Below are 67,970 nucleotides of genomic sequence, written 5' to 3'. Positions count from 1 at the left end.
TAGAAAAAACGAGGGAGAAATACATAATTTGAAACTAAACATCATCCCCAAGAAAACATTAATAAAAACCACATATGCAAATAACTTATTATCCTTGGGGATAAGGCAGACTCACAATCACCACCACCATTAGTTTTTTTCACTCAGTAGATCTAATATAATAAGGAGATATAGATATAAACTATCATGTTAATGGATGAAAAATTAAACGAATATAACCATCTATAAAAAAGGGACAGAACAAAAATGGTTTCGATTGAGAGAGTGGAAGTCAGGTAGAATTTATTTCCTAATCATGAAATTACGAAATTAAGATAATACAACAATTGAAACCAAAGACTTGTACTACTTGGTATTTAATAATTCCTAATTTATAATTATGAAATAAACTATAACCGATATTGCAAACCATGTATAATATTATACCTATTAATTCTGGCTAGCATAATTATGTGATCAATAAAAAACCAAAATGAAGGAAAGTAATAATTTATTAATTATATATTTTAAAATTGTTAAATAAAACGCACAAAGTAAGACAATAAAATTTTTAGGATGTATTACGTATGGAACCTAGAAATCAATTGCATATATTTGGTTATTCTTTTTATTAAATAAATAATAAAAATAATTTGGTTTATTATATATGAACTAAATAATGGTTGCAAACATATTTGCCAAATCATCTGATCTGTTCTTTAATTTGGTTTATTTTGGTAGAAGTAACTAATCGGTGCCATACTTGTCACTTGTGGCCATTACGTTGACGTTTAGCTCCCTCAACGGCATTTTCTTTTGCTATGGATAGAAAAAATGTGCAATACATTATTACAACTATTTTTATTGCAACGGTAGTAAATGAATCAAATAATGTTACAATAGGGTTCTATAGCAACAATTATGAACTTCTCATTGCGAAAGATAGGACATGCTGCTGCATGTATATATTACCCAGCAGGTTTGTTTTCACAGATTATTCAATTTTCATGGTTAACAAACACTCCATTGAGAAAATAAGACATATTTTATTTTGTTAGAACAAAATTTTGAACAATAATTGCTGTAATAATATATCATTTATGTAATACAAAGGCATAATCATACATAAGTATTATGGAATGAGAAACTAATAACGTTAATTTTGTGTCACGAAAAGTATATGCTATAATAGAGTTGCTATTGCTGGAAATCTTGTCCAAATTAACTAAACAAAATATGCCTTATATTATTGAAAATATGGACTATTTTTAATTATTTTGGATTCAAATGTAGGAAATAAAAATGCAAAGAAGTGGGAAGGACAATGAGTGGTCCACAAAAACAATAATCTAATGAATACTTTGGTTGTTAAGAGGAACCATGGCTGCTAATTTAGAAACATTATGTACTGTGTATCACCCAAAAAACATTGTTATCCGTCATTAATATTAAAATTTCTGGTAGTGGAAGGTTTGTATGTTAGTTGAACGAATACCTTAACAATGTGATATGCTATCTTATCAGTGACCATTTTTTGCTTCAGCAGATCGCGAATGAGGCGAATATTTCCAAGTGTTTGAAGTTTCAGTAGCCTTTCTTTATCACGTCGCTCCATCTCTTGGTCTGGTCCAGTCATTTTGTTGATATCAGCCCGTGCAGTGCGAGCAATTTCAAATGCTTCTTCAAATTTTTTGGACAGTGCTTGTTTGAACGTAATTTGTTCACCATCAGGAGGGAATGCTGTGAGGTGTTTATTTATATAAGAGAAGAGTTGGGCATACATCGGACAGAAGTTTGGCTCAGCAACAACCTTTTGTAATATAAGATTGATAATATCCTGAATAAAAAGGAACATAGAAAAAGCAAGTCAGCAACAGTCAAAATTAACGCTAAAATAAAACATGTAACAAATCAAACCTCTAATATATCGGCTCTGGCGATTCCTGCTACTATTAACTGGTCCTTCAGATGATCGAAGTTCTCTGGTGTCAATATGTTCAGTACACTGTTCAATGAACAACAAATAAAAAAAGTGCAAAAAAAAGCAGCTCAACAATTATACGTTGTGTATATGAAATTGTGGGGAAAATTAATTATTAGGGCTTCTTCGGATCATAGAAATTTTATAAAAATTTCAAAGAAAATAGTTCAATTCCTCAATTTTTCCTTTAAAAATCCTTCAAACCGAAAAGACCCTTATTAATAAAACAGCAAGGACAAATCCCCAAATCAACCAGTACCCTTTCACTGTTTCCTGGACTCCATGCTTCTCAGTTGGATTGCCTCTCCGGATTGACCAAGGGACTTCAACATTAGAAAGAGCTGAGGTGGGGCCAACCTGATGTTTACAGTAAAATAACAATGGAACAATAGTCATTTGCCAGTAATCACACTTAAATGGTTGTAAAATATTAATTACTACTCTATTAATTAATATACTAAGCAATCAAAATGCTTTCTCATGGCGCACATTTCATACATATAGTGTAAATACAAAATAGTAATAAAAAAAGGTCATTGTCAGTTTGTTTCCACTTTGAACCATATCAAAAGTTTACACATTTTGGCATTACAAAATGTAACATCAGATATGCTTAGTTATGAACCTTTCCAAATTTCTTCTGTTTTTATAAGAAGAATCATCCAAAGATGCCATATTTTGGTAGGATATGGATAGTAGGTTCATGGTTAGTTTGATACCCTTCCAAAATTTCATAAAGTGAAAATTTGTAAAGGTTGAAATTACCAACAAATTGACCAGACCCAAAGAGGCAAGCCCTTGTAGTATGCCTGAGAAAGATCAGCCAACCTATATTTTGGAGATACCTGTTCTTTAGAATCAGAGTGGGTGCTTAATTGGTCATGCTTGTTTGATTGCTCTTGCTTCCAACCTAGAGCATAGGCTTCATTTCCTTCATGGATATTGTCCCAAAACTTGTCTTGGCTAGCAACCACAGGAGTTTGTATAGACCGTGATCTCCAGTCACGGTTGTCTATCTTATCAAAGCGTTTATACGATGGGATTTGTACCTAACAGGCATGCCAAAACATCAACAGGATAATACACATAGTAGTGTAATCAATGTGAAAACCCACAATAATGCTCTTAGGTAGCATTCCAAGTAGATGAAATGTGTTGAAAACCGCAAAAATATTTCTTTATATGTATAGATTAAGTATTATATATTATAAACCTAACAAATAGCTTAAAGCAAGTGGTCAAAGGAATATAAGTCAAACCTAACTTTTTTTTTAAATCCGATCAGTCAAACATAGGCACAAAAGTTAATGGCGTTAAATAAAAAACGGAGGGAGTAGTATGTTTAGAAGCATGGAGCAAATAATGTGCGACAATAATACAAAGGACAACCTAAAAAAAAGTAGCTGTAACAGTGTGACATACTCCAGAAGACTTCAAAGATCAAGAACATGCCATTCATGCGTCTGGAACGAGAAGGGAAGAGCTCTCACATGGTTTGTTTCATTTGGAACCCGACTTTCATCTTCGCCTCCAAGTTCTACATTAATATGGTGAATAAGTTCCAAGATGTGATCCGTAGGTACATCGACCGTCTGCATAATTATATCTTATAATTAGACATTTAAAACAATGTGGAAGGATATCATGTAGTGAAATATTGTCATTAATATAATTTTAAATGATAAGTTATTGGGCAAGACATATTACAACTAGTAGTCAACAAGAACATATACCTCACTCAGTTGGATAAGTTGATCCCGTGTGTAACAGATTCTCTCAGCGGGCTGAAAACGTGAAATCCCAATTAACAAACATATGCCAACCATAAGAATGTCTCGTTATACACATTAATGTATGGAAATAAAGTTTTAAACCTCTTTTCCAATCTGTGGATTATAGCAACATTACCTCAAATCGCTTTTGTCGGATGTCATCCCCCAATTGCTGTTTATACCATTGTTATGCACTAAATGTGCATATAAGGCATTGACTAATGTTTTCTACTCAAAACATGTTTCAGTTAATCTAACAAATTTGACTTTTAAAGTTCAAGATTATTCGATTTGCAGGGAAATGGCCTAGCAGAAGTAATGGGGTTGTTTTTGGTTGAGTGCCCTACGCACCTACCATATTTTTGGTTGTGCAAAATGTTAGGTAAGTATTGTTAGTATCGGTGTTTTTGGATGGTAGGATTATACTTCCTACGTGCCAAAAAAGGTAGAACCTTTTAGTTTAAATTTGAACCAAACTAGAAGACTATTTATTTTGGGATGAATATGCAGTATTAATTTGTGTTTAATTGGATTGCATCAATCCAAACATTTAGCAAGTTCTCCATCAAATATTTTAATGTATGACGTTTTGGTGCACACGACGTTTGATCATTTGTCTTATTCAAAAAATTAGTATAAATATTCAAAAATATATATTATGCTTAAATAACCAGTAAGTATAAGTTACAACAAGATAAATGAATGATGTTTCTAATTTTTTTGAATAAAATAAATGGTTAAACTTAATGTCTAAAAGTTAAAGTATCTTACATTTAAATATTGAGGGAGTACTGTTTAAGAATACATCTTTCAGGTTCTGGCATCACACCAAAAACAAGCCTCAATATTTCGGGCAGAACAAACCTGTTTAACATCTTCACATAGCTCATTTGATTCTTCAAGGTCAAGCACTGAGTAAATGTTCGCTTGAAAGGTTACTTGATTGTCATGACGTGAAGGGACCAACTTCACATGATCCGGTTCTTGATCTGGATGGTGAAACTTGCAGTTAGTGCCAACTTTGCAAATTCCCCGATTCATGTAGTATGAGCACAATCCTGCCCCCTGCACGATTAATTACACATATCAGGGTTCTATCATCAACAACAAAAAAAAATTGAAGTAAATAGTAGTATCAATGGTATTAACATGTTAAGATAAAATGGCAAAGGAGAAAAAGAGCACCTTGCTAAAAACAATTAGCCTAACAAAACATTTTAGAGAAGGAAAGTAATAATCACCACAAGGAAAGAAGAAATATAGACTTACAGGACGAAGTGGAAGCCCGAGATTGTTCAGCTTTACATGCTCAGCTTCACTTTTTCCTTCGTTGTGGTGGCACTGGCACGTTCTCCCCGAAAAATACTGAAAAGCACTTTGTGTGAGAAAAAGAGTAGTCCTAATGACATAAATTTGCATGTATAGATTGGTCTATCAGAAGGCATGGATCGAATGGGGGTTTGTACAAAATCCAAAAAATCATGAACATTTTTACAAATCTTTCTTTGTGATTCGAGTCCAGAACACTCCTTCCGTCCCTTCTTCCCATTTCTTCTTAACAAAAATTTCACTGAACTGTAAATGTAATCACTAAACTACCGAGTTACTATAACATTATAGCTAGCCATTTAATTTGTCGCAACGTTAGTGGAACCAAGTCTCTGTAGGTGAGACTTACTGTATGTGTTATTAGTTGTGACAAACTCTATAATGATTATGTATACAGTATAAAAAAAATGGTCTCAAATAAGAAAAGAACGTAAGACTATTTATTTTTATAGACAGACCATGTGGTTACGTATTACTTTAGCCATTAATGATATAATGATCACCCTCGTAATATATAAAGACGGCTGATTAAAAGCATTGATTATATAATAATAATTTTTTAAGATATTGTGGATGCTCTTAGAGCAGTTATAATAGCAGGCTATAAGCCAACTATAAAACATATTTTAAGAAAATAAGAGAGGAGAGAGAAGAGAAGTGGACTACTAATTTGTAGCCAACTGCAATACAGACTCCAATGTATGTGTATGATATGTGAGACATGGTGGTATATTTTTTAGATTGCTATTGTATGAGTTGGCTATTAGGTTAGCTATAGGGGACTTAGAGCTAGTAGTTGGCTATACTATTGAACTTGCTCTTAGACAATTGAGGGGGTGTTTGTTTCCCTCCTACTTTTTTAAGTCCCTGTCACATCGAATGTTTGGATACTAATTAGAAATATTAAATATAGATTATTAATAAAACCCACCACACACTCTGGACTATTTCGCGAGACGAATTTATTGAGCCTAATTAATCCATAATTAGCGAATGTGATGCTACAGTAAATATTTGCAAATCCTGGATTAATTAGGCGTAAAAAATTTGTCTAACGAAATAGCATTTATCTATGCAATTAGTTTTATTATCGGTATATATTTAATACTCCTAATTAATGTCCAAAATCCGATGTGACAAGAAAAAAAAGTTCTTAGATCCGAACATCCTCCTAAACACGTGACAAGATAATTCATGTGTATATATATGCGTAACGTACAGTACCTGTTGCAGGGGCGTGAGGCCGGGAGGGTGGTTGAACTTGCAGTCCATCCCGTACTTGCATCTCCCGAACATTAGGTAGTGGAGGCAATCCGGCTCCCCGGGGCGCAGCGGGTGGTGCTTGCTGGGAGGAGGAGGAGCCGGGTGGTTGTACACGCAGCTCATCCCAAACTTGCAGCTCCCGAACTTGACGTAGTAGCTGCAGTCGGGCTCCCCGGGCCGCCGCGGGTGCTCCTCCGCCTCTGGCGGGTCATCCCGTCGACACACCTGGCAGCTGGCGGTGGAGGGTCGCTCCCCGGGCGACGACGGCGGAGCGCGGCGGCGCGGTTCGTCGGAAGAGGCCGCCGTCGTCGTCGTCATCGATGCCGGAGTGGGGCTGTGGTGGTCGCAGCTAGCAGCAACTCTCGCCGAGGGCTCGCATCGTAGCTAGCTAGCCAGATATGAGTGAGTAGTTGATTGGTTTGCTTGCTGCTTAAGAGTGTGTTGTGTGAGAGTGAGAGAGAGAGAGGAGCTGATCGAGCAGAGCAGCTAGATAGATGGATAGGTGGGCACAGGGGCGAAACCAAAAAACAGTGAAGTATAAAGCTGAGCTAGTATGATCATATTCACTTTTAAAATTTATAAGATAATTTCATATATAATTTAAATGATATTTGGACCAGGCCTGGGGCTCAAACCCTAATTGCCCCAGGCCTGGTTTCGCCACTTGGTGGGCAGAGTGGTGCGTGATGTAGTGTAGTGCTAACAAAAGAGACGGGAAAAAGGGAACCTACGTACTATGCAGCCACCTTTGGACCAAAGTGACAAGGCCTACGAATGTATATGCGTGTCCTGTTTTTGCTTAAAATTTTTTTTCAAAAACATCACATCAAATCTTTGTACACTTAAATAAAACATTAAATATACATGAACATTAAAACTAACTACATAGTTATGGAAAATCATGAAATGAATCTTTTGAGCCTATTTAGTACATGATTAACCATAAGTGCTATAGTAATCCACATGTGCTAATGACGGATTAATTAAACTCAAAAGATTTGTCTTGCGGTTTTCAGAGAGAATCTAAAATTCATTTTTTCATTTGTATCAAAAACCACTTGTAACGTCCGATCAAACGTTCGACGTGACCCTTTTACTAATTTTTTTTGCAACTAAATAAGGCGTGAATGAAGCGCACACATATGCATGGCCAGTTGGTCCTACCGTGCACATGGTTGTAAAGGACAAGGTGATCAGGGTATTAAAGAGGCATCCCACCAGAACTGCTACATTCATTGGGCGGATATATTTAAAAAGATTTTTCGTTTGACAAAATAAGCCTGCTAATGTACATTTTGTGGTTGTACAGAAAAAGGCTTTGTTTTGTGTAGACTTAAATTCCTCAAAAGGACATATTTTTTTAGTCGAAAACTTGTACCCTGGAAAAGACAACGTTGGTAGCAATTCTCATTCTCTTATATTTGATTCTGTTTACACTTCTAAGCCAAAATTTAAATTTTTAACTTTAAATTTAAAGTTAATTTTTTTATTGTACTTTATTTTTAGGCTTCAATTTTACATAGTTACTACATTTATAAATTATTTTTTATTTACAAATATACCACGACCACCCCAGGATTAATGTGTTTGTGTTTGATATATATTAGGGACAATTGCATATATGAATCTACTTTGAAGACTAATTATGAATCTGATCTTACTTTTTAAACTTTGCAAATTTGGCTCTCTTTTCCAAAACCGAACCAGCCGTCTGACCTGGTTGATGCATGCCGCTAGGTTTAGGATAAATAAAATAAAAAAAAAATTAAATTTCAATTATGAATGGACTATTCTGCCCCTGGCATCTCTCTCAACTCAGGGTTTTCTCAGATCTGAGCCATGTCGTGTGAGGAGGCGGCGGTCGAGCGAGCAGAGGTCGTGGTCGGAGGCGGCGACCGAGCGAGCTGCAGTGGGCGGCACCGGCGGGTGCGCTGTGGGGGAGGCGGCGGCGTCGGGCAGTGGGGGGAGGTGGCACCGATGGCAGCGTCGTGCAGCCCCTTCGCGTTTCTTGGCGCGCTCGGCCCGGGGCGTCCATCCGCGAGCCTCCTGCTACCGGAGGCCGCCGACGACCCGGAGCCCCCGGTTGGCCCGCCGAAGCTGAGGACGCCGCGGCGCTGCCGACGCCCCCTGACGAGCAGCGCGTCGCGCTCCGCGTCGCCGAGAACCTGTTCAACTTCATGCAGTAATTCCCTTTTGGTACCAAATCGCGAATCGCTAATGTAATGAGTTAGCTTGAAATTGAAATTGATATAATACGTTCTTATGCTGTAAAAATTTTGTAAAAATCATCTATAATGATTGCACCTATTATATTCGGCTATTTCAAATCAATAAAATCTGAAATTACAAGCTATAATTTCGAATTTTATTAATTTAAGTTCAAATTATCGATTTTGAAATTATATATATATCAAATTAACCTCAAATCTATGAAATAAAATTCAAATTTCAAAGTTTATTAATTTCCATTCAAATTTATCGAATTTAGAATTATATATATATATCAAACTAACCTCAAATCTATCAAATAAATATCAAATTTTGAATTACATTAATTTAAGTTCAAATTTCTGTAAATTGAAAGTATATATATCAAACTAACATCAAATCTATGAACAATAGGATTAAAACATCGAGGGTAAAACGGTCAAGTCACCCTACATTTAACACCGTTAAATGACTTTCACGGAGCAGCGTCAATCAGCTGGTTCGCTTTTAAAAAAGAGGGCCAAATCTGCAAAGCTAAAAAGGTAGTATCAAATCTGTAGTTCGCCTTCAAAGTAAGATATTAATGTGTCTGTAATTATATATATATATATATATATATATATATATATAATGATATTCAAGGTATACTCGTAACTGTCTCTAGCTTGTAATATCAAGAATAAGAAAATGGAGATAGTTAAAGGCCGGTCACTGTTTTGTATCTCTCATTACATGTAAGCCCAAACTTGATTTTGGAAAAAAATAGATTTTCAGAAGTATAATCTCTTAAAGTTTATGCTAGATATCTTTCAAATCACAACCCTAGTTGCATCTTTTGCCTAACCTTTTCTATTAGTAAAATAATTTCAGAACAAAAATATTCGCAAAAACTTATAAAAATACCTTTTATGGAATGGTGGATAATTCATAGTTCATCCCATGCATCTGAACTCTGCTTTCTTGCTTGCTTAAGGGGAGCACAGTGGAAAAGACAGGATGACCAATGCAAACTTTGCTTTGCTGAGATCTGTCGATGCTCCACTACACGAGATAAAAAGCGGAAAAGAAATGCAATCAGATAAAGCACAAAAAAGTCCCTTTGAACCGAAATGATTTCCTTCTCGCTCTCAGGAAGATTACTTCCTTAAGGCCCAAGGTCAAGCTCTATGCTGGCAGCTGCATGACACCATGGCGAATAGCTGCTGTATATATGTTAGTGGCTCTACATGGCGAGCTTAACAAGTAGAAGCATTGCAGAAGTAGTGCATTGCCAAGGGCTAGGCATACAACCCATGCGATGCATAGGGCACAGAGTAAAACTAACTAGTATTAATTCATGTTAGCACATAAATGGAATGTTATATCTAATATCGATAGGTAAACGTCATCCGGTAATTTTGTTCAGGCGAGCCAAACCCAAAAAAAAAAATGACGGCGGAGACACTAAAACTGCTGATGCCCTTGCCAAGGCAGGGGTGGTGTGTGAAAGCACTAGGGGATAGTGTGTTTGTTTGTCTGACCAAACCCTAGCCTTCTTTGCACTAGCTTAATATTATTGTTTGGTTACATGTATTTGTGAAGTCAGACCACCAAGAGCAGTTGTTTAGTTCACTGCATGGACACTTGATTTGTTCGGACACTCATCAACCACCACAGAGAGAAGATGCATCCGTGAACCAACTTTTGGGGTGTATTTGTTTGCCTGGCCAAGCTCTAACCTGGCTTGTATCAAGTGGCCTGGCCCAACAGGCAACAGATCCTTCTCTGCACCAGCTTAAGGTTATTGTTTGGTTATATGTATTTGTGAAGTTAGATCACCAAGAGCAGTTGTTTGGTCACTCCATAGACACTTGATTTGTTCTGACACTCATCAACCACCATAGAGAAAAGATGTATCCGTAAACCAACTTTTTTTTGCTCGAGCGAGCCAATCCCACATGGAATGAAACCTAATTTCGTTTCCGTGTCGCTAGACGAGACTCTCGTTTTTGTATTAGTTGGAACATGCTATAATACAGTTAACCAAACATCAATAGGTTGCACACCTCCAGCTAGGCCCAAGCCATATGCCGATATGGGGGATACCAATCACACCCTAGAAGTGTGTTCAGCACTTGAGCTGAACGATGGATCTTTGCTTCCCATGTCTCTAATTCCCTAACTTGGTTTGAATAGGTTTTGGTTTATATTCTACCCTTCTTCGTTGATCGCTAGACCTCTAGCTATTGTTTGGTAGATTATTGTTTCTCCTAATTTCGAGACTAGCTAGCAGTAGCACTATTGGATCAATAAATATGTACCCTCTAGCTATTGATGGATCAATGAATATATAACCTCAACAACCTACAGCTAGTACGTTGTTACCGAGTTGTGTATGACATTAGTGCTAATGGAAATTGGTACCTCATTGATACATTAAAGCATCTCGAATAAACTACCTGTTTGGCTTATCATACCAAATTTTAACAATTACGTTCAAAAATTGTCCTAGCATCTCCAAGAGAATAACTAAATTTTTACTTTTTAAATCTAAATTTAGCCATTAATGTCAGGTTTGGCAACTCCAAATATGATGTGCACTCGAACAAACTCTCCATCCTTACTCTCTAAATTTAGCAAGGGGAGTATGATAGGTGAGTCCAACCCACATGGGACCCATGGATAACAATCTTATTAATAGGAGAATGACTTGCCAGATTTGGTTGTTGAGGAGCCATGTTTAACCATTCAATTGATATGACAAGTCAAATAGGTAGGCTTTTGGAGAACAATTTTAGCATACAATTGCTAAAATTTAGTAAGACAAGTGAGATGAGTATTCTCTTGGAGATGCTCGCTAAATTTTGATTCTCTAAATCTAAATTTAGTCATTCATGTTAGGTTTGGCAACTCTAAATCTGATGTGTATCTCAACAGACTCTCTATCCACACTCTCCAAATTTGGCAAAGGGAGGACGACCAGTGGGTCCCACCTACCTGTAACCCACACATAGAAATCTTGTTAGCGAGAGAATGACTTACTAGATTTGGCCATTGAGGTGCCATGTTTAGCCATTCAAATGGTATATGTTGGTATATGTTTAGCCATTCAAATTGCTAGATTTGGCAATGACTTGCTAGAAAATTATATCCTCCCACACGACAAGATTGCTATATGTTGGGCTCACACATCATTCTCGCGGCCGTTAGGATTTGGGGAGTAGGGATTAAGAGTATTTCTGATGCACATCAATTTAGAGATGAAATCTTATTTGAGATAAATGGATAAATTAAGATTTAGAGAGTCAAACTGTACCCATTCTCTTGAAAATGCTCTTACAGGTAGCTTAAAATAGAAAGGGTTTAATAGGAAATAAAATTTGGGACAAGTCCTTAAGAGTTGTAGAATGGTCTATGCTCAGGGAAAGAGTTAATAACTCGAGATGACTTATATATCTGGGATCACGGTCTGGCCACCTCAGTTCTCTATTCCGACAAGAAAATGAGCATACTTTATTTATTTAGATAGATAGACAGACAAAATGGTGAGATCAATCGGTAAAAAAGAACCAATCCACCTTCAAGTACCTTAATACCTTTGGCCTAAAAAGCCATCTCTGCACTATTTTCAGAACAAAAGTATGCCCATCAAAACGGAATATAACTTCTGCTCAGTCTCGTTCGTTGTTGCCTGAGTGATGGTGAAGACCTCTCTATGGGGAACGAAGCTTCCCGACCTGCTGTAAGTGTCCGATGCGACGATTTGAGCAATCGGCTCGGTGTTGTCCTCGATCCCAAGTGGCAGAGGTGTCGACTCGTGAGGCTGCAGCTCCATGTAGTGAGATCCAGATTGGATCTCGTCTTGAACAAGCGTCAAGTCGTCTGGGATGAAGCAGCACACCTCCTTCTCAGACTCGGATGAATCTAAATCCGCATAGGAGAGCGCACCATGTTGGTCGGTGAAGAGATTGATGTCGACAAACTTGAAGGTTTGCCCTAGGGCAAATTTTGTCTTTATGATCTTCGAGTTTGGGTCCATTGATCTCGTCGAAAACCTTGGAGTAGCACCCCTACCTGGCGCGTCAATTGTCGATGATCTGTATCGGCAATATAGATGGGGTGGCTAGTGAGGCGCAAAGATCGATGGTTAGGATGAAGGTACGAGGTTACCCAGTTTCAGGCTCTCGGCTAGCGAGATAATGCCCAACTCCTGCTTGGCGATTGCATTCGATTGTGGCCAAATCAACTAGAGAATAGTCGATCGGACTATGAGCATCCCCCATGAGGGGTGCCCCTGTGCCCTTATATAGTGGGGGGTAGGACTTAAAGATATGGTAGAGTCCTAATCTAATAAGACTAGAATTTATCCTATAGATACGGTTGTGCCCGGCCGCCCGGTATAGGCGGCATGCAATCCGGATATTACCAAACACCTAACCGATCCGATACAGATATAATTGCTTTCCTATTCGGTAACCCCCTACCATAAGTATATGTATAGTCTACGGATACCCCCAGTAGATGTATTCCACACTTTGTATATGGGGCAAGTGGTGAGAGAGACACAATATCTGAAACACCCAAACCCTAGCCACACATTTTTCATGAGCAAAACCCTAGCCGCCCAACTAGCATCATCGCGAATGGTGTTTCATCTTTGGATGTGTGGATACTAGCAAAGGCACTGTTGCATTGCAGCGCGACATTCCCCTGATGAAAACACAACCCCTCCAACCCACCACCACCACAAATAGTATGATAAAGCATCTTTACGGAAAAAAGCCCTCAAATAGGAAATGGAGGCATAAGGAATCCGACCATAATCAAGTGAGAAATCGTTCTGGTGGAGCCTGTGCCACAAATGCAGAATTATCACCGTGAGACACCATGCCTAGTTCTTAGCGCTAGCACGGTGCAAAGAGTCGTCCGCTAGAAAATAGTTGTATCCCTACGCTTAATTAGCGTGAGCTTCTTCTGTATAAACCGAGTAACTTTTGTCGTTGGAGTTTACCCTAGTTGCGGGCCAGCCATGACTGTAGTAGCTCTGGTAATGTAAGATCCAAATTGTGTATCGACAGTCCCCGGATCGACCAAAGAAATCTTCTGGCCAATGGCCAAAACAAAGCATCATATCTAGGTACATGTTTTTGTTCATGATCTAACGTAGTAACGAATTTGCTAGCATGTAGAAAGCAATCAGTAGACAGGCTTTCTTTTGAGCCAAAAGGATTAGGTGTTACCTTCATTACATGACGTTGGAGCAGAGGGGAGCCATACTCCATATGTGCACATATCTATATGAGTTAATTGCGAGAGATTTGCTCCAGTCCAACAAAAAGTACTTCAAGGTACCGGTACCTCATGGTACCAAATCATTTCTAATCGTTTATCATACACATCCTGCTCAGCTAGATCTAATGATAGGAATTGAGGTTTAGTACCGTAAGGTACCGGTACCTCAAGGTACTTTTGGTCCACAAGAGCAAATCTCTAATTGTGAATGCGTAGCTATAGTTTTTTAGATGACAATGCGTCAATTCTTCTTTCAGTGTGAACCCGAACTAGGTAAACAATCTACCTAAAACAAGATATTAATTTACCCACTTTTTGTAAGGTGAGTTTTTTTAATTGTGAACTTTCGAATTTAGCTTACTGTTGTATTTGAACTTTGTCCTGATAAGGATGTGCTCACAATATGATGTTGGAAATGAAGGATCGGAGTTCTGGCTTTAGGGTTCGTTTGGCAGGCTAGGATACCGGCCTATTTAACTTTGTGATAACTACAACCTTGTTACTTGTGCTGTAGGCACATTACATGGTTGTGTTGTCGACGCTGTTGTGTTGCAGGCACATTACAACTTTGCAATCTCTTGAAGTACTACACGGTTTCTAAACAGCTAACTCAATGAAACGATGCATGAAACAACTACTCACAGCGCAACGTTTTATTGTACCATTTCCAAAGCTAACTAAAACATTTAGTTACTACTGAAAGTTTGATTGCATGTAGAGAGTGTTTGATTGCACACAGAGTGTTTGATTGCATAAAATGCCTCAAGCCCCTCAATGCAAGTTTCACTATGTTACTGAGGACTTGGTAGCGGTGCCCAAATGTTTTATGGTCATGAAACTAATTTTCTCTCTCTCTCCTCATAGTATCATGCAAATATTTTCCTTTGCATTGATGTGTCACCGAATTAATGTGCACGATACCTACATAAAACTTTCATTGAGACTAGCCTAACAAAGCCATCTCTGCACTGTTTTCAGAACAAAAGTATGCCCATCAAAACAGAATATAACTTTTATATACATGTTCTTAACGATCTAAAAACAAAAGCTGTAAAATAAACTATGATAAAATATCTTAAAAATCAACTCTAAATTGAATATTGGAATTCGAATTTTTCCATATAAGCACAAATATAAATGAAAAGACGAGGGTGACATCATCTCTGCATGAAGTAAAGCTATAATGAAGACAATGAAGGTAAGGTGAGAATATTGCGTGATCATACTCTGCCCATATGTATTCTCTTAAATGTGTAGTATAATCAGCCTTTTCATGAGGAAATTTTAGTTGATGCATAGATATGGTACATATATCGAACGTTTCTCTAGTATTCAACCCATATCACCAATATTCCGGTGATATTTTAAACAAGAGTTCTCATTGTGTAAAAAACAAGTAACCTACATTTCAGATTACTTGTCGAGTGCAATTTATCTCTTAATAAACCTTATCACATCAGTCATCTAGCCTTTTTTAAAAACATTTTTTTAATGAAAACGCCATGTATACTAATTATCTGGTAAACATTGTTTCTCTATGTATACTCTGCGCTACAGGTTCAGCCGATTTGATATTTATGTTTATTAGGTGCGTTAATATGCCCTGCCAGAGACTGCTATTGACATATGGACTGAAAATGTGTTTTTGGGTCACAGCTCAATAGACATGACCCTAACAGGTCACATATCTAACGAGTTGGAATGGAGAGATCAATGGAGATTCGATATGTGCTCAGTTTGGATAAGAATCTAACTAGGATTTCTGATGGGCCTTTCAGCCTAGTGACCAACTCTTTATATATGGGACAAGGGGCGAGAGAGACACAATATCCTAAATACTCAAACCCTAGCCACACGTTTTTTACGAGAAAAACTCTAGCCGTCCAACTAGCATGATCACCAATGGCGTTCCATCTTTAGACATGTGGATACTAGCAAACACATTGTTTTGTTGCAGCTAGCACGATCGCGAACGGCGTTCCCATGACGAAAGCACAAACCCCTCACCCCCTCCTCCACCACCACCAATAGTACGTTAAAGCATCTTTACCAAAAAAAACTCAAATAGGAAATGGAGGCATAAGGAATCCATCATCAAGTCAGCATGTGAGAAATCATGCTGGTCGAACCTGTGCCACAGGTGCAGCATTATCACCATGAGACACCAAGCCTGCTTCTTAGCACTAGCATGGCGCACAGACCTGCTGTCCGCTATGAAGTAGTTTTACCCCTATGCTTAATTAGCCTGAGCTTCTTCTGCATTCAGCCAGCTAACTTTGTCATTGTCGTTTCCCGTAGTTGCCGGCCGGCCAAGACTGCAATAGCCCTGGTTTAATGTTTGATCCAAATTGCGTATGGACGGTCCCCGGATCGACCAAAGAAATCTTGTGGCCAATGGTCAAAACAAAGCATCATATTCAGGTACATGTTTTTGTGCATGATCTAATGTACTCCCTCCGTTTCGTAATGTAAGACTTTCTAGCTTTATCTAGATTTATATGGATGCTAATGAATCTAGACACACATATAAATTATATACATTCATTAATAAATGAATTTAGGCAAGGCTAAAAAGTCTTACGATATAAAATAGACGTAGCAGTTATGAATTTGGTAGCACCTAGAAAGCAATAAATCAAGTAGCCAGGGTTTCCTCGAGCCAAAAGGATTAGGTGTTGCCTTCATTACATGATGCTGGAGCAGAGGAGAACCGTACTCCATATGTGCACAGATTAACCGTAATCCATACGAGTTAATTGTGAATGTCTGGCTACAGGTTTTTAGCTGACAGTCTGTTAATTCTTCTTTCAGTGTGAATTCGAACTAGGTATGCAATCTGCCTAACATATTAATTTAGCCGTTTTTTGTAATGTGAGTTTTTTTAATTGTAAACTTTCGAATTTAGCTTAATGTTGTATTTGAACTTTGTCCTGATCAGGATGTGCTCACAATATGATGTTGGAAATGAAGGATCGGAGTTCTGGTTTTAGGGTCCATTTGGCAGGCCTATTTAACTTTGTGATAACTAAAACTTTGTTAGTTGTGCTGTAGGCACATTACATGCTTGTGTTGCCGATGCTGTTGTGTTGCAGGCACATTACAACTTTGCAATCTCTTCAAGTAGTTTTAGCTGCGGCTTACACATTCTTATTTGCATCCATTGAAAAAATATTGATAAATTATTTCCTATGAAATTCCAGTTGGGAATTTGCACGTGACAGGAGTAAAGACCGACTTCAGTTCAATATATAGAGTCATAGGGATGATTATGAGAAATCCCAAGAATAAAATTTGCAGGCTTGCCGTAAAGATTGTCATTTTGCCATTAAACTTTTGCCTACTATTGAGAAAACATCAACCATGATGTTCTAGCTTGTGTTATCCCTCATTGTAATGTATGAATATCCTTATCATCCAGGGTTCCCTTTTTGTAACTTGTTATGTTGATGTTGTATCATCATCATGTTGTATTTTTCAAATTATTTGTAATTTTTTAAAGAAATTTTCTATGAATTTTCTGTGGATATTGTGAATTTGCTGTTACTTTTTTGTCAACTTGTTTTTTTCTACTCTGTAGTTATTTATTTATTGTGGTTTTTATTTTTCTGTCATGCTAGGCATTTCTAACCCTCGTAACTAGGTTTTCCAGAGGACACATGGATTATTTTCTGTCACGGGAAGTGTTTTTAAATGACGCAGTGGGGATTTTCTCTTGGGAGCAACTTCCTTGGGAAGCTGGCTGTAAGCTTGAACCGGCTTCTCCTCTCTCTCCTCCCATCTCTCCTTCACCTCAACATTTAGTCGGCTTACATCTTGCTATTATACTTGCTCTTAGACCAATCTTAGTGGGGTTTCAATATCTTTAAATGACATCTCACATAAAGAATGGTAATTTGACATAAAATTTATGGTGTGAGTCACAAAGCATTCACATGAAAAACAAGGGAATATGTTATACAACAAAAAAGCGTACTATGTATAATGTTGTTTGTGTGTGCATCTTCCAATGCAATTGAGAAAGTTTAACTATAATATGTGCGACGGATGGGCCGGTGATAATTTTCTTTATTTGATTGGAAGAACTATGTGTTATCATACTATAAACATAACCAATTAGAGAGAAATGGATATACGGTTCCTGGGCACCGACAAGGCAACAACAACTTTTTCCTGTTAGATGAATGGTGTGGCATACATGACTTGGCACCGATGAGGCGAAAATCATCACCTTACTCGAAATTCCCTTTATATGCATTGGCATGGTGATAGTATATTATGACAAGATTTTGGCGAGATGAAACTACTCATTACGTTATTAGCACCACCCATCAACACCATTCGAAAGGAATCATTTTGAAGTCGACCCCAAGCGCAACGAGCAAGTTCAATAGTATAGCCAACTACTGGCTCCAATTTATCTATAGTCAATCTAATAACCAATTGATACAATAGTTACCTACAAAACATCAATACTTGATCCCACATGTCATACACACATTTTATCCTGGTGTCCGTGTGTAGCTGGCTACAAATTAGTAGCCTACATCTCTTCTCTCTCCCCTCTTATCTTTTTAAAATATGCTTATAACTGGCTTACAGTCTGCTATTGTACCTGCTCTTAATCGGAGTTATCCCTTAAGCTCAGTCTTACGGATATGATTAACCGGTCGCTTCATCTATTGGCGCCAGGAATCAGCGAACTACAATAATCTTCAGTCAGCGTACCTCTCCATTACAGGTACCGTCACGAAGGCGAACGAAAAACTTCTACTAGTACTTGAGATTATTGCATTTGTAATCATTCATATGAGATTAATAAAAAGTACATGGTTTTCCTGTATCTGTCACATTTTTCGCATATGCTGATGCATATATGTCAAATTTTGAATTTTTAACCTTAAATTTGGAGTTGATTTGACTTTTTTTAACCAAAGTTATTTTCTAGCGTTAGCTTTTAGATTGCTAAGAACAAGTATATAAAAGTTTTATTCAAAAACTATTTTATGTTTACAAATATACCGTCTAGATTTTTTTATAAAAAAAGCCAAATAATCACCCAGTGCTCACTATTTTGTTTTCACAAACAACAACTAAAGTGCCTGCGGCATAGTTGCAATTGTCACTTGTCGGAACCACCGGTTTGCTGTTTTGACACCTTTATGATGGAATTAGGATACTAAAAGTGTAGTTTTAAAATAATTCAAATTTTATAACCAAAACTCTATAGCATTCTTAGTCTGTTCCTCGGCAAGCTGATAGTATGATTTTGCATATGCTTGCCTGTGGCTTGATATTAGAAAGGAGTCCAAGTAATGCAGCAAAGACCATCAGTTGCCATTTTCAGTAATTTGAGTAACAGAAGGGCTTTATGTTACTTATGTTTGTTGCTTTTTCTTATTTCCTGGAAGACAGTATTTTTCTTTTATGTAGCTTTGATGAAATGTAGCAGTGTGGCAATGAAAAAAATTATAATAACATTTGTATGTATTTGAACACAATATTTATATGTCTCCTAACTTATTATGTTTTAAAAGATCTGTTTGCGGCTACTACAGGGTACTGACGTTTTTGGTGGAGGTCTTTTGCCTGCCTTGTCAATTTTTTATTATGCTTGTGAATTCCGTGTTTTTATAGTCAGTCTTTCGAAATATCGCTGAAGCATTAGCAGAGACATCTTACAAGTCTGCACAGGTTAGCCGATGGGCTCCCAAAAACGTGTTTTTACAAACAAAAAATAGTTTATTGGTAAAATTTTTATATACATGTCCATAGTGACTCAAAAGCAAAATATGTAAAATAAACCATGATAAAAAATACATAAAATCAAGTCTAAAATTAAGTTTTAAAATTCAAATTTTAGCTTATAAGCAGTTGTAACTGCGATGCGAAACGACATGAGTCATGTATTCTAGCCACTCTAGTTCAAAAACATTTGAACAAACTGTACAGTGTGTTACTAAAGTCTAAAGTTGAACTTTTATCTACCAACAATCATCCATTCAATGTGATGTCAGTTGGCAAATCAATAAGATCCTGTACTATCACACATATATTTATTTACCAGAAAAGTACAATCATATTTACTAGCCGTCGACATACATATATCAGTCTCTTGTATTTGTATGCCATTTGCTTTCCATGCAGCCACACTTTAGGTTCCTTGTTAGAATGGTCAATAGCTAAATGGCAGATGCGTGTGTGTGACAAAAGACTGTTGAAGATATGATTCGTGGGAGCTAGGCAAAACTATATTGGAAAAGGAGGCAACAGGAACTCTTACTCAAGGCGCTAAGAGAGCTGGGATACTGTGTTTTAAGATCAGAGAGCTTCCCTCCTGTTTGCACTAGAACTAATATCCAATAGCAATCCACAAAGTGCATAGCAGCCTGAAAAATGTAAAATACAAATCACATTGGAGTTGGAGCAGACAAATACCCAGTTCAGTATATTTTCGCATTCACATCACATGCAAATATCATATCGGAGAGCAATTCTTATTGGAAAACCTTTTGAACCTGATAAAAAATGCCAATATTAGCATCTGTTGTGGTTTTACCATTTGGTGATAAATCATTTGCTTGTTGAAATGAAATCAATAGGCTAATTATTGACGACCCAGTATTGGATCTTCTAATACTCTACCAACAAAGAGTGAGCCATATCTATGGCCCCAATCGTGGCTAGGGGTATAGGTAGACTAACCTATAAACCCACTTATATGTCAATTAACTGGATAGCCTGCCGACCACCCACTTAATTGGTACATAAGTGGGTTCGTGAGCTGGTCCACTTACTCCTCTAGTCGTGCAGGAAGGGGGCCAATGTGCAGACAAATTGGGTGATGAAGATTGAATCCGGTGGTGGTCGGGAAGGAGATGACGGCGCCGGCGGCCATGAGGCAGAAGAGGCTGCATAGTCAAATAGGTATGGACATAGTACGGTGGACAGTGGCAAGCGAGGAGCGGGGACCGGAGGAGGCGAGATGTGAGGATGCAGCGGTGGTGGTGATGTGAGATATGGCTCGATGGGGAATTTAATTTTCTAGCAAAAAAGCCCCTAGTCTTGTTATATTACAGCATGGTCCACCGGACCAATTTTGACCATCGATACTCAATCCAACAGTTAATATAGTGTTTCAGTAAAAATCTATAAATCTTCGTATATTGCAATGAGATCCAAAATGATCCTTGGCCCTATATCCAATATCCAACAGCTGTGGGAAATTGAGGTAGTGCAGCGCAACAAGAGCGTGGTTGCCAATGCTCGATGGAGAGAGTTACTATGTGACTCAATTAGGTCGCGAGTGTTGGACCCAATTTAGATATATAAGATTTCAAGGGAGCTAAACTAAGAAATTTTGAAAAAAAAGTTAAAATATGAATAAATTATCACTAAAGATATTGAGTTATTGGTTAAATTTAAACAACGGTACAGTGTGGTACTAAAGTCTAAAGTATGAACTTTCATCTACCAAAAACCATTCATTCAGTGTGATATCAATTGGCGAATCAATAAGATCTTGTACTACCACACTTATTTTTGACCGGAAAACCACAATCATATTTACTAGCCGTCGACATACATATACCAGTCTTGTATTTGTATGTTGTTCGCTTTCCATGCAGCAACACTTTAGCTTCTTTGTTAGAATGGTCAATAACTAAATGGCAGATATACGTATGTGTGATAGAGGAGTTGAAGATATGATCATATTGGAAAAGGAGGCAATAGGCACTCTTACTCAAGATGCTAAGAGAGTTGGGATAATATGTTTTAAGATCAGAGAGCTTCCCGCCTGTTTGCACTAGAACTATATCTGTTATGTATGCACCATTGAAAATAATCTTGTCATTTGTGTGTTTGTTAGCACGTAGAATTGTGTGCACCAACACATTGTAATGATGCGCATGTATGCATGGCTTGATCAGGTGGTTGGTAGGCATGTGTTGAATGTGTGCATGCAAGATTGATTAGTGGAGTTAGTTCGGTTGTTTGTCGTGTGAGCTATCCATGCAGTGCATGCCGAGAGTATGTTGCATATGAGTGGAGATGTGCATTGTGTTTTATACGGTTCGGTTGTGTATATAAGTACTCGATAGAGGAATGAAATTGTGTGACATGGACGCATGGTTGCCGACAATGCAAGATGGTGCACATTCTTGTGTGTGTTTATGAGAAACTTAGTGCAGGGATTTAGTAAGCAATTGTATGAGGGAGATTAGAGTGATTCCATAAGATCGAGAGAGAGATTCCCAACATACATGATACATTTATTTCACTATGGGAAGTACTCTTTGGTTCCACTTCCGTATATAAGAATCGAAAAACAAACACGTTGTATGAAGGCTAATCTAAGCCATATGTGGATCAACTTGCACCAAGCAACAGTCCATGGTTCATAATTAACGCAGACCCATGTAAAATAGACATTAAATTTTGAGGGGGCTCAATTTCAGAATTCCAATATGTGAGTAATTCCAAAGATTGAAAAACGTTTTGAGATAAAAAAAATACATTGTCGCAAGAATGGTTTTGCACCACTGCAATTTAATTGACTGGCAGCGACATCTCCTGATGGCATATCTCTTTGCAAAGTTCACACTTCTAGAGGCAAGTAGGATTTGTCACACTCTGATATCAATCCAAAGTGCATAGCAGCATGAAAAAAGTGAAATACAAAGCACCTTGGAGCTGGAGCAGACAAATGCCCGGTTTAGTACAGTCTTGCACTCGCATCGAATGCAAATATCACATCGGAGAAGCAATTGTTATTTGAAAACCTTTTGAACCTGATCAAAAATGTCAATATTAGCTTCTGCTATGCTTTTACTACTTGGCGATGAATCGTTTGCCTGTTGAAAAGAAATCAATAGGATATATAACTCTTGATGTGGACCCAGTATTGGATTTTGTACTCTGCCAACAAAGAGTGAGCCATATCTATGGCCCTAATCGTGGCTAGGGGTGTAAGCAAACTGACCGTAAATTCATTTATAGGTTAATTAAGTGGGTAATCTGTCGAGTTACCCACTTAATTGATATATAAACGGGTTTGTGGGCTGGTGTCACGGCCTAAGTTTTACCTTAGCTAAAACTCAATAAAATAATATATTAAAAATAATTTGTTAATTGAAGTTCAGGAGAAAAACTAGTGTAAATTAATTTAATTAATTGGAAGCTTTTCGGAATGCTCTAAAACATCCTAAAAGCATTTTAAATGATTAACATGATTTAAATTTAAATTTCAGTAAATAAAATTTGCTTAAACAAACTTAATAAAAATCAGCAAAATTGGAGGCAATTTTTTCCTCCTTCCTTTTTCTTTTCTTTTTCTCCCCTTTCTTTCTCCCTTTTCCTTTTCTTTTGCATTTTCCTTTTTTTCCTCCCAGGCCGCGCTCCTCCTTCCCCTCTCCTGTGTGCGACCTCTCCCTCCCTCTCCAGATCGCACATCCCCCATCTCCCCATGCAGTGCCGCACGATCCCTTCTCCCTCCACAGCCGTGAGCAGCCCCACCTCCTTTCTCACGGTAAAACTAACTCCATACAATTATGACTCTATTTCTTATCTCTTTGAAACTTTATCCATTTCCTTTTTATAGGAGATGGATTCCAAGTTTTATCTCTAACTTTTCTCTTATAAATAGCCCCCCAAGCCCCACCGTTTTCTCTGTTTTTTCAGCAGCGCCGTCTCGCTGCCGATTCGCCTCCCTTGCCGAACAGCCACCGCCGTCCTTGCCGCTGATCCTCTGCTGCACGTCCCTGTTCTGCCCATGCCAAACAGCAAGCAGCCATCGGCCAATTCCCCCACAAAAATTCATCGATCCCCTGCTGCCCCCTGTTCGCAGCAGCAGTACGTCGCTACCGGTTTTCCTCCACTGAATCTCAGGTTCGCATATATTTTATTCTTGCGAATCAATCTTAAATCATCTACCATTTAATTGTTTAGGTTTCCTAGCCGCACAGCGAGGAACAACAGCAATCCATCGCTGATCTCTCCACCAAATCTCAGGTTCACATACGTTTTACTCATGAGAATCAATCTATTATTAATCTACCGTGTAATTGCTTAGACTTTCTAATCTATTAGCTAACGTGAGATCAATATATGGTGTGGAATTCCATTTCGTACATGTAGATTAATTTTACGTTAAAGTCATTTAGTTTCTGGTTTAGCGAGTCATTAAATCTCGATTTAGTGGGTCGTTAATTCCTGTCGTTGTTCCGCTAACAGTTCACGGTTTCGTGTTTCGGATCTGATTCGTCGTACGAATATCTGATTCGTGCACAGTTCGGTTCTGTCGTGCCAAGGCGCATTCTATTTGCAATTTCTTGAGCCGCGCCCAACCGCACTTGAAGCCCCCATCGCCTCCCTCGGCCTGTCTCCTCCCGCTCCCTCCTTTCCTCCCTCTCTTTTCTCCTGGGCTGGCCCAACTCTTCTCCGACCCACCGCAGCCTAGCTCGCCCCGCTCACGTCTTCCTCTCTCCCTTTCTCGTCTGGGCCAAACCAGGCTGCGGCCCAACACTCGCGCCCGAGGTCCGGCTCACCTCCCCCTCTCCCTCGGCCACCGACAGGTGGGGCCCACCTGTCGGAGGCGTCCCCTTCCTCCAGCCTGCGCCTAGCCCGCACGTGCCGCGCCGACCACACCTGTCGGGCCCTCGTGCCCGCACTTCACCGTCGCTCGCCGCCGTTGCGCCATGCCGCGCCACTGACCTCCCTCCATCGCTAATACCGCGTCGCTGCACCGCCTCGTCGCCACGGCATCCCGTCCCGTGTCGTCGTAGCGCCAGCGCCGCTGCTGCGCCTCGTCACCGCGGCAGCTGTGCGCACTGCCCCTCACCTCCTCCACGCCTCCCTCGGTGTTCAATCGTGTCGCACCGTCGCCACGCCTGCGCATGCGCCGTGTTCGTGCCGCCCAACCGATGCGCGCACCGGCCGCCACTCCGCCCGCGCCGACCCAACAACCGCGTCCGCACCCACTGCCCTGCCTCCTCCGCGTCGTGCCAACCGCTGCCCGCACCTGCCGCCTCGCTCGCCGCTCGCGCCCATTGCGCCGCCTCCCCTTTTTATACTCGGCGCCTCCGCCACGCGCGCCTCCCGTTGTCGCCATGTCACCGCCTGGCTGTCGCGCCACTGCACACCACGCGCCTCGCCGCCGCAACGTAGCCAAGCCTTCACGCCGCGAAGCCGTCGTCTCTCGTCGCCGCTAGCGCTGCCTCTGCTTCGCTGCTGCCATGCGCCGCCGCGCGTTGCCGCCGCCCGCGCTCGCGGTCGCGTCGCCGTCGCGTCGCCGTCGCATACCCCGCTGTCGTGGCCGCTGCCGCTCGCGGCCGTGCGAGCGCCGCCCGTTGCCGCGTGCTCCGCCGGTCGACACCGATGAATCCTCCCCTCGGCCGCCGCTCACTCCCCTTCGGCTCACGCTCGTGCCGCCACGCTAGCGCCGCCGAGTGATCTCCACCGCCGCCGCCGACCTACCTCGCCGCCGGTCGTCACCACTTGTCCTCGGCCCTCGCCGACTTGCCGCCGCCGTCCCCGTCACCGGTAAGCCATTGCCGTCCTCCCTCTCCCTCTCTTTTCCTCTACACCCGCATTCGCCGCGTCACACACTGTCGCCGCGCTACCCGGGGCCGTCGCTCGCCGCCCCCCCAGCCGGCTGTCACCGCCGTCCACGACCCTCCGCCGTCACCGTCGCCCTCGCGACGCCGACGCCGGCTGCCGCCCACCACCGCCCGCTCCTCGTCGCCGCCGGCCGATCTCTCCCACCCCTCTCCTCTGTTTTGCCTCCCCTCTGACTGGTAGGGCCCACCAACCAGCCACCATCTCCTGCTGACATGTGGGCCCCGCCCATCAGCTCCCTCTTTCCCCGCGAGCCCCACACGCCAGCCACTACCACCTCTCCTCTCTCTCCGAGTCTATGACTAGTGGGCCCCGGTTGTCATACTCCCTTTTCCTCCGTCATGCCACTGTCGAGTGGATCCCAGTCGTCAGCCTCCTCTCTCTCCTGTGCTGATGTCATCCTCCAATTAATTGCGTAATAATTCATTAAGGTTTTCTGTTTAGTTTAAAAACACAGTTAAACTTTTAAAATTCATATCTAATTCATCTAGTCTCTATTTAGGCCCATTAAAATTTCATTAAATCCGGAAAAATGTTAAGAATCCATTAAAAATAGTTTCTTTCTCTATTTCAGTAGTTTTACAGTTTGTTTATGCATATTGTTAACGCCAGATTTTGGCAAATCACCGTTATTGATTGAAACATGGTTAAAAGACGAATCAGATAAGAAGGATTGGATCGGCTGGAGATAGGAAGCTGGACGCAAAGGGATTGCAGCCAATAAAGTTCGAATCGGACAAGGAAGGGAGTCCGATTGGGCCCAAAGTTTGGAGGAAGATTCGGTGCTTAACTGTGAGTCCGTGTACATTAATTAGATTTATTCCGAAGTTTGTTTAGGATTCTGTTATTAAATTAGAGTCCGTATAATGTAAAGTTAGATAGTAGCGGATTCTTATCCGGTTAGTTATATCCCGGGGCTATAAATATAGGTGCCCGGGGTCCTTGTAAGGATATCTCCAGACAGATCAATCTAACTTGGCGCATCGCTTCAAATCTTTGACTTGCTTGAGCTCTCGGCGCGGGGTTTGTCAGCTTCGCAATGTGAGTTCTGGTTCGTCAAAACCCGTCGATCAACTAAGACAAAACTGTCTCGGTTAATCCCGGTCTTCAGCTTGGTTGATCGGCAGGCTGAGTTTTGTTATTACTTTTAATCTATGCTTGTTTGAAATAGTGTTAGCACTCGTTCAAGTCTCTACGAGTTCTCCTTTCAATCTGGTGGCATCGTTTTAACTAGCCTGGTTCTGTCTCAGTTCGGTCCGATCAATCTGGTTTATTGGATCTATATCGTCGGATGGAATTGGGGGTTCGTAGAGACTTATTGCTGGAGTTTTAGCAAGCATTATCTTAAGTAATCTATTGAGTAATTTGTTAGCCTCATTGGTCTTCATACTTCTATGGCTATATTGTACCAGACTGCATATTGTCTCAGTTAGGTCTAATCTATGTATGTCTGGAGCAATCTATCCATAGAAATCTGTCCAATCGACTGAGTTTAACGAAATGGCTAATGGATTACGTTGTTTTGCTATCTCGTTACTCGCATGTTACAATATTCACTTGATACTACGTATGGTTATGCTTAGATCTGTACTGTCTCGATTAGGTTCGATCTTCCAGATCTGGTATAGGCATACGTGACGTTGGTTGTTATTGTTTTATGTCGAAAATTAGCATAGCACCCAAGTTTATATTTAATTCCATGTTTAGTCTTACATCGGCTAATAATTTAGCGGATGATGAGTACTAGAACGGTCTAATCGGCTGATTAATCTTACAACTGTCTCGGTTGGGTCCGATCTCTTAAGATTAACTTGCCGGTTGGCTTATTTGGTATTTATTCCGTTTCTGACTTGGCCGATTGGGCATATTTATAACTGTTATCATAAAATTCTTGTAAAACCGATCGTCTAGTCTATCGGCTAGAGTCCTGGAACGGTATCGGTTATACGACCGACATGTACGAACCGATCAAGGTAGAAATCACAAGATTATACGGTGCTAAGTTCATCCGGCCTTGTCGGTATGCAGAGTGGGTATCCAACATCGTCCCGGTGCTCAAGAAGAACGGCAAGCTATGGGTCTGCGTAGACTTCAGAGATCTGAACAAGGCAACTCCCAAGAATGAATACCCGATGTCAGTGGCCGATCAGCTGGTAGACGTAGCCTCAGGGCACAAGATGATAAGTTTCATGGATGGCAACGCTGGTTACAACCAGATATTCAAGGCGGAAGAGGACATCCACAAAGCAGCTTTTAGATGCCCGGGGGCGATCGGTTTATTCGAATGGGTCGTGATGACATTCGGACTTAAAAGCGCCGGAGCAACCTACCAAAGGGCAATGAACTACATCTTCCATGATCTGATCGGCTCACTGGTGGAAATCTACATCGACGACGTGGTGGTCAAATCCGGGACAGTGGGAGAACACCTGGGTAATCTCCAGGAGCGTGCTGGAAAGAACAAGGCAATACGGACTGAAGATGAATCCAACCAAGTGTGCCTTTGCTGTGTCGGCTGGGGAATTCTTGGGGTTCATGGTACACGAGAAAGGAATCGAGATAACCCAAGGATGTCTCCAAGGGATAAACGACACTCAACCCTCGGAAGACAAAACAAAGTTACAATCCTTGATCGGCAAGATTAATTTCATCTGGAGGTTCATATCAAACCTATCTGGAAGAATTGAACCCTTCTCTCCTTTGCTGAAATTAAAAGCCGATCAAGAATTCTCGTGGGGGGAGAGCCACTATAGGGCGTTCGACAAGATCAAAGAATACATAAAAAACCCTCCAGTTGTCATACCACCCAAAGAGGGGTCCCCTTCAAACTTTATTTGTCGGCCGATCAGAAAACTATCGGCTCGGTACTTATCCAGGAAGTAGACGGCAAGGAAAGGGTGGTATATTACTTGAGCAGAGAGTTGTTGGATGTTGAAACCAGATACCCAGAAGTCGAGAGATTATGGATATGCTTATATTTTTCATGGACCAAGATGAGGCATTACTTGCTAGCAGCCGAATGCACGGTCGTATGTAAAGCCGATGTGATAAAATACATGCTATCAGCCCCGGTTCTGAAAGGAAGGATGGATAAATGGATCCTGGCACTAACAGAATATGACCTGAAATATGAGTCGGCCAAAGCAGTAAAAGGACAGGTAATGGCTGACTTCATAGTCGAGCACCACAAGGAAGCCGATTACGTCGAGATCGTGCCTTGGACAGTGTTCTTCGACGGATCGGTTTGCAGACACGGATGTGGCATCGACCTGATGATAATCTCACCTCGGGGGACATGCTTCGAGTTTGCGTACGCAATCAAGCCGTATCGGACCAATAATCAGACCGAGTACGAAGCACTAATCAAAGGGCTGGAGCTGCTGAAAGAAATAGGCGCCGAGGCAATCGAAGTCATGGGGGATTCGCAGTTGGTAATCAAACAACTATCTAGGGAATACGAGTGTAGAGATGACATCCTCAAGACCTACCATGCAGCAGGTAAAGAATTACTAAGGGACTTCAAACAAATCACATTGACCCATATTCCTCGAGAGCAGAATGCTAAAGCGAATTCCCTCGCCCAAGGGGCATCAAGTTACCGACCAATGAATTCAGAAACTGAAGCAGAAATAACTCAAATAGAGTTGATAAACGAAGCAAGCATATTGTGTGCAGAAGCCGATGACTGGAGACAAGAGATTATCGATTATCTGAAAGACCCATCGTCGTCGGCCAACCGAAAAGTTAGGTATAAAGCGCTCAAATATGTACTGCTCGAAGATCTGCTATATTACAAGACGATTGATGGCGTGTTGCTGAGATGCCTAAACAAAGAGGAAGCCAAAGTGGTAATGTGCGAAGTGCATGACGGCATATGCGGTACCCATCAATCGGCCTACAAGATGAAGTGGTTGCTGTGGAGGGTGGGATACTATTGGCCGACTATGCTGGAGGACTGCTTTACATACTACAAGAGCTGACTGTCAAAGGTTCAGAAACACACAGAGATCTCCGGCATCGGCTATGAACCCGATCATCAAACCTTGGTCGTTTAGAGGCTGGGGCATCAATATGATCGGACAAATATATCCCCCGTCAAGCAAAGGGCATAAGTTCATACTAGCGGCCACAGATTATTTTACAAAGTGGGTCGAAGCCATACCACTCAAAAGAGTAAATTCGACCGACGTGATAAATTTTATAAAGGAACACATCATATACCGATTCGGGATTCCCCAGACAATAACCACAGACCAAGGATCGGTATTTATCTCGGAAGAATTCCAACAATTCGTCGCTGCTATGGGAATTAAACTGCTCAACTCATCTCCCTACTATGCTCAGGCCAATGGACAGGCAGAAGCTTTAAACAAGTGCTTGATCAAGCTAATAAAAAGAAAGATAGCCGAGCAGCCTAGGAGATGGCATACTTCGTTAGCCGATTCGCTCTGGGCTTATCGAATGGCATGTCATGGATCCATCTAGGTTCCACCTTATCAGCTGGTATATGGGCATGAGGCGGTGCTCCCATGGGAAAATAACATCGGCTCCAGGAGATTGATGTTGCAAGATCAGTTGACAGCCGATAAATACTATAATCTCATGATGGACGAGTCAGAGGAAGTTGCCCAATCCTGGTTAAGGGCGCTAGAAAAAATAAATGAAAACAAGGCTTGAGTATCAAGACACTACAACAAGAAAGTCAAGTCAAAAACATTCGAAGAAGGTGAATTGGTATGGAAGCTGGTCTTGCCGATCGGATCTAGAGATAATGTTTTCGGCAAGTGGTCACCGAATTGGGAAGGACCCTTTCGGATTCACAAGTGTGCCCCGGGAAACGCTTATATGCTAGAAGGACTGGATGGAGAAGTGTTCGGGAGAGCGCTAAACGGAAAATACCTAAAGAAGTACTACCCGAGCGTATGGTAAACACTTGATCGGCTAAAGCTGATTAACGTGAAAGCCGATACAATCAAGTGTCGCCTCAAGATGGCCGATGTTAACACATCACCCTTAGACCAAAACTCATCACAAATCAAGACGGAAAAGGCAGTAGTAACAAAAAAACGAAAGTTATAACATTAAGCTAGAGTCATCACAAGTTGGTAAAAGTATCAAGTGATACTATAAGCCAAGAATAAAACGAAGTTGGGTAATTACAAGCCCAGATGTTTCTCCAGGGCCGTAATCACACGCAGGCGAACATCGTCGGCATCTTGGATTATCTTTAGGTCGTCAGCATCAGTACCGGCGATCGCCCTCAGAGGTTGGCCGCTATGGATGGCGGCTTGAACAACTGACTTCAAGGTCTGTTCTTGAGCAGTGATGACCGATGGCAGGTTGGTTAGTCTTTCTTCTTCAGCAGCAAGATCTTCTACAACTTGGGCTAGTTGCGCCTCTAGGACAGCCTTCTTTGCCTACAGATCGGCAATCTTGGCCGATAAGGCTGGTGCCGCCGGTTGAAGTTTGTCCAACCTGGTCTTCTCAATTGGGAGGCACGATCGGTAATCCGTCGGTGAGCCCTAAGCACGGGAAGTCTATGGGACTCAATGTAACCCACCGGGGCAATGGCGTCGATCAGGTCATCGGGTAACTGATCTTGCACTTCCTCAATCCTCGACTAGATCGGGCTAGCGTCATTGATTAGCGTATCGATTGGGTAATCCAGCCTGGCCAGGATATCACGAAGCTTTGCTCGGACATCGGCTGACGGATCAATGGGATCATTGACATCGGCCTCGGGAGGGCCCAGATATTGGCCAACGTCAAAAGAGAAGAAATTGCCCAGGTCCTGAGATGGGAACGATAGGTAAGCCAGAGCACAAGTAAAGCAAGGAAATGAGCTGAAGGAAATTACCTATGCCATGGAAGAAACGTCCAACGGGTGGATAGGCGTGCTTGTAGGCAGACGAATTTCCTCCAGGACGGATGTTGGTGCCAGATCAACGTCCGCCGATGGAGTCATTGAGCTGGGGGCATTAGGAGGCTAGCACGAGGAAATAGAACGTTAGCCGAAGACACAAAACTAGATAATGGAGGAGACATCGGATGCATACCTGTGCAGAAGAAGTGGCTTGCCGAGAAGGCCGATGGACCACCATTTTTTGTTTCACACCAGATCTTGGGGATGGGCCAGCTGGTAAAGGTGGATGTGCTAGAGCCGGTGCCATGTCAGTGGTAGGAGCTGGATCAACGGCGGTAGATGGTGCCGAGGTAACATCGGCTGACGGCTTAACAGGAGACTGTAGAGAAAAGGATTAGCAAAGCGATCGGCGACACATAGCTGTAAGAGTGTGTTATGAGATAATTACCCGGAGAGAGGGAAAGAGACAGGTAATCACCTGCTGACGAATCTCGGTGTCAGAGACTTCTTCGGCAGCAACGTCAATGGCAGCGTCTAGTTCAGCTGATGACGCAGGGGTCGATGAAGCCACCGCCATCGTTTTGGCCTTTTTATTCTTCAGAGTCAAAGTAACCTTCTTACTTCTAAGAGGCCTCTTTGCTGGACTTGGTGGCCCCGAAAATTTCTTGATATATTCGCTTGGGGAAGGTGCTCCGTGGCCCAAGGAGGGAAGAGCTGATGAGGAGTATTTGATCGGTTTGCTGCTTCTGCTGACGGCAGGGATTGCAATGGTGGGCTGCAAAAGATAGATTCAGTAATTGCAGAATAAATACACTGAGAGTAAATGGAGGAATCCTGTTCAGAAGTTACCTCGGAATCTGAGTATTCATAATCGGAATTGATCCGATTGCAGAAGAAGCCAACAGCAGTTGAGAACAAGTGTAGATGCAGCTCTTCCCACCAGCCGATGTAGAGATCTAACACCGTGTTTCCAAAAGAGAAGGAAGATATTGATCCAAATGGGATCACTTCGGCCATCCTGCTGATTCTGTCAAATTCTAGGGCCGAAGTCACGAAGCCCCTCATCTCAATCTTGCCCAAGAAGAAGAGATCGGCTGGCAGTTGACCGCACCTGAGCTACCGAGATGCAAGTGTCGGGTGATAGAACTCTTAAGACGGTCTAGCTGATCAACCAGAGTGAAAACTGGCGGGTAGCAAGCAGGGGGTAAGAGCAAATGCAAGGTTTTCTGATGAGCATTTATCGGTTGAAACTTCGTCCATTCAGAAGAAGCTAGAGATCTCATAATCCCTGGAGTCTGGATAAGCAAACCAGATGCATGCATTAGGTTCTAGCCCGAGGTAACACAACATGAAAATCTGGGCTAGACGAACTGCTGACATCCAGTGGCCAAGGAAAGAGGAAACTACTTCACCATAAGACATGCACTGTCGAGTCTCTGCTGGCTCTGATTCTGAAAAAGATAGAGAGGGATAGCTACGCTGGTGGAAGGTCGATAATTCTAGTACTCTAGAAAAATATAAGCGGAGCCAAAGTTGAAGAAACCACCAGGGTCCGGCAATATGTCCAACTGGTCGACCGATGGAGAGTTTAGATGACACTTGGTGCAGCATATGGTAGACTGCTCCTAATAAATACTGTCCAAGCGGGACGGTATTTCCATCGGCTAAACATTCTGCTATGTTCTCCATGTTTGTAGTTGGGCCTAAGGTCTGGCCACAAAAAACAAACCTTTCTAGCCAAAGGTTCAGAAAGGCGTTGTGCTCTCTGTGGTCGGCTGACCCTGAGTCTTTGCGGTGAGCTTCGATATACTTAGACCAGCCCCCGATGTTCTTGGTCTGCAACCGATGCTGGAATTTGGCCTTTAAGTTAAAATGGTTTTTCAGGGCCATAATGTTCAGTCCCGTTAGCATAACCACATCCATAAGGGTGGGGGTAAGTATACCATGGCCGAATATGAACGCATTCAAAGCATCGGACCAAAAATAAGAGGTAGCGGCTAGCAAGGGCTCGCCTTTTTCCATTTCAGACAAACTTAGCCCTATGCAGTGGCCGATGTCTAGTTGATCCCATTGGGTGTCTATGTCTTGTACAAACGATTGTACCAATCTCGACAGCCAGGTAAAGGTGTCGAAAAGGAACGGAAGGATTGAGTCCAGTCGGAGGCATTCAATTGGGCGTTCTTAAAGGGTATCCTATTGGCCTCTGAGCATATGATGTCCGTTGGGTCAGGGTTTCCCATCGACCCGAGAAAGTAAAACCTAGGGTCCGGACTAGGAATCAGTATCTGGTTTCTAACTTGCTGAAAAGGAAAACAGTGCGGGAAAGAAATCAGCTAACAGGCCGATCAATGGCATGGTATAAAGGAAATTCCCTAACAGTAAACCCTAGATTTAGAAAATAGGGTATTCAACGGCGGAGAGCAAAAGTGAGCCCGGAGTGGGGAGCTTACCTCAGGGACCTCGTACGGGGTGTCTGGCGTTGAACTTGCAGATGCCATTGGTGCTGGAAGAGGTTTGACAAGGTGGGGCTACGTTTCTCCACGATGCGGTGGCAATGGGCCTGGCGGTCTTGCGGGAGGAACGCGAGCTTGAGTAGTGGAGTGAGCGTGCTGGGTGCAGGGGTGCCGAGCGCGAAGGCAAGGAGCAGAGAGGAAGCAATGGCGAAAGTGGCTAAGTCTGGAAAGGGCGGAAGCTTATAACGCAAGCGATCAAAAAGTAACCGTTAGCACGGAGCGCCAAAACAGGGGAACCGTTGGAATCGCGCCGTTACAACAGAGTGAGTCGATGGCGAAAATCGGTTACAAAAGAGGAAATTTCGGAACAATGAATTATTCCGAAATTGGGGGGCATGTGTTAACGCCAAATTTTGGCAAATCACCGTTATTGATTGAAACACGGTTAAAATTCGAATCAGATAAGAAGGATTGGATCGGCTGGAGACAGGAAGCTGGACGCAAAGGGATTGCAGCCGATAAAGTTCGAATCGGACAAGGAAGGGAGTCCGATTGGGCCCAAAGTTTGGAGGAAGATTCGGTGCTTAAATGTGAGTCCGTGTACATTAATTAGATTTATTCCGAAGTTTGTTTAGGATTCTGTTATTAAATTAGAGTCCGAATAATGTAAAGTTAGGTAGTAGCAGATTCATATCCGGTTAGTTATTTCCCGGGCTATAAATATAGGTGCCCGGGGTCCTTGTAAGGATATCTCTAGATCAATCTAACTTGGCGCATCGCCTCAAATCTTCGACTTGCTTGAGCTCTCGGCACGGGGTTTGTCAGCTTCGCAATGTGACTTATGGTTCGTCAAAACCCGTCGATCAACTAAGACAGAACTGTCTCGGTTAAGCCCGATCTTCTGCTCGGATGATCAGCGGGCTGGGTTCTATTATTACTTTTGATCTATATTGTTTTGAAATAGTATTAGCACTCGTTTAAGTCTCTACGAGTTCTTCTTTCAATTTGGTGGCATTGTTCTAATTAGCCTGATTCTGTCTCGGTTCTGTCTGATCAATCTGGTTTATTGGATCTATGTCATCAGATGGAATCGGGGGTTCGTAGAGACTTTTCGCTGGAGTTTTAGCCAGTATTATCTCAAGTAATCTATTAAGTAATTTAGACTGTTTACTGTCTATGGCTATATCGTACTAGACCGTATAATGTCTCAGTTAGGTCTGATCTATGTATGTCTGGAGCAATCTATCCATATAAATCTGTCCAGTCGGCTGACTTTAATGAATTGGCTGATGGATTACGCTGGTTGGCTATCTCGTTACTCGCATGTTACAATATTCACTTGATGCTACGTATGGTTATGCTTAGATCTGTACTGTCTCGATTAGGTTCGATCTTCTAGATCTGGTATAGGCATACGTGTCATTGGTTGTTATTGTTTTATGTCGATAATTAGCATACCGTCCCAGTTTATATTTAATTCCATGTTTAGTCTTACATCGGCTAATAATTTAGCGGATGATGAATACTGGAACGGTCCGATCGACCGATTAATCTTACGATTGTCTCGGTTGGGTCCGATCTCTTAAGATTAACTTGTCGGTTGTCTTATTTGGTATCTATCCCCTTTTTGACTTGGCCTATTGGGCATATTTATAACTGTTATCATAAAATTCCTGTAAAGTCGATCGTCTAGTCTATCGGCTAGAGTCCTGGAACAGTATCAGTTGTACGGCCGATAGCAGTTTTAGGGTTAACTATTTTCCCATGTTATATCTTGTCAGTTGTAGGATCAAACTGACTGGCACGCCCGGTATTTCTAAGAATTAGGTCCTGCACTGGAATGGTCTAAGATTGATTCTCAGGCCTACGTGTGTGACCGTTGATTGTTATTTTCAGCGTCAACACCTATTTGCTCTGTTTGTCGTAGGTTTTGGCCCCGTCGCAGCGCCGTTTGTTTTCAAAGTCGTCGCCGAAGTTTCTCGTGGGTCTGAGCAAGGCAAGTGGCACCCTTCTTTGATCATATTGAACATATATTTATAAAATTCCCCACTTTACATTCAAATGTGCATTGTTTTATGCAAATGTATTTATTTTATTTATCTATTGGGTAATTATCTTTATATCCGTTGATTCCCACTCATTATTATTGTCATCCCACGGTTAATTTGACTAGAAATAGGTTTAGGCAATGCTTAGCCATGCTTAGTTCAAATAGCTCACCAATTATCATTTAATTAACTATTAGACTTTGATAGACCTTTAATGGTTCTGATCATGGTTATCTTTCCAATGTGGATTAGTAAAACTAAAACATTGCTTATGGTGGACTGTGGGTGCATGGTTTTGAGATTCGCACCCATGGCAATTAAGGACCGGTTCTTGGGAAACCCTGGAAGTCTTACACGTACTAACCACAAGCCAGAATGGGCAACGGTGAGACTTATAGTCTAACTTGTCCCTATTCGATGTACCCAGGCAAGGGAGGGCGTGATGGAGTATGGATGAGAATCGTGGTGTAACGATGGTCCTATGCTGCTTCTAGATTCACCTAGGCACAAGAAGGGGCTGCCCGACTTGGTGTAAAGGAGGGGACGAAACCTGAAGTGTGGTGCGATTGTCTAGAAAGTGTTAGGTGAAAGGTCTTATCATGGTTTTCGTACTGAGGTACCGTGGTGATACGTTGGGGCACGGTAACATGCTTGGGAGCCATGTCTTGTGGGTAAAGTTGTACACCTCTGCAGAGTAAAACTATTCGAATAGTCATGCCCGCGGTTATTGGGCAAACTTACAGACTCACTGGGATTAGTTGAACCCCTTTAATAATTTGATTAATCTTAGGAGTGGTTTGACCCTGCACAATGTGGTGTAACGTTGGCAGTGGTTCGGGTCTGTCGCAGCGTGGTTTAACGTTGGGCAGAAGGTTAACCCTGTCGCTACGTGGTGTAACGTTCGATAGCGGTTTGGGCCTGTTACAACGTGGTGTGATGTTGGACAGTGATTGATTATTTTAAATCTTTACTTTACTTCTTTTCAATCTATTTTATCTAATGTTTTGCTAAATTACTACAGCTTTTGTGCAAGTTAATCTTAGCCTATAGTTGTTACCCTTTTGCATTCATTATTCTTCTTTTTTTGGGTGTTACTTGTTGAGTACGGTGGTTTGTACTCAGTCTTGCTTAATTTTTCCTCACCAGAGAAAGAGCAAATGTCAGAGTTTCAGTCAGAAGGTTGTTCCCAAGGTTGAAGTGAGGTTTAGTCCGCCGTCGAGAATGTCTGTGGTGTGTAGCCGTCACGCCAGCTGAAACTGAAGATTAGATGGTTCTAGTCTTGTTTCCTCTTTCCGCTGCATTTCGATAGATAATTGTTTTTATTTGTTTTTAAGTCGTGGAACTGTGTATTAATTTGTTATAGTGTGTAATCGAGCTGATTTCTGGACCGAGATTTAATACATGCTGTTCAAAAATTTGGCGTAAATTTTTAGGCGTGACAGCTGGCCCACCTTAATCCCCTTCGCAGCAAGAATGGGGCAAGGTCGAGACAGATTGGACGACGAAGTTGGAATCCAGTGGTGGTCGGGATGTAGACGACGGCGTTGGTGGCCATGAGGCGACAGAGGCTGTGTGGCCACACAGGTGTGAACATAGCAGGGTGGACCGTGGCTAGGGGAGGAGCAGGGACCGGATGAGAGGGCAGGAGGCCAGATGTGAGGATGCCGCAATGGTGATGATTAGATATGGCAATGGGTCGAGTCGGGTCCGGTACGGGTAGAGCAAGTCCGTGCTCGATCCGATATTCGTTTTTGTCCGCCTGATTGATACCCTATAGGAATGGTAGGTAGGAATCCATACACATGGCCATGCACGTCGGGCACGGGTATATCCGGCGGGTACCTAATGGGTTTCATATGATTAATATCTTAGTAGAAAGGTAATTAAATAAAGAGCAATAAAATTAATAAATTATAAAAATTATCACCAATAGTTTAAAAGAGCAATGCAAATTATAAACAAACTAGCATAGTTTTATCAAAGTTCAAGATTTTAATAGGTCAATAGAAAATGGGCACGAGAGATAGGCCAAAATCAACCTCCATATTAATTTTGGGTCAGGTATAGGTTACCCACGGGTAAAATATAAACCCGACTCTTATCCGTTAGATTTTTGAGTTACAGGGCGAACGTACCCATGGGTAAAAAATTAACCCTATGGCCAAACCCATCGGGTCAAGCACCCACGGATACGCGAACTAGTGGGTAAAATTGCCATCCCTAGTAGTGATGTGAGAGATGGCTGGATGGGGAATTGAATTCTCTACTAAAAATGTCCCTAGCCTTGTTATATTAGAGCAACTCTAACGATTAGGCAAAAATAGTTTCTCAAATCAGGAGTTTCAGTAAATTTGTAACCAATATGACAAAGGAAAAAACGGTTGGAAGTTAAGGGCAATCACAGATTGCCGTCTATGTTATCGCTCCCGGCCCCAACCAGTCAGAGCCGCGATGGCCCTTGCGCCCCCGGTCGCGGGCGCTGGCCGCGCCAAGCCGCCTGTGTCTCCCCTTCAGCGCCGCCTCCGCGTCGCCGGCCGCGCCCTCGCGTCGCCCGTGGCCGCCCGCGGCGCGCCGCCCCGTCCCGCGCAGCCTGCACCTCGCCCGTGCCCCCGCGCAGCCGGCCGTGCCTGCGCGTCGCCCGTGGCCACCCGCGTCACACCGCCCTGCCCCACGCCACCACCCGCGCCGTGCGCCGACTGCTGTCCATCGTGCTGGTGGTGGGCGTGTCGGCGAGCACGGCGACGGCGCCGAACTGCGGGTGCGCAGCGGACCAGTGCTGCAGCAAGTGGGGTTACTGCGGCACCGGCAAAGACTACTGCGACACGGCACGGGGTGCCAGTCGGGGCCCTGCGACGTGCCGGCCACCAACAGCGTGTCCGTGGCGAGCATCGTCACGCCGGAGTTCTTCGCGGCGCTCATCGCGCAGGCCGCCGCCGACTGCGCCGCCAAGGGGTTCTACACCCGTGACGCCTTCCTCAGCGCCAACGGTGGCTACCCTTCCTTCGGCCGCACGGGCTCCGACGACGACTCCAAGCGCAAGATCGCCGCCTTCTTCGCGCACGCCAACCACGAGACCATAAGTAAGCAACACTAAAATACAAGTAGATATCACCCTGTTCTGTTCTGATGAGAATGGCAATGGGGGTGCTGCAGCTACATCGAGGAGATCGACGGAGCGAGCAAGAACTGCGACGAGACGAGCACGCAGTGGCCGTGCACGGCGGGGAAAGGGTACTACGGGCGCGGGGCTGCAGATCTCGTGGAACTTCAACTACGGGCCGGCGGGGCAGAGCATCGGGTTCGACGGGCTGGGCGACCCGGATGCGGTGGCGCGGAGCGCCGTGCTGACGTTCCAGACGGCGCTCTGGTACTAGACCAACAGCGTGCACGACGCCATCGTCTCCGGCCAGGGCTTCGGCACCACCATCAACGCCATCAACGGCGCGCTCGAGTGCGACGGCAAGAACCCCGACGCCGTCAACAGCCACGTCGCCTACTACCGGCAGTTCTACCAACAGCTCGGGGTCGACCGGGAACGAGCCTGGCCAATGGCCGGACAGCGTGCGGCGGTGTCGCCGGTCGGCAGCGGGTCGGCACTGGACCACGAGTAGCTCATGGCGAGACTTCTCTTTTCGTTGCACGTGAAACTTCTAGGAGGAGGCACGAGAGAAACGCAACGTCGTACTTCGTGGATACCAAGTGAAATCCGGACTCCCATATATACGCGTAAACGTAAGGATATGACAAATTACAAAAATTTCAAAACCCAGATGGCAAACTGTTGAAGACATTTTTTTTACACTTTGCCAAGAAAAATAAAGATAACAAGTTAGGATGGGGAGCTGTTAAAGTTGCTCTAAAGCATGGTCACCGAACCTATTTTTGACCATCGATACTTGACCCGACAACTGATATAGTGTTTCAATAAAAAATCTATAAAACTTTATATGTTACACCAAGATCCATCCCAATGATCCTTGGCCCTTCATCCAACATCCAACTGGTGTACATGGGAAATCGAGGTAACGTGGCACAATAAGAGCGTGCGGTTGCGAACACCGGATGGAGAGTGGTACTACGCGACCCAATCAAGTCCCGAGTGTTGGACCCAAGTTTACATATATAAGATTTTGAGGGAGCTAAATTAAGAAATTTTGAAAAAAAAAAGTTAGAACATGTATAAATTATCACTAAAGTTGTCGAGTTATTGGTTAAATTTAAGCAAATTCACAACTTTTGGCTAGTACATCATCCAACTGCCATGCAACCGAGTGCTTGAAATTTTGGAAACAAAATGCGCCGAGACTGCGAAGCATTGCGCTTGGTCCAGGGTCTTGTTAAATCGGCCGGCTCTGCCATTGTTGGCCTAAAAATGTTGCACCCCCACAATTTATATGTTTATTAAAGGCCAACATCCTAATAGAAAGGCTAATTGTAAATTCTTCACTATTAAATGGTGAACTTTGCGTAGTATGGCACAGACCGGATTCTTGATCAAGAGGGCTACCTGTAGTTTTACATGAGCTCAAAATTGCTACAGATAGTATGTGAATAGCTGTATGTGAGAGTTATAACGCCACCTAAGAGGAGAGATATCTTGAAGGCATTGCATTTAGGATAGAGAAAAGGTCCTGAAATCTAGCGGTCCTATCTTTTCGTTTTAATTTATATTTATAAATCAAAATTTGAATTATCAACCTTAAATTTAGAACATATTTTAGAATTTTTATCATAGTTTATATTTTAGCCTTAACTTATTGCTAAAAACATGTAATTAAAAGTTTTATTAAAAAATATTTTTTTATTTCTAAATATGTTGTTTGGCTTTTTCTGCCAAACAATCACCTTAATCACCTTCTAGCTCTTGCGTGTACAAGGACTTTATTTCCATAGTCCATGTTATAAGTCATGCTCTAGAGGAACACATATCTCGGTGCCTTTTTTGCTTACACAGTCTTATCGTTTGTATGTATCACAAAAACAGGATTACCACTGTACCACAAAGAACGTCCTCATATACGTGAGTCTTGATTTTACCAAAATTACAATATTAACTGCCCAACGAAACTATTAATATTTTTAAGAGGAAAGCTCAAGCCCAGCTTTATTTATAGAAGGGTGATTCTTTGGCTTTTTTCTAGAAAAAATCAAATGTCATATTTACGAACGAAAAATAATTTATAAATAAAACTTTTACATACGTATACTTAGAGATTTAAAAGTAAAAGTTAAAAAATAAACTTCGGTGAAAAACACAAAATCAACTCCAAATTTAAAAATAAAAATTTAAATTTTGGCTTATACATATAAGCAAAAGCGAAAAATATGAGATGCTAGAGCAGTTCGACAAAGGGGTAAAACACATACCGGGGATGCCTGTTTACAAAAGGCAGAGCACAGGGCATCATCTCAGCAACTGCTCCCACAACTGAAAAGCCTAAAAGAACCTGAGAAAGGAGTGAAAATGCTAAACCAAGTCCAACCGCTGAAACAAAACTGAAAACACAATCTAGCTGCTGCTACAGCCTGATCTGGGAACCTGCAGGCGCCTCATCTGTAATAAGTTGAAGGCCTTCAATCCAGCTTTCCAAAACCTTCAGCTCCTCAGCTTTCATCAAAGGCTTCCACTGCAGCAGAAGACAGATAATGCCCAGGGGATAGTTAGAGGGCAAGTAATCTAAACCTTTCTTCGTTTTATATCGTAAGACTTTCTAGTTTTGTCTAAATTCATTAATTGATGAATATATATAATTTATATATATATATATGTCTATATTCATTAGTATCCATATAAATCTAGGCAAGACTAGAAAGTCTTATATTGTGAAACGAAGGGAGTAATAAGTAAGAGATTTACTCCGGTCCAATAAAAAGTACCTTGAGGTACCAAATCATTTCTTACCATTGGATCTAGTTGAGTAGGATGTGTGCTGTTAGATCCAACGATCAGAAACAATTTGATACCACGAGGTACCGGTACCTCGAGGTTTCTTTTGTTACTTTTTATTGGACTGTAAAATTGCTAAATAAGTAATAACCATATCATTCCTAGAAGACCAGAGTTGCCAATAGCAGGCAGCAAGAAGAAAAAAAAAAACTCTAGCTAAATTTTGTCTACCAGGGGAAGAAGTTGTCATCAACAAAATCATCAAAACTTGTTGGGCATCTCTACGACTCTATCAGCCAAGGACATCTTGATATATGCACCAAGTAAAAACAGTAACAATGAAAAGGAAAAAAATATATATATGTTGAGCATCTTTATATCCTCCAGAAATGTTGGAAGTTTTGTTGCGTTTTGATTGGGCCACGTGGCCTTCCCAATATATCACTCGCGTCCGGGTTTACTCGAGGCATCGTGTAACTCTTGAGTGGTGGGTCATATGTCCCAGGCCTACCCAGCAGCGGTGCGCCACAGCACCGTACGAGCATTCTCCCTCAGCACCGTAGCCAGTTAGCCACGTACAGTACTCCGTATATGTCATTCACCGTATAGGGCAGCTCGTCCAACGAGGAAGAGCCAGAGAAACAGGACTACTACTAAGTAGAAAATAGCAACAGAGAGAATTGAGAAAAATACAAGCTAGAGACATAAACTCACTGGTCGCTGGTGCCAAAGTTGGCCCGTCCATGCCTATTAGCACCCCTACAAATATTATTATCATACGCTCCACTAAACAGTATAAGTATTTCTGCAAATATCCCTAGATTAGCACTCACATTTTTTATCAGGGACTTTCAGCGTCCAAATTTAAATTTAAATTAAAATTGGTCGCTTAACAAAACATTAGTTGACATATAGGCAGTACTCACACATTTTTTTTTGCATGAGTTCGGTTCAACGGGAAGTATGATGATTGTTTGGTTTTTTTATAATAAACAAATGACACATTTGTAAATAAAAAATAATTTGTGAATAAAAATTTTTATATATATATTTATAGCGATCTAAAAACCAAGGCAAAAAATAAACAATGGTGAAAAACCTTAAATCAAGTTCAAATTTAAGGTTAAAAATTTAAATTTTGGCTTATAAATATAAGTAGAAAAAAAAGATAGATATGAAGCTCACTGGCACCATCCATGTTCATGCCATATGTTTGCTACTTAGAGGGTGGCTAGAAATGGCTTAGAAAAAAAAATTGATTAGAAAGATATCTTATCCAAAGTACAAAGAAATGGTTACGATGGTTCAAAATGAAACTTTTAATGGTAAAAGGTGTAAGCAACGTTCTTACTACATGTTATTCCTCGGTATTCTACAAATATACTTAAAAACTCAACGAACTCTCTAATAACATACACATGCTCCAAAAAGGAGAAAACTTCAATTAGGGGCAAAGCTAGGAAATATACTAAAATCTTATTTAGTCTGCATTGTCATCTTCATTGTCTAAATAATTAAATCATCTATTTTGTTGGAGTTGATCGGGGTTGCCTAATCCCGATAAAATACTCTAGCTTTGCCCCTGCTTCATTAGCATTTATGATCCAACATGTCAAGAAAAAATAAAAATATTTAATCTTAATTATGGAGAAAGTATATTGACCCAAACTCAGTTGGGCGTAGCGAGGCCATGCTTATTCTTTATTTAAATAATTCTTAACAATATTAAATATGAATTTACAGTTATAACCAGTAAAAAACTGCTCAGCTGAGAAATTACGGGCGGCGAAGCCGCGTAACCTTTCTAGTTGAATCCTGTTTTTTTTTTCAGGCTAGCCAAAGAATGTGCTTTGAGTTTCAATGGCATAGGAGATTTCCAAATGATATCTCTTAATCTATCATCCCTATGAAAGTAAGCAACCTATACATAGAGTAAGAAATAAAGAGACCTTTTTTTGTCCAATGTCCATACTAGCTTATCAGCTCTATTTTGGTCTGATCTGGAGAAAGAATCTATCTTAGCACATATCACTTGCCAACAGATCATATCCTCATGAGACAAAGCTCTACTGAAAGTTAAATACTCTATACCACTCTCACTAATATTCATTGTTGATTACAAATCTGAAACAAGTATGGAAAGTAAGGTTTCAGAGAGCAATCACCAAGCCAATCATCTCTCCAAAATGAAACATAACACTTCCACTTCACACTAGCAAGGAAGAGCCCATGAGCACCCAATTTCTGAATTTTTTTGAAACTTGTCGGAAGAGGGAGGGGGAGTCATATTGGTCTTGAAAGAAACCACAAGTTCTCAGGCTAATTAGAACTGTAAATTTAGGCTGTATAAGGTCCATACAAGTTCAAACTAATTGCACTACTTGCAAAAGTAAATCCACAATTGACAGCTTTCCAAACCAGCAGAAAGCGAAGCATCCTTAGGACAACACGCTTCTGTGAACTACGTTATTCGACGTACTGTCCAATGGCTCGAACCCTAAATCCATTCTTCCAATCCATTTTCCTTCCATCCACTGTCTCATCACAGAAGCAGCAGAGCTCACTGGAATACTTGCATTTGTGCGGCGTCGTTGGGCTCCGCGTCGTCGGCTTCTTGCTCCCCGGCGCCGGCAGGGCCTTCCGCCGCCGACGCCACCAAGGCAGCGGCGGGCTTCCCCTCCACGTTGCTGAACCTGGCGTCGCACTGCCGCTCGCCGCAGCTGAGGCTGACGCGGTCGAAGCGCACCCCGCTGCACGGGCGGTCCTCGCTGCACAGCAGCTGCACCGCCACCCTGCTGCTCGACGTCCCCGCGATCCTCTCGTACGTCACGTCGCTGATCTGCACCAGCGACGGCTGCAGATGCAAGAAGAAGCGACAACACGATCATCTACCGTGTTCTTTGTCAATGGAGATTGATGATCAGGAGGAGAGAGAGAGGGAGATCGTGTCGCGGACCTTGTCGATGTGGGAGCAGCGGGCGTGGGGGCAGTAGTGCTGGTCGATGATGATGGGGTTGGAGACGTCGGCCATGGCGATGTCGCGGAACGTGATGTCGGAGGCGCGGCTCGGCGGCGACCCGGGCCACGTCTTGATGCGGAGCCCGTTGGTGGTGCCGGCGATGGTGCAGTTCGTGACGAGCAGCCCACGCACGTCGGCGTCGGCGCCCTCGTCTTCCTCCCTCCCGAGGCTGCCCACGCTGATCCCGTGGCCTGGCCCGCATGCCACGCCGGCGACGACGACGCCGGAGGACCCCGGCCCGATGGACACGCAGTCGTCGCCCGTGCCGATGGTGGAGTCGGTGACGGTCACGTGGCTGGACTGCCCGACGTGGACCCCGTCAGTGTTGCGGCTCGCCGCCGGCGCCTCGATGCGGAGGCCCTCCGCCAAGACGTGGCTGCTGCGGTGGATGTTGAGGTGGAACCCACGGCTGTTCAGGAACGTCAGCCCCCTCACCGTCGCGTTCGCCACCCCGTCCAGCTCCAGAGTCTGCGCAGCCGCCGGCCATGGCCGTCGTCAACTTCCACCATTTCGTTCACCGGAAAAAACTTTCTCACATCAGTCTCGACAGCTTAAGCACCATACCGTCGTCGTCTTGGGCTTGGCGTTATTGTTCATCTGATGTTCGCCGCCACAGCCGTCGAGGGTGCCGGCGCCGGTGACCAGGAGGTTGCTGACGCCGCTGAACGTGATCCAGCTGGCGGCGTCACCACCGCCCGTCGAGCGTCGGTGGCAGCTGCCGGTGCACGGACGCAGAACGCCGTCGACCACCACCACGACATGCGAGCCGCCGTTCTTGCACGGACCGGAGAACTCGATGCCGCTGACGGCGAAGTTGCCCTCAGGGATCAGCAGCGTCGCGTTGCCGGAAGCCGACCCACATGCCGCGCGCCATGCAGCCATGAAAGACTTCGTGCAGAGGCATCAAACACACTCAGTCATTGAGAATTTTTTTGCAGGGATTGAGCTAATTTTCGCCAAAAAAGCAATAAAAACTTCTGCATTTCGAATTTAAGATGAAAATTTACGGATTATGAAATTAAGCAGAAGTTGCTCACATCTTTGTTATCCTCGTTGGTCGGCTCTGCTCCATACTCTGTTACGTTGTAGAAGCCGCCGGCCATGCCGCCATTGTTCTTGATTTGTGCATGCACGACGTGAAGCATGATGAACAGGAGCAAGATGAAGACCTTGAGGATGGCAGCCATGGCTCCAAGACCGGAGTAATGTAAAACTTTCAACAACAAAAAAAAAATACCGAGTAATGTGAGAAGGAAGCTTCGTTGAGAATATAAACAAGGGTAGCATGACCATAAGCAAGAATTCAGACTCGTTGCAGGAGTATTCAATATTTGTAACCACAGAAAACCGATGGCCTTCTTAAAATGGTCCTTGATTACTCGGCCAGACATAATAGTTTTTTAACTACAAATTGTAACTCCCTCCTTTGCTACTGTCTTGATAGCTCAGAAACTGAAACAGATGGAGTTGAGACCCTGAACAGGTCAATACAAATGCCTCTTTTCATTGACTGCATGGTATTTTAAATGGCAGGTTGCAAAATGTTTGGGTGAATCTGTTATCAAGCCTACAACAACTAGATGCCCTACGCATTGTTGCAGGTGTTAGTAGAAACAAATTTGAAGAATCTTTTATTGATGGTATTTTAAGAGAAGAAAAACAGGAGTTTTCAAAAAAGACTCATGAACTTACATAGAAAATATTCAAAGTAATAATAGTGTGAAAATACATTCAGTTCACACATGGAATCGGATGAAACTTTCCTCATTAAGATTTCAAACATAAAGTGGGATTATTCGAGCTTCTATGACACTTTCTATTTTATAGTATAGCAGAGGAAAAGAAATACAAAGAGTAAATTACGCTAGTGGTACAAGAACTTGGCAGGTGGATGTGTGTTGGCGATTGTTAGGGGGTGTTTAGATTGAAAAATTTTTAGAAGAAGTGTCACGTCAAATGTTTGGCGTCAGAAGGGTTTTTCGAACACGAATGAAAAAACGAATTTTACGGCTAGCCTAGAAACCGTGAGACGAATCTTTTGAGCTTAATTACTCTGTCATTAGCACATGTTGGTTAATGTAGCACTTATGGCTAATCATGGACTAATTAGGTTCAAAAGATTCGTCTCAACATTTCTTCCGTAACTGTGCAATTAGTTTTTTGATTCATCTATGTTTAATGCTTTATTTAGGTGTCGAAAAATTCGATATGATGTTTTTGAAAAAAATGTTGGGAACTAACCAAGGCTTACCCAACAAAAAGGATCCGTAGGCAGACAGATATTGCAGTAGCTTTCACTCGTAAGGGTATGTTCATCATTATCGACTCTTATATGTAACGTATTTTATAATGATACATACAAAGATAGAGTCAGGTATGATTTTGTCATTAATATAATAAAATATTTTCTCATTACGCTAGTTCTCTTTTTATCCACCTTCATGCAAGAAAGTTTCCTTTAATAAATGCTAAGAGTCGACTCTAGCTAAGATATTGCCATGCATAACAATAGTTTTTCTCTATCATTTCCTCTCTTTCCTCCACGTCACCAAATTTGCTTATATGGCAATTAAGAGAGTCAGCTAATAAACATCTTTGTATGTGCCCTAATCATTCCAAAGAGGGTCCTCCAATCTAATAACTTGGTTACTCACAAATTTCAATGTCTTACACTTCCCCTTACTTTCTTAAGGGTATAGTATCAATACGCAGAGGCAAACTGCAATTAACTGCATTCATGGCAAAAATAAAACTAGTCTAATATAATCGACTATAAGTGATGGATAAGTCTATGACCATCCAAGAGCATGTTCAAAGATAGAGTCCATTACAGACTCTTGTCTAATCCATGTTAGCAACAACATATTTTATAATGGTATGTGCAATGGTAGAGTCAGGTATGGTTTCTTTATTCATACAACAAAATAACTTTTTTATTACACTACTTTCCTTTTTTATCCACCCCTCCCTAACATAATTTCCTTTATGCGAAAGGGCATGTAGCCTAGTAGTTACAAGGGCCTTAGTAGCACCTAAGGTCCTGGGTTCGACTCCTGGTTGGAGCGAATATTCCAGAATTTTTTAACGGCTCTGTGCTTTCAGGGGTAGGCGTCGTCCCCGCTGATCAGGCTTCAGAGATGCTCATAGGGGCTCTGTGCTTTCAGGGGTAGGCGTCGTCCCCGCGGATCAGGCTTCAGAGATGCTCATAGGGGTAGGGTTTGCGTGCGTTCTTAGAGGAGAGTGTGTGTGCGTTGTGAGCGTCTATCTACAAAACGTACACTTCACTATTAATACTTTGTCCCACTTGTCATACACACGTTACGTCTTGGAGCCCGTGCTAGCTATAAATCTGTATCTCGCCGATCGACTTTACAAAAATTTCATGATATTGTGTAAAATATGTCCTATCGGCTGAATTATGAGTAGAATAACCACCAAATAGTTTAATCAACTAACTTATCTTAAAAGATCGGACTTAACCGAGATAACTTTAAGATTAATCAGCCGATTGGACTGATTCAACACTTATCGCACAAGCAATCAACAGCCGATAGAACATTAAGCATACTAATCAAGATAAAACTTGATTGCCATACTAATTACCGGCACAAAACAATAATGCCTAACTACATACACAGTCACACTAAACCTAGAAGATTGGACTAAACCAAGACAACTCAGGTCTAAACATAACCATGCATGAAATCAATGTAAGATCACGATGTACAAATAATTAAACACCAAACCACCGTAATCCATCAACTTGCCTACTAAGCCTAGTAGATTGGACCAAACTTATAGGGATGGCAATTTCCCCCGCAGGGGCGGGGGAAATTTTAGCCCCGCGGGGTTCAGGGTTGGGGCCCCGATTTTGGTCGGGGCCAGGGCCGGGGGAAGGTTCAAACCCGCGATGACCCGGGGATCTATTTTAGACATTAAAATCTGAAACATGGAAGGCCCAATAAGTGAACAACCCACTTAACTAAACCCTAACACCACGTCAGCACAACCCCACTCTCAGACTCTCTCCTCTTCCTCTCTATCTTTCTCTCGGTCTCACCGAATCTGGGGCGACGGCCAGGCGGCATGACTATGTGGCAGTGGCGTGGAGGGCATCGTCGAGGCGACCCGGCAGGTGCGGCAGTGACGGGGACGGCGGCTACCGGGCGGCCGCCGTCAGGGGTGCGGAGGGGCAGCCGGGTGGCGTCGGGGTCAGTCGTTCGGGGCAGCGGCGACGGTAGCGCGGAGGCGCGACGTGCGGTGTCGAGTCGACTCGGCGGCGGCCGAGAGGTGCAGCGTCGAGTCGACTCGGCGGCGGCGCGGTAGCCGGGGTCAGGGCGAGCTATCAGGGGCGGCGACCTGGTGGCACGGCTTTCGGCTTCCTCTCTCCAGCGTGGTGAGTCCATACTCCTTTTGTCTATGTGCTTTGCGGGGGCGTCGGGGCCCCGTTCGGGGACTGGGATCCACCAGGGTCAGGGACGGGGACAGAGTTAGCCTCAATTTTGTTTTCGGGGCCAGGTCCGGGGAAGGATTTTGGGGGTCGGAGCCGGGTCGTTCTTGCCCAACCTGGTCCTGACCCGCCCCGTTGCTAACCCTACAAACTTACATAGATCGGACCAAACCGAGATAGTATGCAGTCAGATTCGATATAACTATAGAAGACATAAAGATCCACGATTCTAATAGATAAGCTGATGAATTACTCAAGATAATGCTGGCTAGAACTCCAACAATAACCCCTCACGAGTACTTGATCCGGTCTATTAATACAAACCCAACCAACTAGATTGATCGGACTAAACCAATGTAGAATCAAGTCGAACAGATTCATATCGACATGTCAAATAAAGAACTCGTGAGGACTTGATCGAGAATTTATCACTACTTCAAACCATGAACGGATCAAAGTAACAACAAGCCTCAGATAAACCGTCGACTAACTAGGCAGGAGATCGAACTAAATCAAGACAGTCCTGTTCTAGCCGATCGACAGGTTGACAGACACGAACTACATTGCGAAGCTGACAAACCTCGCGTCGAGAGCTCGCTCTTGGCGATAGTTGGCGATGCGCCGAAGATGTGTATTGAACTGATTGTAGTTTCTACGAAGCTACGGGATACCCTATTTATATCCCAGAAATTAACTAACCTAACAAGATATGGATCTGTATTAGCAACTAACCTATTACATGTGAACTCTAATTGAAGATCAAATCCTAAACAAACTCTAAGACAGTCAAAACTAATTTACACGGACTATGATTGATTCTGAATCTATCTATAATTATCCGAGCCCAATCGGATTCCATTCTTGTCCGATCCGGACTCTATCGGCTGAACCCGAGTTGTCTTCCGTTTATTCTTCTGTCCGATTGCCTTGTTTCCTGTCCGATTTGGTCTTCCCTCGCGAGTTAATCTATAATGCATATTTGCCAAAATCTGATATTAACAGAAACGTAACAAATATGGTTAAGGAATACGACGTGGAGTCGTACTTATTGTACAGTTAGGGAAGGGAGATATCACGCTCAGTGAGCACGTGTGGAGACTAGGCGGAGGCATGGCACACCGAATAAGGCAGCAACGCACGTGCGTGTGAACTGGACGACCCAAGAGAAGAGGCGAGGTGGCCTAGGGCCCAAGATTTGGGGTGAGGCGGCCCAACAGAAGCACACAGGCGAGCCAGCAATACACCCCGCAGGGCGGCAACGCGAGATCACCGTGGTTCACATACGAGACCCGTGGCTTAGCAAGACAGAAATATCTATATTTTTTTAGAAAAATTACAAAGCTACCATTATCATTTTTACTAAATTAGAGATATGTCATTCTGACCCACATGTTATTGACTCATGTGTGCCTCACATGTTAGTGAGATACCAATAACATATCTCTAAATTTATAAAATTATAATGACACGTTTACAAATTTCTATTTTTTAAGTAGTAAACATAAAGATATACGTTATGGCATAGTACATGAAACAATCGCTTGAGACGAGGGGCACGTGCCCGCACACATTAGACCGCCGCCACCAAAATGTCAGGTCCAAAGCAGAAACATCATCGGCCGACAAAAAACCACACCCGTATTCATCGAAGAGTTAATTAGATTCATACCATTATAAATTTGCTAGATTTGAAATATGCTATTACTATTCAACTAATTATAACGATGTTATTATAATTTCAGAACTATTTAAAATATAACATTACATATCCTTTCGGTGCATTTTTTTTCAAAAAAATGAATCATATAGCCGTGAGTGTAAAGGATAATTTGGTCTAAAAATTTTTCTAATGATATATCTTAAATAGTTCTAAAATTATAATAACATCCTTACAATTAGTAGAATAGTAATGACATATCAAAACATGCAAATTTATAATATCATGATCTAATTATCCCTTCAAGGAACCATGCTCCATATTAAAAAAAAAACCAGGCCGATAGTAAAACGTAAAGTTATGGGCCAGACGGGCCGGCCCACTAGCACGTCAAACCTATACCGTTTGTACTCGTTGGCCCACCTCGCGAGAATTTCACGACAGCAGAGCACGACGCCTCCTCAGTCCTCACCTGCTCGGCTGCTCCCAGCTCCCAACCCAACCCTAAACCTCGCGTCTCCCCCCATGGCGTCGCCGCCGCCGCCGAAGCTGCCGGTCCCCGGCCGCCGCAACGTACTCATCACCAGCGCGCTCCCCTACGTCAACAACGTCCCTCACCTCGGCAACATCATCGGCTGTGAGCCTCTCCTCGCTTCCTTCCGCTCCGCCGTCCACCCCCACCCCCCCCCCCCCCACACACACACACACACAAACGATTTTGCTTTGTTGTTGCTGCTGCTGCTGCTGCTGCTCGACGCCTTTCCGTTTCTTTGTCCAGGCGTGCTCAGCGCCGACGTGTTCGCGCGATACTGCCGGCTGCGGGGTTACAACGTGATCTACATATGCGGTACCGACGAGTACGGGACGGCCACCGAGACCAAGGCCATGGAGGAGAAGTGCTCGCCCAAGGAGATCTGCGACAAGTGAGACAGCCTTCACCTTACGCTCATTCCAATTTGGTCTCACTACGTTAGTGATTTCTGTGGAGGTCTTTTGGGTCTACTGTTTTCGGTGCGATGGTTAGCTTCAATATGAGCTGACGAGTTCAATTAACATATTCACATTTCTTTTTTATTTTTATGATTCTAGCCAAACACTCATGCGTCCCAGCAGGTTATCCAAAATAAACAAAAACTTGAATCGTCTTGAAGAAATATTTACTTCTGCTTGTTTCAAACAAGATTCTTCATCTTATAAGAAACAAAAGGAAAAAAAAAATACATGCTTAGGATTATACTTCTCAACATATTATCAAATATAGATCAATTTCCCAATCTGAGTTAATGAAATGCTTTGTCAATATAACAACGATGTAAATTGATAATAAATTGTGCTGTAAGCCATTTGAAATTGCAAAAGAGAACTAAGCTTTTGAATCAAGGTAAAAGTAAGTAAATCAGTTCGAAATTAAAGAACTACAGCTTGCAGATCCTCTCCCAATGTGCTCTCCTGTTCTAACAGATTGAGGAAATGGTATTGGAGAACGCTCAGTTCACGACTATGATCTGATGTAATGCACCTCATGGCCCCATATGTCAGTGTATATAAAGATACTCATCTTCAGCTGTGTCTCTGCTTATGTTAATTGTCACTCTTACTAAATAACATGTTACCTGGCCATGCTTCAACCAAATATGTAGTACCGGTGAGTGTTTATGCCATTGGGATAATTATTGGAAATGTGAGGTGCCAAGTGCATTTCTAAACAAATTAAATAATCCAGAGTGATAACACCAATAAATGTAGAGAAACCCATTGAGAAGTATTTTGATTTGTAATTTACAAATAAATGTGCCAGTTGCCTATCTGTGATGTCGGTTTTATTTTAGCATGGAATTACATGTAAATGAAAATTTTCTCCATATAAGCTTTTCCTGTTGAAAACAGGTATCATGCTGTCCATAGTGAGGTTTACAAGTGGTTTGACATAAAGTTTGACAAGTTTGGCCGGACTTCCTCTCCTCAACAGACTGAAGTCTGTCAAGCAATTTTCCGAAAGTTGATGGAAAACAATTGGCTCACAGAAAATACCATGCAGCAGGTACAGGCGATTCTTGGTCTTGTCCATGTATATTGGTCCTTGTGCATATCTGTCACACAATTTATATATATATTGCAGTTATACTGTGATACTTGCCAACGGTTTTTAGCGGATAGGCTTGTAGAAGGGAAATGCCCAACTGAAGGCTGTAATTATGAGGCGGCGCGTGGTGATCAGTGTGAAAACTGCAGCAAATTGTTGAATCCAACTGAGCTCATTGATCCCAAGTGTAAGGTAAGCCAATTTATTCATCAGGCAGCATCTTTTTTTTGCATGATACAAAGCACATAGAGCGCTGTGATGTTTTAAGTATGAACTTATCTTTCCCCGTCTATCTTTCTGTAGGTCTGTAAGAATACTCCACGTATCCGTGACACAGATCACTTATTCCTTGAGCTTCCTCTTTTGAAAGACAAGTTGGTAAACTATATCAATGAAACTTCTGTAACTGGTATGTGGAGTCAAAATGCTATTCAAGCAACAAATGCATGGCTCAAGGAAGGGTTGAAGTCACGCTGTATCACCCGAGATCTGAAATGGGGAGTTCCTGTTCCACATGAGAAATATAAGGACAAGGTTTGGGCATATCAGATGTGAAGTAATTCTGCTTCTGTTCTATTTACCTTGTTTCTAATGTTTCTATATTTTCAGGTGTTCTATGTTTGGTTCGATGCGCCAATTGGCTATATATCTATCACAGCTTCTTATACACCTGATTGGGAGAAATGGTGGAAGGATCCTGAAAATGTTGAATTGTTTCAGTTCATGGGTAAAGATAATGTGCCATTTCACACGGTACGTTGCATATGAATTATGAACATTTTATTTATTTATTTAGTACTTTTGGTATGGATATATAAATAATTAGCCATGATTAAATGTCTGTAGACATTGTTGTATTTAACTTCTAGGTCAAGATATTAGTATCTCCAAAGTACAAGTGGTTGGTTTCCTCTGTAAAACAAGATCAATTCTGATTTTCTATACTCCTTTAAATGGGGGTAGTGGTGGTGAGTAGTGAATCTGCTACCACCCCACCGCCAATTCCTAGAAATTCTGACATATGGGACCATTGTCCATCCCCTCTCTAGACCAAATATACGGTAGAACAGTACGTCACGAACAGACCCTAGAGCTCTCAAACATGATCATCCTTGCATGATATAGGGCCTATTCGTTTTGGAGGAAAAACAAAGGATTGGATTCCTAAGGATTAGATTTCTATGAAAGCCATTTGGTTTGTAGGAATGAGGTTAGAAAAAACAAAGGAAATTCTCCTTCCCTACATGTTGTAAAGAGAAAAGATAGAAAAATTTCCATCCACTCAAAACTTCTTTGGAAAAATCCTATGGATTGATGAGGACATGCATTCCTATTCCTGCATTGTTCCTATTCCTATGTGTTAAAATTCCTCCAAACTGAATAGGCCCTTAAATGGATTCTTTTTCTCCAGAGCAAAAACTTGGCAAGCAAAAACCTCTAATTAATTCTAAAATTAACTTCTGAAATTCAAAATAGATTTCCATAACGTATGGTCATTTTGCTAGTAAATCTAAATGCCTAAGTAGCGTCTATTCAACTTAGATATATGATTCGTATGGTATAATTTTTAATAGGAGATTTGTTTCATTCATGAACTTGATGGTTGAACAATGAAAGGATTGTAAACACAAAACTCTTATGTTCTTTAAGCCTTTCATTGTCAGTTTGGGGGTTTCTATGGTTGTGTGCCTTTTTGGAATCTAGTTACGGCCTTCCGAGAATATTTCCCATCTCCAGCTAACTTACTGTTATGTAGTATATCAGAATGGAAAATACAAGATCTTTTGTGTCAAAATACTAGTTATTGTTCTAATGTTTGTAATTATTAACCGCAAACTACTTATTTGATGAAAGGTTATGTTCCCTTCTACATTACTTGGAACCGGTGAAAAGTGGACAATGATGAAGACCATCAGTGTGACTGAATATTTGAACTACGAAGCAGGTATTGCTTCTATGATTGACACACAGCCCATGTTATTGTGATTTGTAAATGCTTGCTTGCTTATGTGAGCTAAATCCGTAAAGAGTTTACTCCCTTGTGGATTTTCAGCTGAATAATCTTAGTTATTTAGTATGGAATTGGACTGAAGATTCTCATCTCAAGATAGGTTAAGACATTAGATTGTGGCACCCTCAGACATGTCTTTTACTACCAGTTCTATTCCACCGTTTGTCTTTCAAACATGCCTGTCGTTATTTATTTCACTGGATTGCAAATTTAAGGAATGATGACTAAAGAAAATTTAGCAGTGTCTCTAGACTAAAACTGTCATTTGATTCAAGTCTGATATATGCATATGTTCTTATATGTAACCTACTCCAGAAAGAATGGTGTATTGCTTTGCATTTGCATTATCTGAACAAAAAATGTTAAGTCTTCTTTGCATGAGCTTTATCTAAACATGCTGACCAAGATGCATGCACATCAATTTGGACAATAATTAGATATCCCTTGCATTTGAAGGAAAATTCTCCAAGAGCCATGGTATTGGAGTCTTTGGTAATGACGCGAAAGATACAAATATTCCTCCTGAAGTGTGGCGATACTACTTGCTTACAAATCGTCCTGAGGTTTGTATTGACATTTTATTTAGTCATTTTTGAGTATATAATGGTGCATTGTTATGGTACAATGGTTAGGTTGTTTGTTCTAAATATTTTTCAGGTATCAGATACACTGTTTACTTGGGCTGATTTGCAAGCAAAGTTAAACAGTGAATTGCTAAACAATTTGGGAAACTTCATCAACCGTGTGCTCAGTTTTGTTGCGAAACCAGCTGGTTAGTCTAGATATCTAACACATGCCATGTTACTTTCTAGGACTGTCAATTGAGTGGAATTTTTCTCGTAGAGTTTAGATAGCCGTCAGTGACCTATCATCAATTCCTTGTTATTTCCTCCAAACTTTTATTTATGTTCATTTTGTTATTTTTTGGTAGGAGCTGGATATGATTCCATCATACCTGATGCTCCTAATGCTGAGTCGCATCCACTGACAAAGGCACTTGCGGAGAAAACTAATAAATGGGTTGAACAATATCTTGAAGCAATGGAAAAGGTTATCTACTAATCTGCGATTGTAGGAAATGATACATTCCTTCACTTCCTGTTTAACATCATTTTTTTTGTTTAGCAAGCTAATAGGTTATTAGGTTTTGGAATATATGTTTAACAGTTGTTTATTGACAGGTTAAATTGAAACAAGGACTAAAGAGCGCCATGGGCATTTCTAGTGATGGAAATGCATATCTGCAAGTAATTTGTTTTACATCATGGTTTTCGTTTTGCCTGTTTTAAGTAACACTTTTATATCTTCAATTCACTAACTGTGCAGGAGAGCCAGTTTTGGAAACTTTATAAGGAAGATCCGGCAGCCTGTGCTGTTGTAATGAAAACTTCAGTTGGTCTGGTCTATCTCCTTGCCTGTTTACTGGAACCTTTCATGCCTTCATTTTCCATTGAAGTATGATCCTCGTCGTCATTGAACAATTGAACAATGTCTTGAGCTTTTTGTAATAGACCCCAATCTTACTCCATTTTTTCATAAGGTATTGCGGCAATTAAATTTGTCCCCTGAGGAAAGCTTGTCTTTCTGTGACAATAAAGGAGAAAGTGCCAAAGCAGAAAGACCGTGGGAGTTTGTACCAGCAGGCCACAAAATAGGAAAGCCTTCACCTCTATTTAAGGAACTGGTAAGTAATTGCAATTTTTGTGACATTTTTCTGTGGTCTATCGAAATTTTACATCTCTTGACAATGGATGCAGAAAGATGAAGAGGTAGAGTCCTTCAGGAATAGATTTGCAGGCAGCCAAGCTGAAAGGAACTCAAAGGCACAGGCTGATGCTGAAGCTAAGAAGGTAGCTGACAAGCTTAAGGGCACAAAATTATCTGGTAATTATCTGGACTTTGCTACATTGTTCTTATTAAATTGTTTGCTTGAATCAGAAGGGAAGAAAGCTTTTCTTTGTTTCACATTCAGCAATGTGGATGAAACCTATTATTGGAGTTCATATGAATCGAGCACTAATGAATGGGATCTAGAAACAGGCTATCTGTGGGCTAGCTGTGTACTTCTGTTTGATGTGTGCAGTTTTCTTGAATCATTTAACAATTCCAGCATCTCATTGGCTAGTTTCCTTTTCAACATCTTATCTAGAGGGAGGTCAAAAGAAGGAACAGAAGAAACAATCCGGTGGTTCAAAATCAAAGAACGCAGAGGTGGATGTGACGGTTGCAAAGTTGGACATTCGAGTGGGGCTTATCAGGAAAGCAGAGAAGCATCCAGACGCTGATTCGCTGTATGTAGAAGAGATTGATGTTGGAGAGGAGGCACCAAGAACAGTTGTTAGCGGCCTTGTCAAATACATCCCTCTTGAAGAAATGCAGGTGAATACTTTTACCATCATATGTAATCACAAGACAGATTTGCTTGCCCCAAATAACTAATTTTGTCATTTATGATGAATTAACAGAACCGGAAAGTGTGTGTTCTCTGCAATCTTAAGCCAGTGGCAATGCGCGGTATAAAATCACATGCAATGGTACTTGCTGCATCAAATGAGGACCATACAAAGGTAAGTGAATCATATATCAACCCAAAATGCAAAGGCTACAAGCCTACAATCATTAAATTCCAGTAGCATTCTGCGTGGTTTATGGTTAAGCTGACATTTTAAATTCAGGTTGAGTTGGTTGAGCCACCAGAATCAGCGGCAGTTGGGGAGAGGGTGACCTTTGCTGGGTACTCTGGAGAGCCTGAGGCCTCACTGAGTGGAAAGAGCAAGACGTGGGAGAAGTTATCAGCTGACCTGCACAGCAACGGCGAGCTTGTGGCATGCTACAAGGATGTAGCCTTCACAACTTCAGCTGGAGTTTGCAAGGTGAAGACAATTGCGAATGGAGAAATTCGCTAGCTTGGGAAATGCCCTAACGGGGGGCTATACTGAAATGACTTGTTTGTCTGATTTTTAGTGGAATTGCTGCTGTTTCTTTTCGAAAATTTTGATAATGCCATTTGAAAGGTCTTGTATTTGACGACTGCTAGTGCAAATATTGTCCGCATTATATCATCGTGATTCGGAGAAGGAACGAATGGATATCGGTTTGTTTCCCTTGTAAGGGGGTAATTACAGATTTACAGTGACCTTCTATCCCATTTACATCTGTCAGAACGCTCGAGGCCTAGTACAACACAACCCCATGGTTACGTGATACGTACTGCAGTGTTCTTTCAAGATGAAGAGTGAATGAAGATAACGGTTGGAAAGATGCTCAAACCATTTTCATTACAATTTTTTACCTCAAACGGAATTGAAACGGTAGGGAATGAAATCGGTACTACTGGAACATTAAATCAATGTCAAGACACATACTAGTGAAAATTTAAAGCATTAAGTAACTAATTTGAATAGTTTATATTAAGATTGCTATTTTCAAAGCAATAATAAATAACTAATTTGAATAGTTCATAGTGAGATTGCACTATCAATGCTAACAACACATAAGGGTAATGTTAAGCTTTTATATATTCTAATGTATTGTTCGTAAGAGCAAATTGCATCTTAGGCCATATTGTACTATTGTCAAGATTTGTTTGGATGCTAATAAATCTATACATATAAATAACAAATATATATTGATCAATAGAAATGGATGAGAAGAGAGTATTATCTAAATTTCACTTTGAATCATCCTTAAACCTGTTTTTCACTTTGTACCGGATAAATTTATCATTGTTACAGTCTGGACCATCTCGAACAATTATTTTAAGTACACACCAATGATCTTAAGCACATCGGTTTTAGTGCACCAAAAAGCTCTTATCCGTGTGTAGTCCATATATTTACTGAAAGGGTGGTTAGATATGGAGGTTAGATATGGCAATAAAAGTTATTCAGGGTGATTCAAACCATAAACATAACAAATCTATTAGTCCAAAGTGAAAAGATGGATCGATAGGTGATACAAACTAAAAATTGGATAATAAAAAATGGTCAAAACTGTAATTTACTGTGAATGGGCCTGTAGCCTAGTGATTACAAAGGCCCTAGTAGGTCGTCAGCGAGGTGCGTGTAGTGACTTTATTATTCTGGAGTTTGCCGGCGGTCTTCAGAGGTGCTCATAGGAGTGGGTTTGTATGTGTGCGTGCATTGTGAGCGTCTGCGTCATACTGTGTTCTCAAAAAGAAACTGCAATTTACTTTAGTGTATGATACAATGTTTTTAGAAAAATTTGTGTGTAAACCATATACCACTAAAACACTTGGGAAAAAACATATACAATTTTTATACTATTTTTTGGACAATACGGAATTGGAATACAACAGTCGTTGATAACGATAGTCAATACGGAATCAGAATACAACAGTCGTTATAAAACAATTACGATAGTCAATACGGTCGCAAATTTTCATATTGTTTTCATTCTTAGGCTGACGTGTATAAACCTCACAAATAGTGTATAGATAGATAATTTAGGACAAGTGATTTTCACACGAAAAGTTTTCGGAGAAATTGTTTTAATGTGAAACGAAACAGTTCACAAATAAATTGTGGCCCCACTAATCCAATAAGAAATGGCCTGTTACTAGGATAGAATCATTAGTCCTACAAATTAGTATACCTGTCTAACTCTTTAGAGACATAGATTATTGCTCACGTGTTTGCTACGGAGCTACTAGAGATAAAGCCACCGATTAGTAACACAAAAGAGTTGCTAAAATATGCATTCGTAGGCGTAGGACAGCAATGCGTACTAACTCCAATCATGTAAAGCCTCGTTTGCTGAATCTAAAGCATGAATTGAACGAAATGATTTAGCAAGTAAAAACTAATTTATAGATAAAACTTTTATATACGTATTCTTCTACTCTAAAACAAACTAGAAATAAAAACATAAACTAAATTTAATTTAAAAATTTAAAAATTTAGTTTATACAAGCCAGAAAACGGGGAGCAGGCAGCAGCATCACGTGGAGGTGATGAAAAGCAAGCATCACTTCAATTCCTCCTCTCCTCGTGTTGACCCGATGCAACCACCTCCTCGCCATCAACTTGCCTCGTATCGTACGACCACGCGCTCGCACGTACTGTACTACTTATTACCCACGTCGTGGAGTGGACAAGTTGCGTTGCTGGTTTCCTGATACTGAACGGCACAGGTCACCCTACTACGGCTGCGATCTTATCTTTATGGAATATAGTTTTAATTTTATAACAACTAATTTTATCATTCATACTATTAAATACTATAAAAAATCGGATAACATTTTATCTCTAGTCAACGAAGACTGCATGCATAGAATGGACGAGAGCTGGTCGATGATTTATTTGTTTGTAGCTAGAATGAAAATGCAGCGGATAGTTTATACATTTTGTTCCAACCAGAAATAAGGCTCCTGAAATTCAACGAAGTTTTAGAGAATTTTATTTCCTATGGAAATTTTTCCTATAAAACCCTTTAAATCAAAGGAATGAATCCTATGAAATTCCTATGGAATACCTCTCCATATACAAGTTTTGGAGGAAATTTAATAAGAAGGTAGAACCTTATGGAAAAAAAATTCTTTGAGTCTTTATCTTTTCTCAAATTCCTGTGTTTTTCCTATGATCCAATCAAACGGTCATTTCTACGTTTTTTTTGCAATCCCCCGCTTTACGCTTACATTCTTAAATCCTATGTTTTTTCTATTACTCCTTTTTTTCATTCCAGTAATTCAAAAGGGGCCTACCTATTAATATAATTACCAGCAGATATTGATATAAATATGAATATTTTTCCTTCTGTTCCAAATGAGGGCCACTGTATGTACGATTTTGTTTTGACGATAATCATATGACCAAACGCTTCACCTTGGTGGCCACCGTTGTTTGGCTTCTAGCTAGTCACGGCATGCGTATGTGTATACTAACAGTGTCCGTATGTCCATGTGTGATGTGTATACTCACACTGTCCATGCGTCCATGTGTGATTGTATAAAAATCGTACGATTAATTATAGCATTATTAGATCCAAATAGAAAATAATGTTTTGGACGGATAGAGATACTAGTGGAGATACCCATAGATCATTATTGTGAAGATATGCACCAAAGACATGAAGAATACCTCTTTTATTCTTAACTCTTAGAGTGTAGATCTTTAGGTCCACCTCTTCAAATTTTAATTATAGCTCAGCTGAATAATTCTAGAATATGTTATTAATATTATTTAGGCCACTTTGCACTTTCTTTATATGGATTATTAACCGGCATGAACAACGTAGCAGAAAATTAATATATGATTAATTAATTAATAGCTTTAAAAACTTAAAAATAGATTGATATGATTTTTAAGCAACTTTTCTGTATATTTTTTAAAAATACATCATTTAACAGTTTGGAAAACATATACGTGAAAAACGAGAAAATATGGGGCTAGTAGCTGCCTGAGTGCATAAATAAACCATTTGGAGATGTTCGGAAGAGATGGATATTGCTGCACTACCGCAACGGAATTTGTGCTCTACCTGTAATATAGCTACAGCAGCCTGCACAGGCGAGCAAGCTATTTCTATACATCGAGCTAATTATGTGTGCGGTTAATTATTGTCCTCAGCAATTTGGCCGGTTATAAGAAATATTTGCTTCTATATTTGTGTTCAGTTATATTTAAATTTATCTATATTCAAACTAATTCGTATTTATTTTCATATCTAAGTTGTCTATGCGTGTTTTTATCCAACTAAAAATATGAAGCGTGGTTGTGGTAAATTGCTTGGATATTTTTAATGAGAAAGTGCACCCTTTCGTCAAATCTATCCCCAGCGCGCAGGTGCGAATGATTTTTTTTTCGTTCTACATATTTTGTTCAATTGTCTTGGATTCCATGCCATATTTTAATTTTTTGTATTTCTTCTCTGTACGTGTGTGTGTATGAGTTTTGGGATCCCAAATTCTAATAAGAATCCTTTTTAAAAAAACTGTTTTGAATTTTGTATGGTACACAGAATGCTCACACCTCGAAGTTCTTGGACTTCGCTTTGGGCTTCAGTTCTTGTTCACTTCTTCTGTACATTTCCTCCTCTCTCATGCAAACAAGAAGCTAATATAAAAATAAAAAGCGTGGAAAGACGGTAGGTTTCGTCGTTATTTAGTCTCGCGAATCCGAACGCTACGACCTACCGCGTCTTTTCACTTCTGCTAAATATTTTACTTTAAATTTTAAATTAATTTTAATTTCTTTTCATCATAGTTTATTTTTCAGTGTTCACTTTTAGATCGCCAAAAAAACATGTATAAATTTACAAACTATACCAATAAAAAGCCAAACAATCACATAAATATTAATCATCAGGGACCGCATCATCAAAGGTTAGCTAGCTAAGTACTAGTATATTTGCTGGATTGACCAAACCATAGGCGTCACCAGCTCAGTGGACCATGGCTGGCTATTATTCTATAGTAGCTAGGTAGAGATGTAACGAGACCTTTTTCCTTTTTGTGGCACAAGACGTGTACTTATGTGGCCACATGCCTATACCCATAATATATATACGGAAGTAATTAAGGTAGCTGAATAGAAGTCACATTCAAGCTAGATGATGCATTCATGTATAGTCGTCCATTAAACCCGTATACTCCCTTTCGAATAAAATATATAAAAATTAAGAAATTAGGTTAAATAATTAAATGAGCAATGTTGAGATTAGTAAAAAATATTTAAATTATTGTTTCTTATGATTGTTTGAGATGAGAGAGTAGACAGATATATTGCTATTTTTTTTAACAAATGTTGAACGGTATAAATGGTTATATTTTAGTACAGATCGGGCGGCATCGTAGCCCTCGAGAACAGCGATGATCGCGGCCATTGCTACCAGCGTTCCACTTCGGTTTCTACCGTCCCTGCCACGGTTACCGGTAACCGTGGATGCCATACAAACCATGATAAATTCGAAAATCAAAAATTTTAATTTAAAATTGTGCGATAATCGTGGTTATTATATGGTTTTGCACGGTTACCACACGATTTCGCAAGATGATCGCGGCTAATACTTGCCGAAACAACGCACGAGAATGACGGAAACTGTATAAAACCACGTGGTTTCAGCTGCGAAAACCGCGGTTACCACGAGAAAACCGTAGGGAGAAGATGATTTGAAAACAAGAAAATTTGTGAAATGTCAAATGAAAAAAACTTTAAAAAATTTGAAAAAATACAAAAAAAAGAAGAAAAATATTTTTTGACTATATTTGTGATATTTAGGACATGCTATAGGGAAAACAAGAAAATTTTGACATGAGATTTTCTAAATTCTTGACATTGCAACCTACAAACATACACCGTTATATTACCATTTACCAAATAATTTACATCAATAACGAATAACAACAACTTCATTTTAATTGTTATGTCACAAATATACCTACTACCCATTATTACGAACAAAAACTATTATGTATGTACTAACATGCACAAATAATTTTCCTCCATGCATATTTTCCCTATATCCATCGTTGTATATTTGTATTTTAACATTATCCACAATATGTATCTAGTGCAAATTAATAATGACTCAACAACAAAATATTATTGATCATCTTCTTACGAAATATTATTTGCAATAGGTTATTTTTTAATTCTTTCCTCTAAAATTTTCGATTATGATTTTTAATTACACCGAATATATACCTTTTCATGAATTTCTTTGACAAAACTATACTGTATATCAACCTATACAACATATATTTTTTCCATTAAATTTCCTCAAAAATTTTTAATTCTCCCCAAATTTAAACTCAAAACCGCGATAGATAGCGTACCTCTGCGGTAAGACCGTGGCGGTTACCGTGGTAATGGAACTTACCAAGGTGATTACCGCGGTAACAGAAACCATGATTGCTACCTAAGAGCTTCATATTCTTCTTCCTCTCAAACATTGCCATTAAACATCAACGGGAGCCTCGCTTAGGGATAGTATATTGGTTAATTCCCTCATCAAGAACCATTGTTGCTTCCATTACGTAGACTGTTACTGCTAATGTTGCAATTAATCAGGATGAGATTAAGCAAGACAAACGATTGCAATGTATGTGGGAGAGGTGGAATTGAAGGTGGGATGCATATGTGGAGGAGGTCCTCAAAGAGGGGTTAGTGAGGTTTAGAAGGTTAGAGCATTCTCAGTATTACATCCATCTCATTCTCTATTTTCAGCAGAATATCCATCTCATCCTCTACTTTTAGATGTCATCCATATTAGAAAATATCCATCTTAACCTCTACTTTTAGATATCATCCATATTAGGAGAGAGAAACTTTATATTTGAATGTTCTCTTTTTATCCTCTAAAAAGATATGGAGGATGTCATATATAGATGATCTGCTGGAGTACAAATAAATATGAAGGACGAAACTATTTTGAATGATCATCCAAATGAAGATTTGAACCAAATTTAGATGAGCCGCTGGAGATGCTCTTAAGGGGCTATTTGGATCCAGGGACTTTTTTTATACCCTTGTCACATCGAACGTTTGGACGTTAATTAAGATTATTAAATATGGACAGATAACAAAATTAATTATATAAATAAATGCTATTTTATTAGAAATTTTTTAAGCCTAATTAATCTACGATTAGCAAATATTTACTGTAGCATCACATTCGCTAATCATAGATAAATTAGGCTCAATAGATTCATCTCACGAAATAGTCTAGAGTATTAGGTGAGTTTTATTAATAGTCTATATTTAATACTTCTAATTAGTGTCTAGACATTCGATGTGATGGGGACTAAAAAATCAGGAGAGATCCAAACACCCTCTAAGTCACTTACATGGCAATTTATGCAAGATTGGATGAGTCTAGCGACTAGCGAGGGTTGTTTTCGATGACCGTGGAAAATGACAAATCAAAAAGTGGGAAGAACAAAAAGCAAGAGGGGCCCTTTATATTCATTATATTGTTACTTTGAACCAAAAATCATCTCAAAGCAGACATTCCTCACCCCTATTTTTTAGGCTAGATGAAACAATATATAATGGATAATGGATAGTGGATTAAATAATTTAATATATTTAATAGTGGTTTTGATTATACTAGTTTATTATTGTAGATATTAGTACATTTTTTTCTATAAACTTAATCAAACATGATGAATTTTGACTGAACACAGACCCAATATAACCTATAATAGAAACTAAGAGAGTACATCAATATATCTTATTTCACCCGTTGTAAAATAATGCCATGTCACATTTCTAGTTTAAATTTTAATAAATTTCAAAAATAAAAGATAAGATTTTAAAAACGGAGAGAATACTATAACTCTTTTTGGGGGATAGAGTTTATACTATTGGATGAGTATAATATATATATATATATATATATATATATATATATATAAATCTAGCTAATGCTAGATAGTCTTAAATTGCGAAAGGGAGGGGTACAAGCCATTGACCGGATTGAATGCTTCACATCATACAGCTCCTCCAATGCCGTACTCGTAACTACTAAACTACACTGTATTCATTTCAATGCCTATACTGCTATACATATATGACAGAGAGGCACCAACGGAAAGGGTCGTTTGCTTGGGTTTTTCAGTCCAAACAGCATATTTGCAAATAAAAATAATTTTTTAGATACATTTTTTATATATATTCTTATCGACCTGAGAGCCAGAAAATAAAGTATGATGAAACAATTCCAAAACCAAATCTAAGTTTAAGTTTGAAAATTTAAATTTAGGAGGGAGGAAGCTTCCAACACTATGCAGTACTTCCTTTGGTTTTTTATATGACAATCTTGATTTTTAATTTATATTTATTATTTATTTCATTCAAATTTTTCTATAAATATATAAAATTATAAATCATGCTTAAAGTGTTTTAAAGTAATAAATCAAATCACAATATAATAATTAATAATTTTATAACAGTTTAAGTAAAACAAATGATAAACGTTGCTTTAAAAGTAAAAAAAAAAAAGATGAAGTATATACGATCCGCAGGCCAGGCAGAGACAGGGGCCGTTAATTGAGTCCTAACAAATACTGTAGACATGCATATGTACAGTGCTTTCTTTTGCTGTTTTTGCGCTCTGCGATACATGAGATTTTGGTCTGTTCGAATTCGAAAAGGAGGCGATTGATGAGCATATCATCTACAGTACATCATAAACTGAAGAAGAGCACTGTGTGCACAGTGAAATATATCTCGTGCTATATGAAAATGCAGTAAACTGTTTTGTGAACGAGGAAATCACAAAAGGCTCAGAACGAGTCCTGCTTTTACTGAAAGCAAATAAGTTTTTGCTGGAGTTACCAACTTACATCATCAGTTTTTAACACTGGCAGAATGAACCTGGGCGGACAACAGCCACCCAACCAAAACAGTAACAACGACACAATTCTAATCTTAGTTCAGAACCAAAAAACCAAAATGAAACCTAGCTTCGAACAACCATTTCTGCCACCTTCGGTAATTCCTGCACTATCATCTCCTTGGCGCTCCTTTCTTGCATCTTCCATAGCGCCTTCCAATTCCTAAGAAGAAAAGTAATATGATAGATAATTGCTACTGGCGAAGAAATCATTTTTTCCTGAAAATCATACCATTTCTTGTCATCCATAAACTCCAGCTCACCACAGCTAAAATGACCGCTCCAATTCGATTTCTTTTGCTTCCTGCCCCCCTCGCCCCGAACTAAACCATTAAGGTCTTCAAAATTTCTGGGAATACAATTCCAACCTAAGACATCTCTGCAAGTACACCAAACAAAAACTGTCATAGGGCACTCAAAAATAATATGATTGATATCTTCCACCCCATTACATAAACTGAACCATCCCAACCTCTTTTTTTCAGATTGTGTACTGCCTATATTCTGTCTTTTTCAGCCAACCATAAGAAATTTTAATCTTCAGCAGGCAAGGAGCTTTCCAAATCTCTTCAATTCTAACAGCTTTAACCCCATGAAAAGTTAGACTTCTGTACATAGATCTAACAGTGTATCTTTTGTTTTTTTCCAATTCCCAAAGCAAAAAATTACCTTCATCTGATAAAGTGACATCTCTAATCTTTTCTACTAACTCTTGCCAGCCCCTGAAATCATTCATATTAAAATATCTTCTGAAAGTTAGAATATCTGAAGAATTATCAACTACATCTCTAACTATCACCTCTTGTTGATTAAAAATTCTAAAGATGTTATGAAATTCTACTTTGAGAGCAATGTCTTCCAGCCAAACATCATGCCAAAAACTCACATGATCACATCTACCAACCTTCCATTTACTTCCCAATTTAAGCCAACTCTTAATATGAATCAAACCTTTCCAAAACTGAGACACACTGGTATCATCTTGTTAAAAAAACCTCCATTCTGAAGATATTTTTTTTTATCAAAAGACAGTGAGGGATGCCCCCACGGTATATTTTCATTAATAAAGAAAATTACAAAGAGCGTATACAATAGGTCAATCCATGATTGAACAACAGTATGATGAGTTTTCTTTAGTCTAATTAAATGTACACTAAGATCTGCTTTTAAATTTGCTCTCCAAGACCGAAGAGTAGGACTATTGTTTTGAAAAATCAGACCATTCCTCACCATCCAAATGTCTGAAGATATTTTCTCCTAAGCAAATTCAAGCAAGGACTCTCCTTATCAGAATAGAGATCATAAATCCACTTAGACAATAAGACAATGTTCATTTTTCTAGTGTCAAGCCTAATGCTCCAAAATCTATGGGCAAAATCAAATCTCCATTTAATCATATGGTACCTCTTTTTATCACCAGAACGTTCCCAATAAAACTTTCCTCTAATAGAATCCATTTTTTTTATGAATCCCTTCTGGTATAAAAAATAAGCCCATTGTATAATTAGGGATAGCTGATAAACAAGCATTAATAAGAACATCTCTACCTCCATAAGACATATTACAACATTTCCAAGAGCCAAGCTTGTTCTCTATTTTATCAGTGATATTTTTGAACTGTAGGTTAGTGATTTTCTCAGGGCCTATAGGGAAACCTAGATATTTCATAGGAAAATAACCTCTAGGACAATTTAACATGTTTGCAACTCTGACATGTTCTTCATCTGA

The 67,970-nt window shown here is 40.8% G+C and overlaps 3 protein-coding genes and 1 pseudogene across 3 annotated transcripts in view; 2 read left to right on the top strand and 2 right to left on the bottom strand.

The window, feature by feature from the left end:
- LOC102719876 (zinc finger CCCH domain-containing protein 43-like) overlaps positions 1–6,819 on the bottom strand; it is a 7,864-nt gene extending 1,045 nt beyond the window's left edge. The window contains 9 exon segments of the mRNA XM_015838335.2: positions 1,475–1,816; positions 1,897–1,984; positions 2,220–2,317; positions 2,806–3,009; positions 3,451–3,552; positions 3,694–3,744; positions 4,597–4,797; positions 5,002–5,097; positions 6,286–6,819. Of these exon segments, the coding sequence (XP_015693821.1) occupies positions 1,475–1,816; positions 1,897–1,984; positions 2,220–2,317; positions 2,806–3,009; positions 3,451–3,552; positions 3,694–3,744; positions 4,597–4,797; positions 5,002–5,097; positions 6,286–6,642 (1,539 nt within the window). The 5' untranslated portion in view covers positions 6,643–6,819.
- A 31,412-nt stretch (positions 6,820–38,231) lies between these two features.
- Positions 38,232–39,391, top strand: LOC102719307 (annotated as a pseudogene).
- Positions 39,392–41,299: 1,908 nt separating this feature from the next.
- Positions 41,300–45,873, bottom strand: LOC102719025 (exopolygalacturonase-like). Its single transcript, XM_040525163.1, has 7 exons — positions 45,724–45,873; positions 45,251–45,574; positions 45,108–45,154; positions 44,834–44,864; positions 44,624–44,731; positions 44,240–44,521; positions 41,300–41,407 (listed from the first exon to the last, which is right to left on the bottom strand). The coding sequence occupies exons 1-7, from the start codon at positions 45,871–45,873 to the stop codon at positions 41,300–41,302; spliced, it is 1,050 nt and encodes a 349-aa protein (XP_040381097.1).
- A 5,280-nt stretch (positions 45,874–51,153) lies between these two features.
- LOC102705352 (probable methionine--tRNA ligase) lies at positions 51,154–57,972 on the top strand. The gene is made up of 17 exons (XM_006656052.3): positions 51,154–51,430; positions 51,572–51,716; positions 52,681–52,834; positions 52,913–53,068; positions 53,180–53,410; positions 53,486–53,629; positions 54,731–54,821; positions 55,344–55,450; positions 55,545–55,659; positions 55,819–55,937; positions 56,069–56,134; positions 56,214–56,342; positions 56,428–56,571; positions 56,645–56,771; positions 57,037–57,266; positions 57,353–57,454; positions 57,563–57,972. The coding sequence occupies exons 1-17, from the start codon at positions 51,154–51,156 to the stop codon at positions 57,791–57,793; spliced, it is 2,568 nt and encodes an 855-aa protein (XP_006656115.2). The 3' UTR covers positions 57,794–57,972.
- Positions 57,973–67,970: the final 9,998 nt, after the last annotated feature.

Source organism: Oryza brachyantha, chromosome 6 (genome assembly GCF_000231095.2).
Source record: "Oryza brachyantha chromosome 6, ObraRS2, whole genome shotgun sequence".
NCBI classification, from domain to species: Eukaryota; Viridiplantae; Streptophyta; class Magnoliopsida; order Poales; family Poaceae; genus Oryza; species Oryza brachyantha.
The sequence above is the reverse complement of the archived record's forward strand: the minus strand, read 5'-3'. Positions and strand labels throughout refer to the sequence as shown.

Coding starts and splice junctions, on each gene's coding strand:
- LOC102719025 (XM_040525163.1), bottom strand. CDS start 45,873: ATGGCTGCCATCCTCAAGGTCTTCATCTTGCTCCTGTTCATCATGCTT. Junction 44,865..45,107: donor GCGACGGTGAGGGGGCTGAC/GTTCCTGAACAG, acceptor CCACGGGATCAG/CGTGGGCAGCCTCGGGAGGG. Junction 44,522..44,623: donor GCTGCTCCCACATCGACAAG/GTCCGCGACACG, acceptor TTGCATCTGCAG/CCGTCGCTGGTGCAGATCAG.
- LOC102705352 (XM_006656052.3), top strand. CDS start 51,154: ATGGGCCAGACGGGCCGGCCCACTAGCACGTCAAACCTATACCGTTTG. Junction 56,135..56,213: donor ATGGAAATGCATATCTGCAA/GTAATTTGTTTT, acceptor CTAACTGTGCAG/GAGAGCCAGTTTTGGAAACT. Junction 57,455..57,562: donor CAAATGAGGACCATACAAAG/GTAAGTGAATCA, acceptor TTTTAAATTCAG/GTTGAGTTGGTTGAGCCACC.